Source organism: Petromyzon marinus, chromosome 77 (assembly GCF_048934315.1).
Source record: "Petromyzon marinus isolate PM22_M1 ecotype Great Lakes invasive population chromosome 77, UKy_Petmar_22M1.pri1.0, whole genome shotgun sequence".
Classification (NCBI taxonomy): Eukaryota; Metazoa; Chordata; class Hyperoartia; order Petromyzontiformes; family Petromyzontidae; genus Petromyzon; species Petromyzon marinus.
The window spans coordinates 5532202-5604290 of record NC_133743.1 but is presented as its reverse complement, the minus strand read 5'-3'; the positions used below and the strand labels follow the sequence as shown (position 1 = coordinate 5604290).

At 55.9% G+C, this 72089-nt stretch overlaps 2 protein-coding genes and 1 pseudogene across 2 annotated transcripts in view; all 3 read right to left on the bottom strand.

The window, feature by feature from the left end:
• The window catches only part of LOC116958418 (POZ (BTB) and AT hook-containing zinc finger 1-like), a 64347-nt gene extending 52124 nt beyond the window's left edge, over nt 1-12223 (bottom strand). The window contains 1 exon segment of the mRNA XM_076056733.1: nt 12041-12223. The gene's annotated coding sequence lies outside the window, so the exon portion shown is untranslated.
• A 10186-nt stretch (nt 12224-22409) lies between these two features.
• Nucleotides 22410-67843, bottom strand: KIF22 (kinesin family member 22). Its single transcript, XM_076056756.1, has 15 exons — nt 67736-67843; nt 66351-66669; nt 65221-65351; nt 64448-64593; nt 61080-61406; nt 58205-58314; nt 52794-52914; nt 51582-51735; nt 50685-50796; nt 42687-42828; nt 39327-39426; nt 36274-36314; nt 28301-28492; nt 26550-26609; nt 22410-22519 (listed from the first exon to the last, which is right to left on the bottom strand). The coding sequence occupies exons 2-15, from the start codon at nt 66665-66667 to the stop codon at nt 22496-22498; spliced, it is 1977 nt and encodes a 658-aa protein (XP_075912871.1). The 5' UTR covers nt 66668-66669; nt 67736-67843; the 3' UTR covers nt 22410-22495.
• Nucleotides 67844-71097: 3254 nt separating this feature from the next.
• The window catches only part of LOC116958411 (AP-1 complex subunit beta-1-like), an 89550-nt pseudogene continuing 88558 nt past the window's right edge, over nt 71098-72089 (bottom strand).

Below are 72089 nucleotides of genomic sequence, written 5' to 3'. Positions count from 1 at the left end.
TATGGCGAGCCCCAGTATGTCCACACGTAACCAATGTTATACAGTACTTAGAACACACGTTAATAGAGCACGCTATGCCACTCTTCACTGGTGAGCCTGAGATTGCAATGTAAACTCCACATTCCCATGGCGGTTCCCTATGCATCCACATAATTCCTACCAACTTCTGCACACACACACACGCACGCGCCGTATAGAATTAACACACAGACACACGTGAACACGAACGCGCATGAGTGCTTAACATTCTCTACACTAGTGGCCAAGGGGGTGGGGGGAGAGGGGGACGACCCCCAAGGCTTACGAAGCGCAAAACTCCACGTTACTATGGCAGGAACCCACAATCCAACACGTTGCATCTCGCAAACACACGTGTGTTTTGTGTATCAAGACACAGGCACACATTGTGTGTCTGTGTGTGTACAAAGACACACACGCGTGTGTGTACAAAGACACACACACACGTGTGTACAAAGACACACACACACGTGTGTGTGTGCGTACAAAGACATCCCATACCCACCCCCCACCGTGTGGAGCCTCTAACGGGGCCTTAGGATCAAGTGATGCTACCTCGTAGCGAGTAGCAGCACACAGAGGTGGAGAGGTGTGGCCTACACCACCACCACCACCACGCCCGGCCGCCTTTGTATCCCCCACCAACCACCACCCCCAGTGTCGACACACTCACACAAAGACAAAGGTCCCCCGTGTAGCCTCCAGCAGGGCTGTAGGGGCAAGTGCTGCTATTTAGCAGCAGCGCCTGTGAAGGCCGGCACGGTGGCGCATACAGAGGTGGGGTGGCCTAAAAACCACCACGCCCGGCCGCCTTTGTATCTCCCCCCCCTCCCAAGTAGCGACGTGCACACACCGAGTCGACCTAAGGGGGCAAAAGCCCCAGGACCGGAGTGACTAAGTTTCGCTCATGCAAACTCCACGTTCTTACGGTCGAGGCCAAGTTGATCCACACAAACCGGACTACAGATAGAACCCACTGCCCACACACACAACCCACACAACCACCCACCAACCACCCACACACAACCCACACACACAACCACCCACACACCACCCACACACACCCCACACACCACCACCCACACAACCACCCACACACCACCACCCACACACCACCACCCACACACCACCACCCACCAACCACCCACACACAACCCACCAACACCACCCACACACAACCCACCCATACAACCCACCAACCACCCACAAACCACACACTACCTACCCACACACACAACCCACCAACCACCCACACACAACCCACCAACCACCCACAACCCACACACACCATTACCCACACAACCCACCCACCACCACCACCCACACACAACCCACCCACCACCACCACCACCCACACACAACCCACCCACCACAACCCACCAACCACCCACAACCCACACACCACCTACCCACACACACAACCCACCAACCACCCACACACAACCCACCCACACCACCTACTCACACACACAACCCACCCACACCCCACCACCCACACACAACCCACCCACCCCCCACCACCTACACCCCACACACAACCCACCACCCACACACCACCTACCCACAACCCACCCACACCCCACCACCACCTACCCACACCGTTACTCGTCTCCAGCACGCCACTAACTTTGCCCTAAGACAACTCCACGTTCCTACGGCCGGTGGGTCGTGGTGGTGGGTGGTGGTGGGGCGAGTGGGTGGGTGGTGGTGGGGCGAGTGGGTGGGTGGTGGTGGGGCGAGTGGGTGGGTGGTGGTGGTGGGGCGAGTGGGTGGGTGGTGGTGGGGCGAGTGGGTGGGTGGTGGTGGTGGGGCGAGTGGGTGGGTGGTGGTAGGGCGAGTGGGTGGTGGTGTTAGTTGGTGGTGGCTGGTGGTTGTTAGTTGGTGGTGGCTGGTGGTTGTTAGTTGGTGGTGGCTGGTGGTTGTTAGTTGGTGGTGACTGGTGGTTGTTAGTTGGTGGTGGCTGGTGGTTGTTAGTTGGTGGTGGCTGGTGGTTGTTAGTTGGTGGTGGCTGGTGGTTGTTAGTTGGTGGTGGATGGTGGTTGTTAGTTGGTGGTGGTTGGTGGTTGTTAGTTGGTGGTGGCTGGTGGTGTTAGTTGGTGGTGGTGTTAGTTGGTGGTGGCTGGTGATTGTTAGTTGGTGGTGGCTGGTGGTTGTTAGTTGGTGGTGGCTGGTGGTGTTAGTTGGTGGTGGCTGGTGGTTGTTAGTTGGTGGTGGCTGGTAGTGTTAGTTGGTGGTGGCTGGTGGTGTTAGTTGGTGGTGGCTGGTGGTGTTAGTTGGTGGTGGCTGGTGGTTGTTAGTTGGTGGTGGCTGGTGGTTGTTAGTTGGTGGTGGTGTTAGTTGGTGGTGGCTGGTGGTGTTAGTTGGTGGTGGCTGGTGGTGTTAGTTGGTGGTGGCTGGTGGTGTTAGTTGGTGGTGGCTGGTGGTGTTAGTTGGTGGTGGCTGGTGGTTGTTAGTTGGTGGTGGCTGGTGGTTGTTAGTTGGTGGTGGCTGGTGGTTGTTAGTTGGTGGTGGCTGGTGGTTGTTAGTTGGTGGTGACTGGTGGTTGTTAGTTGGTGGTGGCTGGTGGTTGTTAGTTGGTGGTGGCTGGTGGTTGTTAGTTGGTGGTGGCTGGTGGTTGTTAGTTGGTGGTGGATGGTGGTTGTTAGTTGGTGGTGGTTGGTGGTTGTTAGTTGGTGGTGGCTGGTGGTTGTTAGTTGGTGGTGGCTGGTGGTTGTTAGTTGGTGGTGGCTGGTGGTTGTTAGTTGGTGGAGGCTGGTGGTGTTAGTTGGTGGTGGCTGGTGGTGTTAGTTGGTGGTGGCTGGTGGTTGTTAGTTGGTGGTGGCTGGTGGTTGTTAGTTGGTGGTGGCTGGTGGTTGTTAGTTGGTGGTGGCTGGTGGTTGTTAGTTGGTGGTGGCTGGTGGTTGTTAGTTGGTGGTGGCTGGTGGTATTAGTTGGTGGTGGCTGGTGGTTGTTAGTTGGTGGAGGCTGGTGGTGTTAGTTGGTGGTGGCTGGTGGTTGTTAGTTGGTGGTGGCTGGTGGTTGTTAGTTGGTGGTGGCTGGTGGTTGTTAGTTGGTGGTGGCTGGTGGTGTTAGTTGGTGGTGGCTGGTGGTTGTTAGTTGGTGGTGGCTGGTGGTTGTTAGTTGGTGGTGACTGGTGGTGTTAGTTGGTGGTGGCTGGTGGTTGTTAGTTGGTGGTGGCTGGTGGTGTTAGTTGGTGGTGGCTGGTGGTTGTTAGTTGGTGGTGGCTGGTGGTGTTAGTTGGTGGTGGCTGGTGGTTGTTAGTTGGTGGTGGCTGGTGGTTGTTAGTTGGTGGTGGCTGGTGGTGTTAGTTGGTGGTGGCTGGTGGTTGTTAGTTGGTGGTGGCTGGTGGTGTTAGTTGGTGGTGGCTGGTGGTTGTTAGTTGGTGGTGGCTGGTGGTGTTAGTTGGTGGTGGCGAGTAGTTGGTGGTGGCTGGTGGTTGTTAGTTGGTGGTTGGTGGTTGTTAGTTGGTGGTTGTTAGTTGGTGGTGGCTGGTGGTGTTAGTTGGTGGTGGCTGGTGGTGTTAGTTGGTGGTGGCTGGTGGTATTAGTTGGTGGTGGCTGGTGGTTGTTAGTTGGTGGAGGCTGGTGGTGTTAGTTGGTGGTGGCTGGTGGTTGTTAGTTGGTGGTGGCTGGTGGTTGTTAGTTGGTGGTGGCTGGTGGTTGTTAGTTGGTGGTGGCTGGTGGTTGTTAGTTGGTGGAGGCTGGTGGTGTTAGTTGGTGGTGGTTGTTAGTTGGTGGTGGCTGGTGGTTGTTAGTTGGTGGTGGCTGGTGGTTGTTAGTTGGTGGTGGCTGGTGGTATTAGTTGGTGGTGGCTGGTGGTTGTTAGTTGGTGGAGGCTGGTGGTGTTAGTTGGTGGTGGCTGGTGGTTGTTAGTTGGTGGTGGCTGGTGGTTGTTAGTTGGTGGTGGCTGGTGGTTGTTAGTTGGTGGTGGCTGGTGGTTGTTAGTTGGTGGTGGCTGGTGGTATTAGTTGGTGGTGGCTGGTGGTTGTTAGTTGGTGGAGGCTGGTGGTGTTAGTTGGTGGAGGCTGGTGGTGTTAGTTGGTGGTGGCTGGTGGTTGTTAGTTGGTGGTGGCTGGTGGTTGTTAGTTGGTGGTGGTGTTAGTTGGTGGTGTTAGTTGGTGGTGTTAGTTGGTGGTGGCTGGTGGTTGTTAGTTGGTGGTGGCTGGTGGTATTAGTTGGTGGTGGCTGGTGGTTGTTAGTTGGTGGAGGCTGGTGGTGTTAGTTGGTGGAGGCTGGTGGTGTTAGTTGGTGGTGGCTGGTGGTTGTTAGTTGGTGGTGGCTGGTGGTGTTAGTTGGTGGTGGCTGGTGGTTGTTAGTTGGTGGTGGCTGGTGGTTGTTAGTTGGTGGTGACTGGTGGTGTTAGTTGGTGGTGGCTGGTGGTGTTAGTTGGTGGTGGCTGGTGGTTGTTAGTTGGTGGTGGCTGGTGGTGTTAGTTGGTGGTGGCTGGTGGTTGTTAGTTGGTGGTGGCTGGTGGTGTTAGTTGGTGGTGGCTGGTGGTTGTTAGTTGGTGGTGGCTGGTGGTTGTTAGTTGGTGGTGGCTGGTGGTGTTAGTTGGTGGTGGCTGGTGGTTGTTAGTTGGTGGTGGCTGGTGGTGTTAGTTGGTGGTGGCTGGTGGTTGTTAGTTGGTGGTAGCTGGTGGTGTTAGTTGGTGGTGGCGAGTAGTTGGTGGTGGCTGGTGGTTGTTAGTTGGTGGTTGGTGGTTGTTAGTTGGTGGTGGCTGGTGGTTGTTAGTTGGTGGTGGCTGGTGGTGTTAGTTGGTGGTGGCTGGTGGTGTTAGTTGGTGGTGGCTGGTGGTGTTAGTTGGTGGTGGCTGGTGGTTGTTAGTTGGTGGTGGCTGGTGGTTGTTAGTTGGTGGTGGCTGGTGGTGTTAGTTGGTGGTGGCTGGTGGTTGTTAGTTGGTGGTGGCTGGTGGTTGTTAGTTGGTGGTGGCTGGTGGTGTTAGTTGGTGGTGGCTGGTGGTTGTTAGTTGGTGGTGGTGTTAGTTGGTGGTGGCTGGTGGTTGTTAGTTGGTGGTGGCTGGTGGTGTTAGTTGGTGGTGGCGAGTAGTTGGTGGTGGCTGGTGGTTGTTAGTTGGTGGTTGGTGGTTGTTAGTTGGTGGTGGCTGGTGGTTGTTAGTTGGTGGTGGCTGGTGGTGTTAGTTGGTGGTGGCTGGTGGTGTTAGTTGGTGGTGGCTGGTGGTGTTAGTTGGTGGTGGCTGGTGGTTGTTAGTTCGTGGTGGCTGGTGGTTGTTAGTTGGTGGTGGCTGGTGGTTGTTAGTTGGTGGTGGCTGGTGGTTGTTAGTTGGTGGTTGTTAGTTGGTGGTGGCTGGTGGTGTTAGTTGGTGGTGGCTGGTGGTTGTTAGTTGGTGGTGGTTGTTAGTTGGTGGTGGCTGGTGGTTGTTAGTTGGTGGTGGTGTTAGTTGGTGGTGGCTGGTGGTTGTTAGTTGGTGGTGGCTGGTGGTTGTTAGTTGGTGGTGGCTGGTGGTGTTAGTTGGTGGTGGTTGTTAGTTGGTGGCTGGTGGTGTTAGTTGGTGGTTGTTAGTTGGTGGTGGTTGTTAGTTGGTGGTGGCTGGTGGTGTTAGTTGGTGGTGGTTGTTAGTTGGTGGTGGCTGGTGGTGTTAGTTGGTGGTGGCTGGTGGTTGTTAGTTGGTGGTGGCTGGTGGTTGTTAGTTGGTGGTGACTGGTGGTGTTAGTTGGTTGTTGTTGTTAGATGGTTGTTGCTAGATGGTTGTTGTTAGATGGTTGTTGTTGTTAGATGGTTGTTGTTAGATGGTTGTTGTTAGATGGTTGTTGTTGTTAGGTGGTTGTTGTTGTTAGATGGTTGTTGTTGTTAGATGGTTGTTGTTGTTAGATGGTTGTTGTTGTTAGATGGTTGTTGTTAGATGGTTGCTGCTAGATGGTTGTTGTTAGATGGTTGTTGTTGCTAGATGGTTGTTGTTAGATGGTTGTTGTTGTTAGATGGTGGTTGTTGCTAGATGGTTGTTGTTGTTAGATGGTTGTTGTTGTTGCTAGATGGTTGTTGTTAGATGGTTGTTGTTAGATGGTTGTTGTTGTTAGATGGTGGTGGTTGTTGTTAGATGGTTGTTGTTGTTAGATGGTTGTTGTTAGATGGTTGTTGCTAGATGGTTGTTGCTAGATGGTTGTTGCTAGATGGTTGTTATTGTTAGATGGTTGTTGTTGCTAGATGGTTGTTGTTGCTAGACGGTTGTTGTTGTTAGATGGTGGTTGTTGTTAGATGGTGGTGGTTGTTGTTAGATGGTTGTTAGATGGTTGTTGTTGTTAGATGGTGGTTGTTGCTAGATGGTTGTTGTTAGATGGTTGTTGTTAGATGGTTGTTGTTGTTGCTAGATGGTTGTTGTTAGATGGTTGTTGTTGCTAGATGGTAGTTGTTAGATGGTTGTTGTTAGATGGTGGTGGTTGTTAGATGGTGGTGGTTGTTAGATGTTTGTTGTTGCTAGATGGTGGTGGTTGTTAGATGGTTATTGCTAGATGGTTGTTAGATGGTTGTTGTTGCTAGATGGTTGTTGTTAGATGGTGGTTGTTGTTAGATGGTTGTTGTTAGATGGTTGTTGTTGCTAGATGGTTGTTGTTGCTAGATGGTTGTTGTTAGATGGTTGTTGTTGCTAGATGGTTGTTGTTAGATGGTTGTTGTTGCTAGATGGTTGTTGTTAGATGGTGGTTGTTGTTAGATGGTTGTGTGTAGATGGTTGTTGTTGCTAGATGGTTGTTAGATGGTTGTTGTTGTTAGATGGTTGTTGTTGTTAGATGGTTGTTGTTGTTAGATGGTTGTTGTTAGATGGTGGTTCTTGCTAGATGGTTGTTGTTGTTAGATGGTGGTTGTTGCTAGATGGTGGTTGTTGTTAGATGGTGGTTGTTGTTAGATGGTTGTTGTTGTTAGATGGTTGTTGTTGCTAGATGGTTGTTGTTGTTAGATGGTTGTTGTTGCTAGATGGTTGTTGTTGCTAGATGGTTGTTGTTGTTAGATGGTTGTTGTTGTTAGATGGTGGTTGTTGTTAGATGGTTGTTGTTGTTAGATGGTTGTTGTTGTTAGATGGTTGTTGTTGTTAAATGGTTGTTGTTGCTAGATGGTTGTTGCTAGATGGTAGGTGTTGTTAGATGGTGGTTGTTGTTAGATGGTTGTTGTTGCTAGATGGTTGTTGTTGTTAGATGGTTGTTGTTGCTAGATGGTTGTTGCTAGATGGTTGTTGCTAGATGGTTGTTGTTGCTAGATGGTTGTTGTTGTTAGATGGTTGTTGTTAGATGGTTGTTGTTGTTAAATGGTTGTTGTTGCTAGATGGTTGTTGCTAGATGGTGGGTGTTGTTAGATGGTGGTTGTTGTTAGATGGTTGTTGTTGTTAGATGGTGGTTGTTGCTAGATGGTTGTTGTTAGATGGTTGTTGCTAGATGGTGGTTGTTGCTAGATGGTGGTTGTTGCTAGATGGTGGTTGTTGTTAGATGGTTGTTGTTAGATGGTTGTTGTTAGATGGTGGTTGTTGCTAGATGGTTGTTGTTAGATGGTTGTTGTTAGATGGTTGTTGTTGCTAGATGGTTGTTGTTAGATGGTTGTTGTTGCTAGATGGTTGTTGTTAGATGGTTGTTGTTGCTAGATGGTTGTTGTTGTTAGATGGTTGTTGTTAGATGGTGGTTGTTGTTAGATGGTTGTTGTTGTTAGATGGTTGTTGTTGTTAGATGGTTGTTGTTGCTAGATGGTGGTTGTTGTTAGATGGTGGTTGTTGTTAGATGGTTGTTGCTAGATGGTGGTTGTTGTTAGATGGTGGTTGTTGTTAGATGGTGGTTGCTAGATGGTGGTTGTTGTTGGTTGTTGCTAGATGGTGGTTGTTAAGATGGTGGTGGTTGTTGGTGGTTGTTGTTAGATGGTGGTTGTTGTTAGATGGTGGTTGTTGTTAGATGGTTGTTGTTAAATGGTGGTTGTTGTTATTGGTGGTTGTTGGTGGTTGTTGTTGTTGGTTGTTGCTAGATGGTGGTTGTTAAGATGGTGGTGGTTGTTGGTTGTTGCTAGATGGTTGTTGTTGTTAGATGGTTGTTGTTGCTAGATGGTTGTTGCTAGATGGTTGTTGCTAGATGGTTGTTGTTAGATGGTTGTTGTTAGATGGTTGTTGTTAGATGGTTGTTGTTAGATGGTTGTTGTTAGATGGTTGTTAGATGGTTGTTGCTAGTTGGTTGTTGTTGGATGGTTGTTGTTGTTAGATGGTTGTTGCTAGATGGTTGTTAGATGGTTGTTGCTAGATGGTTGTTGTTAGATGGTTGTTGTTAGATGGTTGTTGTTGCTAGATGGTTGTTGTTGCTAGTTGGTTGTTGTTAGATGGTTGTTGCTAGTTGGTTGTTGTTGGATGGTTGTTGTTGTTAGATGGTTGTTGCTAGATGGTTGTTGCTAGATGGTTGTTGTTAGATGGTTGTTGTTAGATGGTTGTTGTTGCTAGATGGTGGTTGTTGCTAGATGGTGGTTGTTGTTAGATGGTTGTTGTTAGATGGTGGTTGTTGCTAGATGGTTGTTGTTAGATGGTTGTTGTTAGATGGTTGTTGTTAGATGGTTGTTGTTGTTAGATGGTTGTTGTTGCTAGATGGTTGTTGTTAGATGGTTGTTGTTGCTAGATGGTTGTTGTTGTTAGATGGTTGTTGTTAGATGGTGGTTGTTGTTAGATGGTTGTTGTTGTTAGATGGTTGTTGTTGTTAGATGGTTGTTGTTGCTAGATGGTGGTTGTTGTTAGATGGTGGTTGTTGTTAGATGGTTGTTGCTAGATGGTGGTTGTTGTTAGATGGTGGTTGTTGTTAGATGGTGGTTGCTAGATGGTGGTTGTTGTTGGTTGTTGCTAGATGGTGGTTGTTAAGATGGTGGTGGTTGTTGGTGGTTGTTGTTAGATGGTGGTTGTTGTTAGATGGTTGTTGTTAAATGGTGGTTGTTGTTATTGGTGGTTGTTGTTGTTAGATGGTGGTTGTTGGTGGTTGTTGTTGTTGGTTGTTGCTAGATGGTGGTTGTTAAGATGGTGGTGGTTGTTGGTTGTTGCTAGATGGTTGTTGTTAGATGGTTGTTGTTGCTAGATGGTTGTTGCTAGATGGTTGTTGTTAGATGGTTGTTGCTAGATGGTTGTTGTTAGATGGTTGTTGTTAGATGGTTGTTGTTGCTAGATGGTTGTTGTTAGATGGTTGTTGCTAGTTGGTTGTTGTTGGATGGTTGTTGTTGTTAGATGGTTGTTGTTGTTAGATGGTTGTTGCTAGATGGTTGTTAGATGGTTGTTGCTAGATGGTTGTTGTTAGATGGTTGTTGTTGCTAGATGGTTGTTGTTGCTAGTTGGTTGTTGTTAGATGGTTGTTGCTAGTTGGTTGTTGTTGGATGGTTGTTGTTGCTAGCTGGTTGTTGCTAGATGGTGGTTGTTAGATGGTGGTTGTTGTTAGATGGTGGTTGTTGTTAGATGGTGGTTGCTAGATGGTGGTTGTTGTTGGTTGTTGCTAGATGGTGGTTGTTAAGATGGTGGTGGTTGTTGGTGGTTGTTGTTAGATGGTGGTTGTTGTTAGATGGTTGTTGTTAAATGGTGGTTGTTGTTATTGGTGGTTGTTGTTGTTAGATGGTGGTTGTTGGTGGTTGTTGTTGTTGGTTGTTGCTAGATGGTGGTTGTTAAGATGGTGGTGGTTGTTGGTTGTTGCTAGATGGTTGTTGTTGTTAGATGGTTGTTGTTGCTAGATGGTTGTTGCTAGATGGTTGTTGTTAGATGGTTGTTGCTAGATGGTTGTTGTTAGATGGTTGTTGTTAGATGGTTGTTGTTGCTAGATGGTTGTTGTTAGATGGTTGTTGTTAGATGGTTGTTGCTAGTTGGTTGTTGTTGGATGGTTGTTGTTGTTAGATGGTTGTTGTTGTTAGATGGTTGTTGCTAGATGGTTGTTAGATGGTTGTTGCTAGATGGTTGTTGTTAGATGGTTGTTGTTAGATGGTTGTTGTTGCTAGATGGTTGTTGTTGCTAGTTGGTTGTTGTTAGATGGTTGTTGCTAGTTGGTTGTTGTTGGATGGTTGTTGTTGCTAGATGGTTGTTGCTAGATGGTTGTTGTTAGATGGTTGTTGTTAGATGGTTGTTGTTAGATGGTTGTTGTTAGATGGTTGTTGCTATATGGTGGTTGTTGTTAGATGGTTGTTGTTGCTAGATGGTTGTTGTTAGATGGTGGTTCTTGCTAGATGGTTGTTGTTAGATGGTGGTTCTTGCTAGATGGTTTTTGTTAGATGGTTGTTGTTGTTAGATGGTTGTTGCTAGATGGTTGTTGTTGTTAGATGGTTGTTGCTAGATGGTTGTTGTTAGATGGTTGTTGTTAGATGGTTGTTGTTAGATGGTTGTTGTTAGATGGTGGTTGTTGTTAGATGGTTGTTGTTAGATGGTTGTTGTTAGATGGTTGTTGTTAGATGGTTGTTGTTGTTAGATGGTTGTTGTTAGATGGTTGTTGTTGCTAGATGGTTGTTGCTAGATGGTGGTTGTTGTTAGATGGTGGTTGTTGCTAGATGGTTGCTGTTGCTAGATGGTTGTTGTTAGATGGTTGTTGTTGCTAGATGGTTGTTGTTGCTAGATGGTTGTTGTTGTTGTTAGATGGTTGTTGTTGTTAGATGGTTGTTGTTAGATGGTTGTTGTTAGATGGTTGTTGTTGTTAGATGGTTGTTGCTAGATGGTTGTTGCTAGATGGTTGTTGCTAGATGGTTGTTGTTAGATAGTTGTTGTTGTTAGATGGTTGTTGTTGTTAGATGGTTGTTGCTATATGGTGGTTGTTGTTAGATGGTTGTTGTTGCTAGATGGTTGTTAGATGGTTGTTGTTGTTAGATGGTTGTTGTTAGATGGTGGTTCTTGCTAGATGGTTGTTGTTAGATGGTGGTTCTTGCTAGATGGTTGTTGTTAGATGGTGGTTCTTGCTAGATGGTTGTTGTTAGATGGTTGTTGCTAGATGGTTGTTGTTAGATGGTTGTTGTTGCTAGATGGTTGTTGTTGTTAGATGGTTGTTGTTAGATGGTGGTTGTTGTTAGATGGTTGTTGTTAGATGGTTGTTGTTGCTAGATGGTTGTTGTTGTTAGATGGTTGTTGCTAGATGGTTGTTGTTAGATGGTTGTTGTTGCTAGATGGTTGTTGTTGTTAGATGGTTGTTGTTAGATGGTGGTTGTTAGATGGTTGTTGTTAGATGGTTGTTGTTGTTAGATGGTTGTTGTTGTTAGATGGTTGTTGTTAGATGGTTGTTGTTGTTAGATGGTTGTTGTTGTTAGATGGTTGTTGCTAGATGGTGGTTGTTGCTAGATGGTTGCTGTTGCTAGATGGTTGTTGTTAGATGGTTGTTGTTAGATGGTTGTTGTTAGATGGTTGTTGTTAGATGGTTGTTCTTGCTAGATGGTTGTTGCTAGATGGTGGTTATTGTTAGATGGTGGTTGCTAGATGGTGGTTGTTGTTGCTAGATGGTGGTGGTTGTTGTTGCTAGATGGTGGTGGTTGTTGTTGCTAGATGGTGGTTGTTGTTAAGATGGTTGTTGTTGGTTGTTGCTAGATGGTGGTTGTTGTTGCTAGATGGTGGTTGTTGTTACTAGATGGTGGTTGTTGTTAGATGGTTGTTGTTAGATGGTTGTTGTTGGTTGTTGCTAGATGGTGGTTGTTGTTGGTTGTTATTGTTGGTTGTTGCTAGATGATGGTTGTTGCTAGATGATGGTTGTTGCTAGATGGTGGTGGTTGTTGCTAGATGGTGGTTGTTAGATGGTTGTTAAATGGTGGTTGTTGTTATTGTTGGTGGATGTTGTTGGTTGTTGTTGCTAGATGGTGGTGGGTGGTTTTGCAAACGACGACGGCCTTCGTCTAACATCCACCGCCGCCACCACCACCACCAAAACTTCAAACAAAAACCCGACCCACCAACACAACAACAACCACCACCACCATTTAAACACACACACAAAAGCCCCACTAATATATTTCCGTTACACAGACTGCACGTGCGACCATTCACGCATTACTATTATTACGATTAATTTTTTTGTCATATTAACAAAACAAAATTATTTAAAAAAATTTACCTCAGAAAGCCGCCGCCGACGACGATGGATGACGATGAGCCGATTGCGGGCCCGGGATTCCGTGTTGGCGGTGATTATCGATGGTTGCTGTTGTTGGGTTTTGGTTGTTGGGTTTTGGTTGAAGATGCGAGTCGTGGTGCTGGTGGTGGTGCTGGGGTGTTTGGAGTGTCTAAGCGACTCTTCCCACCCACCCCCCCACACACACTACCACCCACTACCCCCCCCCCCCACTACCACCCACTACCACCCACCACCTCCAAGTTCTTTACAAAAAAAAACCGCGCGGGATTCGTTCGCTCGCTCGCTCCCTCGCGGCCCGATAGACCCGTGGGGGGTGGTGGTGGTGGTGGTGGGGGGGGTATTGGAAGCCGCTCGCCACACCGGGAGATCGTAAGCACGACGCCGCTGCGGAGGAGAAGAATCAACAACAAACCCCCCGGTGAACGCCGCCGTTTTTTTTACCTCAGAATAATTTTTCTTTGAGAGGAAAAAAAATGGTCTTGCTCTCTCTCTCTCTCTCTCCTCTCCTCCTCTCTCCTCCTCTCGGGAACGCGTCTCGGTGTCGTCTCTCCTCCTCCTCCTCCCTTCTTCTCCTCTTCAGCGGCGGCGTCTTAACGGAGACTCGGAAGATACCTTCCCCCAGCCCCTCAAGCCACCGCCGCCACCGCCTCCTCCGCCTCCTCCTCCTCAGGGGCGCGGGCGAAACCCTAACATGGCGGACGCGCCACTTCCGGTGGATTGGGAGGGAAAATAAAAAAAAGGCGGCGCGCGCTGTGGTGGCGGCGACGTCACATCCGGAGCGGGCGTTTTGTGGAGTGGGGGGGAGTGGGGGGAGTGGGGTTACGTTGGTACGGGTGGGGGAGGGAGAGGGGGGGTGCCATGTTGGTACGGTGGGGAGGGTGGAGGGGCCATGTTGGTACGGGTGGGGGAGGGTGAGGGGGGGTGCCATGTTGGTACGGTGGGGAGGGGCCATGTTGGTACGGTGGGGAGGGTGGAGGGGCCATGTTGGTACGGGAGGAGGGGGGGAGGCATGTTGGTACGGGGGGGAGGCATGCTGGTACGGGGGAGGAGGGTGGGCAGGGGGCCATGTTGGTATGGGGGGGGTGGGCGGGGGCCGTGTTGGTACGGGGGGGGCCATGTTGGTACGGGGGGGAGAGGGTGGGCCGGGGGGCATGTTGGTATGGGGGGATTGGGGGGGGGCATGTTGATACGGGGGGAGGAGGGTGGGCAGGGGGCCATATTGGTATGGGGGGCAGGGGCCATGATGGTACAGGGAGGAGGGTGCGGGGGCCATGTTGGTACGGAAGAGGGTTGGGGGCCATGTTGGTACGGGAGGGGGTGGCAAGGGGCCATGTTGGTACGGGAGGGGGGGGCAGGGGGCCATGTTGGTACGGAAGGAGGGTGGGGGGGCCATGTTGGTACGGGGGAGGGTGGGCGGGGGCCATGTGGGTACGGCGGGCGGGGGGGCAAGGGGCCATGTTGGTAAGGGGGAGGAGGGGGAGTGTTGGTAAGAGGCCATGTTGGTACGGGGGTGGGCAGGGGCTATGTTGGTACGGGAGGGGGGGGCAGGGGGCCATGTTGGTACGGAAGGAGGGTGGGGGGCCATGTTGGTACGGGGGAGGGTGGGCGGGGGCCATGTTGGTACGGCGGGGGGGGGCAAGGGGCCATGTTGGTAAGGAGGAGGAGGGGGAGGGTTGGCAGGAGGCCATGTTGGTACGGCGGTGGGCAGGAGCCATGTTGGTATGGGGGGGGAGAGGATGGGGGACAGTTGGTACAGGGGCCATGTTGGTAAGGGGGTCAAGTTGGTGCTAGGGGTGGGGGCCAAGTTGGTGCTAGGGGTGGGGGTCAAGTTGGTGCTGGGGGGGGGGGCGCAAGGGGCCATGTTGGTAAGGGGGAGGAGGGTTGGCAGGAGGCCATGTTGGTACGGGGGTGGGCAGGGGCCATGTTGGTATGGGGGGAGGGTGGGGGGGGGCCATGTTGGTACAGGGGCCATCTAGGTACGGGGGCCATGTTGGTACAGGGGCCATGTTGGTACAAAAGCCATGTTGGTAAGGGGGCCAAGTTGGTGCTAGGGGTGGGGGTCAAGTTGCCGCCTGGGGGTGGGGTTTGTGTCGCGACACAATCAGCAGACTTCACGAGGACGAAAGCGGCGACCCTTGAAGCCTCTCTGTCGTCCTCCGCCGAGGCCGCTTGATGCTGGCCACGGCCGCGAACGCGGTCCGAGGGGTTTCTGCCGTGATCTGGGTGCCCCCTTCCCCTCCCCCCACCCCCCACAGACACACACACAGACACACAGATAGACACACAGACACACACACAGACAAAGATCCCCCGTGTAGCCTTAACAGACTGTTGGGGCAAGTGCTGTTAGCGAGCAGCACCTATGAAGGCCGGAACGGCACACGAGGGGGTGGGTGGCCAGCACCACGCCCGACCGCCTTTGTCTCCCCAGTGGCGATGTTTACTACACACCGCACCAGGTACTCATTTGAGGCTGAGTCGACCTAGGGGAGGCCCGGGACCGGTTCAGATAATCCGTCACTGGTGTTGGCCGTGAGCGGGAATCGAACCCGGGTCGCCAGGTTCATAGCGCAGCGTAGCGCTAACCGCTACACTATCGCTCTGCATCACAGACACACACAAACACAGACGTACAGACACACACACAGACACACAATAACAACGACAACAACAACAACCGCCATTCGCCACCAAGTGGCGGTGACGTCACCACGACGCTTGTGCCAGGCTATGTGCACCCTGAGGCCACGTGAAGTGTCGAACGCCCGCCGGCAGGAGCTCACGGGGCAGACCCAGGTGCCACGGGTCGACTGACTGAGATGACTGGCTGATGCACCACCTGTGCCCCCCACTGTGCCAAGCTGCTGTGCTTTAGCCACCCGGCGCTCCGCTCGTTGTTGTGAGCGTCGCTCCTCCGCCCTCCGTTGTTGTTGTTGGAGGGTGACTGCCTCCAACTGCCCAGTAGCGTCCTTCACGAGCCTCCTCCACAGAGGCCGATCTTGACACCGCTGGTACCGGTCATCGGCTGGTACCAGCCGATGACTGGTACCAGCGGTGTCACACACACAAAGACACACACACACAACAACAACCGCCATTCACCACTAAGTGGCGGTGACGTCACCACGACGCTTGTGCCAGGCCATGTGCACGTTGAGGCCACGTGAAGTGTCGAACGCCCGCCGGCAGGAGGTCACGGGGCAGACCCAGCAGGTGCCACGGGTCGACTGACTGAGACGACTGAGTGGCTGATGCACCACCTGTGCCCCCTACTGTGCCAACTTGCTGTGCTTTAGCCACCCGGCGCTCCGCTCATCCCTTTCCGAAACTTGGGAATTGACGATGCGATCAGAACTTTGATTTTTGATTTAAGGGGCACCACGGTGGCTGGGAGATGTTGACTGCCTCGCCTGGTACGCGAGAGGTCGTGGGTTTGATCCTGACCCTCACATAGCCTGCTCCTGTGCATTTGAAGTCTCTCTCTTTCCCCGTGGTGGTCACGTGGATTTTTCTCCGGGTCATCCACATTCAGAATCATGTGTGTAGAGATATTTGGCCCACAGACTCATCACACAGATCCATAGACTCATCACAGAGACCCATATACTCATCACACAGAGACCCATAGACTCATCACACACAGACCCCTAGACTCATCACACAGAGACCCATAGGCTCACCACATAAACCTACAGGCTCACCAGAGACCAACAGACTCACCACACAGACCCACAGACTCACCACACAGACCCATAGACTCACCACAGAGACCAACAGACTCGCCACACAGAGACCCATAGACTTATCACACACAGACCCATAGACTCATCACACAGAGACCCATATACTCATCACACAGAGACCCATAGACTCACCACATAGAGACCCATAGGCTCACCACATAAACCCACAGACTCACCACACAGACCCATAGACTCACCACACAGAGACCAACAGACTCACCACACAGAGACCCATAGACTTATCACACAGAGACCCACAGACTCGCCACACAGAGACCCATAGACTTATCACACAGAGACCCATAGACTCATCACACAGAGATCCATAGACTCATCACGAAGAGACCCACAGACTCATCACCACACGGGGACCCATAGACTCACAATACAGAGACCCATAGACTCATCACACAGAGACCCATAGACTCACCACACAGAGACCCACAGACTCACCACACACAGAGACCCACAGGCTCACCACACAGAGACCCATATACTCACCACACAGAGACCCACAGACTCACCACACAGAGACCCACAGACTCACCACATAGAGACCCACAGACTCACCAAACAGAGATCCACAGACTCACCACACAGACCCATAGACTCACCACACAGAGACCCACAGACTCACCACACAGACCCATAGACTCACCACACAGAGACCCAAACTCACCACACAGAGACCCACAGACTCACCACACAGAGACCCACAGACTCACCACACAGAGACCCATACACTCACCACAGAGACCAGAGACCCATAGACTCACCACACAGAGACCCACAGACTCACCACACAGAGACCCACAGACTCACCACACAAAGACCCACAGACTCACACAGAGACCCACAGACTCGCCACACAGACCCAGACTCACCACACAGAGACCCACAGATTCACCACACAGACCATAGACTCACGACACAGAGACCCACAGACTCACCAAACAGAGACCCACAGGCTCACCACACAGAGACCCATAGACTCACCACACAGAGACCCACAGAATCACCACACAGAGACCCATAGATTCACCACACAGAGACCCACAGACTCAGAGACCCACAGACTCACCACACAGATACCCACAGACTCATCACACAGAGACCCACAGACTATTCACACAGAGACCCACAGACTCACCACACAGAGACCCACAGACTCACCAAACAGAGACCCAAAAACTCATCACACAGAAACCCATAGACTCACCACACAGAGACCCACAGGCTCACCACACAGATACCCATAGACTCACCACACAGAGACCCACAGACTCACCACACAGAGACCCACAGACTCACCACACACAGACCCACAGACTCACCACACAGAGGCCCACAGACTCACCACACAGACCCATAGACTCACCACACAGAGACCTACAGACTCACCACACAGACCCACAGGCTCACCACACAGAGACCCACAGACTCACCACACAGAGACCCACAGACTCACCACACAGAGACCCACAGGCTCACCACACAGAGACCCACAGACTCATCACACAGATCCCCATAGACTCACCACACAGAGACCCACAGACTCACCACACAGAGACCCACAGACTCACCACACGGAGACCCACAGACTCATCACAGAGACCCACAGGCTCACCACACACAGACCCACACTCACCACACAGATCCCCATAGACTCACCACACAGAGACCCACAGGCTCACCACACACAGACCCACAGACTCACCACACACAGACCCACAGACTCACCACACAGAGACTCACCACACACAGACCCACAGACTCACCACACACAGACCCACAGGCTCACCACACACAGACCCATAGACTCATCACACAGAGAACCATATACTCACCACACAGAGACCAGAGACCCATAGACTCACCACACAGAGACCCACAGGCTCACCACACACAGACCCACACTCACCACACAGATCCCCATAGACTCACCACACAGAGACCCACAGGCTCACCACACAAAGACCCACAGACTCACCACACAGAGACTCACCACACACAGACCCACAGGTTCACCACACACAGACCCATAGACTCACCACACAGAGAACCATAGACTCACCACACAGAGACCAGAGACCCATAGACTCACCACACAGAGACCCACAGACTCACCACACAGAGACCCACAGACTCACCACACAGAGACCAGAGACCCATAGACTCACCACACAGAGACCCACAGACTCACCACACAGAGACCCACAGACTCACCACACAAAGACCCACAGACTCACACAGATACCCACAGACTCACCACACAGAGACCCACAGACTTACCACACAGAGACCCACAGGCTCACCACACACAGACCCACAGACTCACCACACGGATAATAATCAAAGACTGGCACAGATTTTGCATTGAAAACGAATGTATTTAAAACCAGTGAGTCTGCGTGTTTAGTTTGCTGTCCTTCCCGCGCAACCTCCACCCCTCCTGTCAAATCTGCACCAGCAAGTTCGCCTGCGGAGATAGAAAGGGAGAGGAATGGGAGGGAGGAGAGGGATGCAGGGAGGGGAGGGATGAGGCTCTCTCACCCTGAGACCCGGTCTCCCTGAGTGAGTCTCTCACCCTGAGACCCGGTCTCCCTGAGTCTCTCTCACCCTGAGACCCGGTCTCCCTGAGTCTCTCTCACCCTGAGACCCGGTCTCCCTGAGTCTCTCTCACCCTGAGACCCGGTCTCCCTGAGTCTCTCTCACCCTGAGACCCGGTCTCCCTGAGTCTCTCTCACCCTGAGACCCGGTCTCCCTGAGTCTCTCTCACCCTGAGACCCAGTCTCCCTGAGTCTCTCTCACCCTGAGACCCGGTCTCCCTGAGTCTCTCCCACCCTGAGACCCGGTCTCCCTGAGTCTCTCTCACCCTGAGACCCGGTCTCCCTGAGACTCACTCACCCTGAGACCCGGTCTCCCTGAGGCTCTCCCACCCTGAGACCCGGTCTCCCTGAGTCTCTCTCACGCTGAGACCCGGTCTCCCTGAGTCTCTCTCGCCCTGAGACCCGGTCTCCCTGGGTCTCTCCCACCCTGAGACCCGGTCTCCCTGAGTCTCTCTCACCCTGAGACCCGATCTCCCTGAGTCTCTCTCACCCTGAGACCCGGTCTCCCTGAGTCTCTCACATTCTGAGACCCGGTCTCCCTGAGTCTCTCTCACCCTGAGACCCGGTCTCCCTGAGTCTCTCTCACCCTGAGACCCGGTCTCCCTGAGTCTCACTCACCCTGAGACCCGGTCTCCCTGAGGCTCTCTCGCCCTGAGACCCGGTCTCCCTGGGTCTCTCCCACCCTGAGACCCGGTCTCCCTGAGTCTCTCTCACCCTGAGACCCGGTCTCCCTGAGTCTCTCTCACCCTGAGACCCGGTCTCCCTGAGTCTCTCACATTCTGAGACCCGGTCTCCCTGAGTCTCTCTCACCCTGAGACCCGGTCTCCCTGAGTCTCTCTCACCCTGAGACCCGGTCTCCCTGAGTCTCTCCCACCCTGAGACCCGGTCTCCCTGAGTCTCTCTCACCCTGAGACCCGGTCTCCCTGAGTCTCACTCACCCTGAGACCCGGTCTCCCTGAGGCTCTCCCACCCTGAGACCCGGTCTCCCTGAGTCTCTCTCACGCTGAGACCCGGTCTCCCTGAGTCTCTCTCGCCCTGAGACCCGGTCTCCCTGGGTCTCTCCCACCCTGAGACCCGGTCTCCCTGAGTCTCTCTCGCCCTGAGACCCGGTCTCCCTGAGTCTCTCTCACCCTGAGACCCGGTCTCCCTGAGTCTCTCACATTCTGAGACCTGGTCTCCCTGAGTCTCTCTCACCCTGAGACCCGGTCTCCCTGAGTCTCTCTCACCCTGAGACCCGGTCTCCCTGAGTCTCTCTCGCCCTGAGACCCGGTCTCCCTGAGTCTCTCTCACCCTGAGACCCGGTCTCCCTGAGTCTCTCTCAACCCTGAGACCCGGTCTCCCTGAGTCTCTCTCACCCTGAGACCCGGTCTCCCTGAGTCTCTCTCACCCTGAGACCCGGTCTCCCTGAGTCTCTCTCACTCTGAGACCCGGTCTCCCTGAGTCTCTCTCACCCTGAGACCCGGTCTCCCTGAGTGAGTCTCTCTCACCCTGAGACCCAGTCTCCCTGAGTCTCTCTCACTCTGAGACCCGGTCTCCCTGAGTGAGTCTCTCTCACCCTGAGACCCGGTCTCCCTGAGTCTCTCTCACCCTGAGACCCGGTCTCCCTGAGTCTCTCTCACCCTGAGACCCGGTCTCCCTGAGTCTCTCTCACCCTGAGACCCGGTCTCCCTGAGTCTCTCTCACCCTGAGACCCGGTCTCCCTGAGTCTCTCTCACGCTGAGACCCGGTCTCCCTGAGTCTCTCTCACCCTGAGACCCGGTCTCCCTGAGTCTCTCTCACCCTGAGACCCGGTCTCCCTGAGTCTCTCTCACCCTGAGACCCGGTCTCCCTGAGTCTCTCTCACCCTGAGACCCGGTCTCCCTGAGTCTCTCTCACCCTGAGACCCGGTCTCCCTGAGTGAGTCTCTCTCACCCTGAGACCCGGTCTCCCTGAGTCTCTCTCACTCTGAGACCCGGTCTCCCTGAGTGAGTCTCTCTCACCCTGAGACCCGGTCTCTCTTGAGTCTCTCTCACCCTGAGACCCGGTCTCCCTGAGTGAGTCTCTCTCACTCTGAGACCCGGTCTCCCTGAGTCTCTCTCACCCTGAGACCCGGTCTCCCTGAGGCTCTCTCACCCTGAGACCCACAGGCTCACCACACAGAGACCCATATACTCACCACACAGAGACCCACAGACTCACCACACAGAGACCCACAGACTCACCACATAGAGACCCACAGACTCACCAAACAGAGACCCACAGACTCACCACACAGACCCATAGACTCACCACACAGAGACCCACAGACTCACCACACAGACCCATAGACTCACCACACAGAGACCCAGACTCACCACACAGAGACCCACAGACTCACCACACAGAGACCCACAGACTCACCACACAGAGACCCATACACTCACCACAGAGACCAGAGACCCATAGACTCACCACACAGAGACCCACAGACTCACCACACAGAGACCCACAGACTCACCACACAAAGACCCACAGACTCACACAGAGACCCACAGACTCGCCACACAGACCCAGACTCACCACACAGAGACCCACAGACTCACCACACAGACCATAGACTCACGACACAGAGACCCACAGACTCACCAAACAGAGACCCACAGGCTCACCACACAGAGACCCATAGACTCACCACACAGAGACCCACAGAATCACCACACAGAGACCCATAGATTCACCACACAGAGACCCACAGACTCAGAGACCCACAGACTCACCACACAGATACCCACAGACTCATCACACAGAGACCCACAGACTCACCACAGAGACCCACAGACTCACCAAACAGAGACCCAAAAACTCATCACACAGAAACCCATAGACTCACCACACAGAGACCCACAGGCTCACCACACAGATACCCATAGACTCACCACACAGAGACCCACAGACTCACCACACAGAGACCCAGACTCACCACACACAGACCCACAGACTCACCACACAGAGACCCACAGACTCACCACACAGACCCATAGACTCACCACACAGAGACCTACAGACTCACCACACAGACCCACAGGCTCACCACACAGAGACCCACAGACTCACCACACAGAGACCCACAGACTCACCACACAGAGACCCACAGGCTCACCACACAGAGACCCACAGACTCATCACACAGATCCCCATAGACTCACCACACAGAGACCCACAGACTCACCACACAGAGACCCACAGACTCACCACACGGAGACCCACAGACTCATCACAGAGACCCACAGGCTCACCACACACAGACCCACACTCACCACACAGATCCCCATAGACTCACCACACAGAGACCCACAGGCTCACCACACACAGACCCACAGACTCACCACACACAGACCCACAGACTCACCACACAGAGACTCACCACACACAGACCCACAGACTCACCACACACAGACCCACAGGCTCACCACACACAGACCCATAGACTCATCACACAGAGAACCATATACTCACCACACAGAGACCAGAGACCCATAGACTCACCACACAGAGACCCACAGGCTCACCACACACAGACCCACACTCACCACACAGATCCCCATAGACTCACCACACAGAGACCCACAGGCTCACCACACAAAGACCCACAGACTCACCACACAGAGACTCACCACACACAGACCCACAGGTTCACCACACACAGACCCATAGACTCACCACACAGAGAACCATAGACTCACCACACAGAGACCAGAGACCCATAGACTCACCACACAGAGACCCACAGACTCACCACACAGAGACCCACAGACTCACCACACAGAGACCAGAGACCCATAGACTCACCACACAGAGACCCACAGACTCACCACACAGAGACCCACAGACTCACCACACAAAGACCCACAGACTCACACAGATACCCACAGACTCACCACACAGAGACCCACAGACTTACCACACAGAGACCCACAGGCTCACCACACACAGACCCACAGACTCACCACACGGATAATAATCAAAGACTGGCACAGATTTTGCATTGAAAACGAATGTATTTAAAACCAGTGAGTCTGCGTGTTTAGTTTGCTGTCCTTCCCGCGCAACCTCCACCCCTCCTGTCAAATCTGCACCAGCAAGTTCGCCTGCGGAGAGAGAAAGGGAGAGGAATGGGAGGGAGGGAGGAGAGGGATGCAGGGAGGGGAGGGATGAGGCTCTCTCACCCTGAGACCCGGTCTCCCTGAGTGAGTCTCTCACCCTGAGACCCGGTCTCCCTGAGTCTCTCTCACCCTGAGACCCGGTCTCCCTGAGTCTCACACCCTGAGACCCGGTCTCCCTGAGTCTCTCTCACCCTGAGGCCCGGTCTCCCTGAGTCTCACTCACCCTGAGACCCGGTCTCCCTGAGTCTCCCACCCTGAGACCCGGTCTCCCTGAGTCTCTCTCACCCTGAGACCCGGTCTCCCTGAGTCTCTCTCACCCTGAGACCCGGTCTCCCTGAGGCTCTCTCACCCTGAGACCCGGTCTCCCGGAGTCTCTCTCACCCTGAGACCCGGTCTCCCTGAGTCTCACTCACCCTGAGACCCGGTCTCCCTGAGTCTCTCTCACTCTGAGACCTGGTCTCCCTGAGTCTCTCTCACCCTGAGACCCGGTCTCCCTGAGTCTCTCTCACCCTGAGACCCGGTCTCCCCGATTCTCTCACCCCGAGACCCGGTCTCCCTGAGTCTCTCTCACCCTGAGACCCGGTCTCCCTGAGTCTGTCACCCTGAGACCCGGTCTCCCTGAGTCTCTCTCACCCTGAGACCCGGTCTCCCTGAGTCTCTCTCACCCTGAGACCCGGTCTCCCTGAGTCTCTCTCACCCTGAGACCCGGTCTCCCTGAGTCTCTCTCACCCTGAGACCCGGTCTCCCTGAGTCTCTCTCACCCTGAGACCCAGTCTCCCTGAGTCTCTCTCACCCTGAGACCCGGTCTCCCGGAGTCTCTCTCACCCTGAGACCCGGTCTCCCTGAGTCTCTCTCACCCTGAGACCCGGTCTCCCTGAGTCTCTCCCACCCTGAGACCTGGTCTCCCTGAGTCTCTCTCACCCTGAGACCCGGTCTCCCTGAGTCTCTCTCACCCTGAGACCCGGTCTCCCGGAGTCTCTCTCACCCTGAGACCCGGTCTCCCTGTGTCTCTCTCACCCTGAGACCCGGTCTCCCTGAGTCTCTCCCACCCTGAGACCCGGTCTCCCTGTGTCTCTCTCACCCTGAGACCTGGTCTCCCTGAGTCTCTCTCACCTTGAGACCCGGTCTCCCTGAGTCTCTCCCACCCTGAGACCCGGTCTCCCTGAGTCTCTCTCACCCTGAGACCCGGTCTCCCTGAGTCTCACTCACCCTGAGACCCGGTCTCCCTGAGTCTCTCTCACCCTGAGTGAGTCTCTCTCACCCTGAGACCCGGTCTCCCTGAGTCTCTCTCACCCTGAGACCCAGTCTCCCTGAGTCTCTCTCACCCTGAGACCCGGTCTCCCTGAGTCTCTCACACCCTGAGACCCGGTCTCCCTGAGTCTCTCTCACCCTGAGGCCCGGTCTCCCTGAGTCTCACTCACCCTGAGACCCGGTCTCCCTGAGTCTCCCACCCTGAGACCCGGTCTCCCTGAGTCTCTCTCACCCTGAGACCCGGTCTCCCTGAGTCTCTCTCACCCTGAGACCCGGTCTCCCTGAGGCTCTCTCACCCTGAGACCCGGTCTCCCGGAGTCTCTCTCACCCTGAGACCCGGTCTCCCTGAGTCTCACTCACCCTGAGACCCGGTCTCCCTGAGTCTCTCTCACTCTGAGACCTGGTCTCCCTGAGTCTCTCTCACCCTGAGACCCGGTCTCCCTGAGTCTCTCTCACCCTGAGACCCGGTCTCCCCGATTCTCTCACCCCGAGACCCGGTCTCCCTGAGTCTCTCTCACCCTGAGACCCGGTCTCCCTGAGTCTGTCACCCTGAGACCCGGTCTCCCTGAGTCTCTCTCACCCTGAGACCCGGTCTCCCTGAGTCTCTCTCACCCTGAGACCCGGTCTCCCTGAGTCTCTCTCACCCTGAGACCCGGTCTCCCTGAGTCTCTCTCACCCTGAGACCCGGTCTCCCTGAGTCTCTCTCACCCTGAGACCCAGTCTCCCTGAGTCTCTCTCACCCTGAGACCCGGTCTCCCGGAGTCTCTCTCACCCTGAGACCCGGTCTCCCTGAGTCTCTCTCACCCTGAGACCCGGTCTCCCTGAGTCTCTCCCACCCTGAGACCTGGTCTCCCTGAGTCTCTCTCACCCTGAGACCCGGTCTCCCTGAGTCTCTCTCACCCTGAGACCCGGTCTCCCGGAGTCTCTCTCACCCTGAGACCCGGTCTCCCTGTGTCTCTCTCACCCTGAGACCCAGTCTCCCTGAGTCTCTCTCACCCTGAGACCCGGTCTCCCGGAGTCTCTCTCACCCTGAGACCCGGTCTCCCTGTGTCTCTCTCACCCTGAGACCCGGTCTCCCTGAGTCTCTCCCACCCTGAGACCCGGTCTCCCTGTGTCTCTCTCACCCTGAGACCTGGTCTCCCTGAGTCTCTCTCACCTTGAGATCCGGTCTCCCTGAGTCTCTCCCACCCTGAGACCCGGTCTCCCTGAGTCTCTCTCACCCTGAGACCCGGTCTCCCTGAGTCTCACTCACCCTGAGACCCGGTCTCCCTGAGTCTCTCTCACCCTGAGTGAGTCTCTCTCACCCTGAGACCCGGTCTCCCTGAGTCTCTCTCACCCTGAGACCCAGTCTCCCTGAGTCTCTCTCACCCTGAGACCCGGTCTCCCTGAGTCTCTCACACCCTGAGACCCGGTCTCCCTGAGTCTCTCTCACCCTGAGGCCCGGTCTCCCTGAGTCTCACTCACCCTGAGACCCGGTCTCCCTGAGTCTCCCACCCTGAGACCCGGTCTCCCTGAGTCTCTCTCACCCTGAGACCCGGTCTCCCTGAGTCTCTCTCACCCTGAGACCCGGTCTCCCTGAGGCTCTCTCACCCTGAGACCCGGTCTCCCGGAGTCTCTCTCACCCTGAGACCCGGTCTCCCTGAGTCTCACTCACCCTGAGACCCGGTCTCCCTGAGTCTCTCTCACTCTGAGACCTGGTCTCCCTGAGTCTCTCTCACCCTGAGACCCGGTCTCCCTGAGTCTCTCTCACCCTGAGACCCGGTCTCCCCGATTCTCTCACCCCGAGACCCGGTCTCCCTGAGTCTCTCTCACCCTGAGACCCGGTCTCCCTGAGTCTGTCACCCTGAGACCCGGTCTCCCTGAGTCTCTCTCACCCTGAGACCCGGTCTCCCTGAGTCTCTCTCACCCTGAGACCCGGTCTCCCTGAGTCTCTCTCACCCTGAGACCCGGTCTCCCTGAGTCTCTCTCACCCTGAGACCCGGTCTCCCTGAGTCTCTCTCACCCTGAGACCCAGTCTCCCTGAGTCTCTCTCACCCTGAGACCCGGTCTCCCGGAGTCTCTCTCACCCTGAGACCCGGTCTCCCTGAGTCTCTCTCACCCTGAGACCCGGTCTCCCTGAGTCTCTCCCACCCTGAGACCTGGTCTCCCTGAGTCTCTCTCACCCTGAGACCCGGTCTCCCTGAGTCTCTCTCACCCTGAGACCCGGTCTCCCGGAGTCTCTCTCACCCTGAGACCCGGTCTCCCTGTGTCTCTCTCACCCTGAGACCCGGTCTCCCTGAGTCTCTCCCACCCTGAGACCCGGTCTCCCTGTGTCTCTCTCACCCTGAGACCTGGTCTCCCTGAGTCTCTCTCACCTTGAGACCCGGTCTCCCTGAGTCTCTCCCACCCTGAGACCCGGTCTCCCTGAGTCTCTCTCACCCTGAGACCCGGTCTCCCTGAGTCTCACTCACCCTGAGACCCGGTCTCCCTGAGTCTCTCTCACCCTGAGTGAGTCTCTCTCACCCTGAGACCCGGTCTCCCTGAGTCTCTCTCACCCTGAGACCCAGTCTCCCTGAGTCTCTCTCACCCTGAGACCCGGTCTCCCTGAGTCTCTCTCACCCTGAGACCCGGTCTCCCTGAGTCTCTCTCACCCTGAGACCCGGTCTCCCTGAGTCTCTCTCACCCTGAGACCCGGTCTCCCTGAGTCTCTCTCACCCTGAGACCCGGTCTCCCTGAGTGAGTCTCTCCCACCCTGAGACCCGGTCTCCCGGAGTCCCCCTCTCACCTTGATAAACGACTCCACCCACTTGGCCGTCATCCCCTCCACCTTTTCCAGGTCCTCGATCTGAAGGAGGAGAGACAAAGGGAGGGGGAGGGGAGATCGCATCGGTCTCCTCGCGCCCGGGTGCCCTGCCTGGCTCGAGTGAGCTCCCCGGGCAGGATCACTCAGGCGAGAGGGGAGGGCTAGGGGTGAAGGACTCATCGGCCTACGACGACAATTAACTTTCGGCTTTGTCTGCTTTCCCCCCACCACTTGTCCTCCTCCTCCACCGACCCATCCATCCTAAACCCAAACAACCACCCACCAAAAACCCACCCACCCATCCTAAACCCACCCACCCATCCATCCTAAACCCAAACAACCACCCACCAAAAACCCACCCACCCATCCATCCTAAACCCACCCACCCACCTATCCTAAACCCACCCACCCATTCATCCAAAACCCACCCATCCATCCTAAACCCAAACAACCACCCACCAAAAACCCACCAACCCACCCATCCTAAACCCACCCACTCATCCATCCTAAACCCACCCACCCACCCATCCAAAACCCACCCACTCATCCATCCTAAACCCACCCACCCATCCAAAACCCAAACAACCACCCACCAAAAACCCACCAACCCACCCATCCTAAACCCACCCACCCATCCATCCAAAACCCAGCCACCCATCCATCCTAAACCCACCCACCCATCCATCCAAAACCCAACCACCCATCTATCCTAAACCCATCCATCCTAAACCCACCCACCCAATCATGCAAAACCCACCCACCCATCCATCCTAAACCCAAACAACCACCCACTCATCCAAAACCCACCCACCCATCCAAAACCAACCCATCCACCCACCAACCCATCCACCCAACCCACCCACCCATCCACCCAACCCACCCATCCACCCATCCACCCACCCACCCACCTATCCACACATTCACCCACCCACCCATCCACCCATCCACCCACCCATTCACCCACCTATTCACCCACCCATCCACCCATCCACCCACACATTCACCCACCCACCCATCCACCCATCCACCCACCCATTCACCCACCCATCCACCCACCCATCCACCCACCCATCCACACACCCATCCACCCACCCATTCACCCACCCATTCACCCACCCATTCACCCACCCACCCATCCACCCACCCATCCATCCACCAATCCACCCACCCATCCACCCATTCATCTACCCACCCATCCACCCATCCACCCATCCACCCACCCATTCACCCACCCACCCATTCACCCACCCACCCACCCATTCACCCAACCAGCCATCTACCCATCCACCCACCCATCCACCCACCCATTCACCCACCCATTCACCCACCTACCCATCCACCCATTCACCCACCAACCCATCCACACAACCCACCCATCCACCCATCAACCCACCCATCAACCCACCCATTCACCCACCCACCCATCTACCCACCCACCCACCCACCAATCCACCCATCCACCAACTCATCCACCAATCCACCCATTCATCTACCCACCCATCCACCCATTCACCCATTCACCCACCCATTCACCCACCCACCCATCCATCCATCCACCCACCCACCCATCCACCCATTCACCCACCCACCCATCCACCCACCCATCCACCCACCCATCCACCCACCTACTCACCCACCTACTCACCCATCCACCTAACCTACTCACCCACCCATCCACCCACCCACCGGCCCACCCAGCACCACCTCTCCAGCACCAGCCGTGGGCGACCCACCCGAGTGAAGGGTCCCCGCACTGTCCTCCAGCCCTGCAGCAGCTCGGCCCTCTTCCTGCCGATCTTCTGCAGCTCCATGAGACAGCGGATCCCGCCATCGTTGAGCTTGCTCAGAATCCGGCGCCTGAGCTCGTCCTCGTCCGGCAACGGGGTCACCGCCACTTCGTCGCCCTCGGCCAACGCCTCGTCCGGCTGCCGGGGAGCGGGGGGGTGGTGGCGCTGGAGTCTCATCGGTGCCACGCGGTGTCTGTGCTGTGCGTCTCTCACTGTCTCGGTATGCGTGTCTCTCTGTGTGTCTCTCTGTCACGGTGTGTGTGTCTCTGTGTGTCTCTCTGTGTCTCTCTGTGTGTCTCTCTGTCACGGTGTGTATGTGTGTGTGTGTCTCTGTGTGCGTGTCTCTGTGTGTGTCTCTCTGTGTCTCTCTGTCACGGTGTGTGTGTGTGTGTCTCTGTGTGTGTCTCTGTGTCTCTCTGTCACGGTGTGTGTGTGTGTCTCTGTGTGTCTCTCTGTGTCTCTCTGTCTCTGTGTGTGTCTCTCTGTGTGTCTCTCTGTGTCTCTCTGTCACGGTGTGTGTGTGTGTCTCTGTGTGTGCCTCTCGGTGTCTGTGCTGTGCGTCTCACTGTCTAGGTATGTGTGTCTCTGTGTGTCTCTCTGTGTCTCTCTGTCACGGTGTGTGTGTATGTCTCTGTGTGTCTCTCTGTCACGGTGTGTGTGTCTCTGTGTGTCTCTCTGTGTCTCTCTGTCACGGTGTGTGTGTGTGTCTCTGTGTGTCTCTCTGTCACGGTGTGTGTGTGTGTCTCTGTGTATCTCTCTGTGTCTCTCTGTCACAGTGTGTGTGTGTCTCTGTGTGTGTCTCTCTGTGTCTCTCTGTCACGGTGTGTGTGTGTCTCTGTGTGTCTCTGTGTGTCTCTCTGTCACGGTGTGTGTGTGTGTGTGCCTCTCTGTGTCTCTTTGTCACGGTGTGTGTCTCTGTGTGTCTGTGTGTCTCTCTGTGTCTCTCTGTCACGGTGTGTGTGTCTCTGTGTGTCTCTCTGTCACGGTGTGTGTGTGTGTGTCTCTGTGTGTCTCTGTGTGTCTCTCTGTCACGGTGTGTGTGTCTCTGTGTGTCTCTCTGTCACGGTGTGTGTGTGTGTGTGTCTCTGTGTCTCTGTGTGTGTGTCTGTGTGTGCCTCTCGGTGTCTGTGCTGTGCGTCTCTCACTGTCTCGGTATGTGTGTGTGTCTCTGTGTGTCTCTCTGTGTCTCTCTGTCACGGTGTGTGTGTGTCTCTGTGTGTCTCTCTATGTCTCTCTGTCACGGTGTGTGTCTCTGTCTCTGTGTGTCTCTCTGTGTCTCTCTGTCACGGTGTGTGTCTCTGTCTCTGTGTGTCTCTCTGTCACGGTGTGTGTGTGTCTATGTGTGTCTCTCTGTGTCTCTCTGTCACGGTGTGTGTGTCTCTGTGTGTCTCTCTGTCACGGTGTGTGTGTGTGTGTCTCTGTGTGTCTCTGTGTGTCTCTCTGTCACGGTGTGTGTGTCTCTGTGTGTCTCTCTGTCACGGTGTGTGTGTGTGTCTCTGTGTGTCTCTCTGTGTCTCTCTGTCACGGTGTGTGTGTGTGTCTCTGTGTGTCTCTCTGTCACGGTGTGTGTGTGTGTGTCTCTGTGTCTCTCTGTCACGGTGTGTGTGTGTGTCTCTGTGTGTGTCTCTCTGTCACGGTGTGTGTGTGTGTGTCTTTGTGTGTCTCTCTGTGTCTCTCTGTCACGGTGTGTGTGTGTGTCTCTGTGTGTCTCTCTGTGTCTCTCTGTCACGGTGTGTGTGTGTCTCTGTGTGTGTGTCTCTGTGTGTCTCTCTGTGTGTCTCTCTGTCACGGTGTGTGTGTGTGTCTCTGTGTGTCTCTCTGTGTCTCTCTGTCACAGTGTGTGTGTGTGTCTCTGTGTCTCTGTGTGTGTGTCTGTGTGTGCCTCTCGGTGTCTGTGCTGTACGTCTCACTGTCTCGGTATGTGTGTCTCTGTGTGTCTCTCTGTGTCTCTCTGTCACGGTGTGTGTGTGTGTCTCTGTGTGTGTGTCTCTGTGTGTGTCTCTCTGTGTCTCTCTGTCACGGTGTGTGTGTGTGTGCCTCTCTGTGTCTCTTTGTCACGGTGTGTGTCTCTGTGTGTCTCTCTGTGTCTCTCTGTCACGGTGTGTGTGTGTGTGTCTCTGTGTGTCTCTCTGTGTCTCTCTGTCACGGTGTGTGTGTCTCTGTGTGTGCCTCTCGGTGTCTGTGCTGTGCGTCTCACTGTCTAGGTATGTGTGTCTCTGTGTGTCTCTCTGTGTCTCTCTGTCACGGTGTGTGTGTGTCTCTGTGTGTCTCTCTGTGTCTCTCTGTCACGGTGTGTGTGTGTCTCTGTGTGTGTGTCTCTGTGTGTGCCTCTCGGTGTCTGTGCTGTGCGTCTCACACTGTCTCGGTATGCGTGTGTGTCTCTCTGTGTCTCTCTGTCACGGTGTGTGTGTCTCTGTCTCTGTGTGTGTCTCTCTGTCTCTGTGTGTGTCTCTCTGTCTCTGTGTGTGTCTCTGTGTGTGCCTCTCGGTGTCTGTGCTGTGCGTCTCACTGGCTAGGTATGTGTGCGTGTCTCTCTGTCTCGGTGTGTGTCTCTCTGTGTGTGTCTCTCTGTCTCTGTGTGTCTCTCTGTCTCTGTGTGTCTCTCTGTGTCTCTCTGTCACGGTGTGTGTGTGTGTCTCTGTGTGTGTGTCTCACTGTGTCTCTCTGTCACGGTGTGTGCCTCTGTGTGTCTCACTGTCTCTGTGTGTGTTTCTCTGTCACGGTGTGTGTCTCTGTGTGTGTCTCTGTGTGTGTGTCTCTGTGTCTGTCTCTGTGTGTGTCTCTGTGTGTGTGTCTCTGTGTGTGTCTCACTGTCTCGGTATGCGTGCGTGTCTCATTGTCTCGGTGTGTGTGTCTCTGTCTCTGTGTGTGTCTCTCTGTCTCGGTGTGTGTGTCTCTGTGTCTCTGTGTGTGTGTCTCTCTGTCTCTGTGTGTCTCTGTGTGTGTCTCCGTGTGTGTCTCTGTGTGTGTCTCTGTCTCTGTGTGTGTCTCTGTGTGTGTCTCTGTGTGTGTGTGTCTCTCTGTCTCTGTGTGTGTCTCTGTGTGTGTCTCTCTGTGTCTGTGTGTGTGTCTCTCTGTCTCTGTGTGTGTGTCTCTGTCCCGGTGTGTGTCTCTCTGTGTCGCTCTGTCACGGTGTGTGTCTCTGTGTGTGTGTCTCACTGTCTCGGTATGCGTGCGTGTCTCACTGTCTCGGTGCGTGTGTGTGTCTCTGTCTCTGTGTGCGTCTCTCTGGGTCGCTCTGTCAAGTGTCTCTGTGTGTGTCTCTGTGTGTGTGTCTCTGTCTACTGTGTGCTTCTCTCTGTGTCGCTCTGTCACGGTGTGTGTCTCTGTGTGTGTCTCTGTGTGTGTCTATGGGTGTGTCTCTGTGTGTCTCTCTGTCTCTGTGTGTGTGTCTCTCTGTCTCTGTGTGTGTCTCTCTGTGTCTCTGTCTCGGTGTGTGTCTCTCTGTCTCTGTGTGTCTCTGTGTGTGTGTCTCTGTGTGTGTGTCTTTGTGTGTGTCTCTCTGTCTCTGTGTGCGTGCCTCTGTGTGTGTGTCTCTCTGTGTCCGGCAAAACAACGCCCTACATCCTCGTGGTGCCGGACGGGCAACTCTGTTGTGGACAGTGCTGTGGGGGGAGGAGCCAATTCCGATTGGCTCCTCCCCTCATGGCATCTGTGACCACCACAGTGGCTAAACGGGGGCTCTGGACGGGTGCGAGGGGCTGGTAACCCCTCCACCTTAAAAAAAAATTACCACGAAACCACGTCTAAAATATCTAACTAATAAGCTTGTGCCGGAGGCCCCGGGGGGACAGGCGTCTATGACGTCTCCTGGCCAAACCCGAATTGGCGGAGCCAGGAGATTGAATCTCTACCCTCGGGGCTCCGCCAGAAACAACGAAAAGCCACTTCGTGTGGCCACGTGGAATGTTCGAACGCTCACTGCGGAGGAAAGGCTGCCACTCCTCTGTCGGGAGCTGGACCGGTACCACCTGAATCTCTGTGGCATTCAGGAGGTCCGGTGGACCGGTTCTGGCTGCTGCCACCATGAGGGATGGACAGTCCTCTACTCGGGGCAGCAGACTGCCAAACAACAGGGTGTGGCTCTTCTTTTGAACAAAAGAATGAAGGGGGCGTGGGAGCGTGGCGGTGAGGTGTGGGAAGCTGTAAGCCCCAGGCTACTTTGGGCTCGCCTTCCCATCAATCGGAGGCGAGGAGTGGTGGTCGTGGTTACTTATGCCCCCACCGAAGACGAACATCCGTGGAGGGATGCAGGCAAAGCCGATGAGTCAGGTGCCTTCTATGAACTCCTGTCACAGGTGCTGGCTAAAGTGGCCCGTCGGGATAGAGTCATCATGTTGGGTGACTTCAATGCCTGAGTTGGTCATGATGCTGGCACCTGGTCTGGAGTGATTGGAGGGCATGGGCCAGATCAGCTCAATAACAACGGTAGGAGGGTGCTAGACTTCTGTGCAGCGCATGGGCTTGTAATTACCAACACGCTGTTCCGGCATCGGCGCATCCACACAACATCACGGATGCATGCCGGGTCCAAGCAAGAACATCTGCTGGACTACGTAGTGACGGACCAGCGGATGCGAGGCCATGTCCTTGACACCAGGACCTACCGTGGAGCTGATCTGCCCTCTGACCATCGACTTGTCATCTGTAAGATGTGCCTGCCATTCTTCCACTCCGGTGGTGGGTGTACACCCAGGACCCCATTCCAACCTAGCCTGGTCTCAGCTAGCTGATGAAAGTTTCAAGCAAGAATTTAATCATCGCCTGCGGTTGGGGTTGGCATCGTCCCCCACTCCTCCTGATGTCGAGGGTAAATGGGCGAGGTTTAGGACTGTCACTCATGCAGCTGCATTGGCTGCTTTGGGTACGCGGTCCAGACCTCCCCAGAGACCTTGGCTGATAGAGGAGGTGTTCAGGATGGTTGAGAAAAAGCGACAGGCCCACTGTCATCGGCTACAGAATCCCACGTCAGAGAATGAGGAGGCTTAACGCAGCCTTCGCTCTGAGGTTCGAAGAGCCGTGGGGCGCTGCAAGGATGGGTGGTGGTCGCGGGTTGCTGAGGAGATGGAGTCTGCCTCAGTGGCCCGTGATCACAAATCTCAATGTAACTCCATCAAAAAAGTAACCTGCAGCGCCACACCTATTACCATCATTAGGGGAAAAAACGGTGACCCAATCCCCGACCCCCAGGAACAGGTTTGCAGATTTGCTGAGCATTTCTGTGAGGTCCTGGGGGAGGGAAAATCCCTCAGCCAGGAAAACATCGTGGCACAAAGTGAGGATGACCCTGCTGAGGCTGCAGTACCTCAAATATTGGAAGTGACCCCCTGTGAGTGGCTGGCTGAGGTGCCATCAGTTGAGGAAGTACTGAAGGCAATCCGGAGTCTGAGACCAGGAAAGGCAGCGGGCAGAGATGAGCTCCCAAGCAAAATGCTGAGGGAGGGTGGCGTTTGTGCACAGACTGGCCTATATGACATCATAACAACAGTCAGGACCACTGGACGGGTTCCGCAGGATTGGAAGGATGCCCTGATGGCCTCCCTCTTTAAGAATGGGGACCGCACAGACTGTAACAACTACAGGGGCATCTCACTCCTCAGTGTGCCGGGAAAGGTCCTGGCAAGGATTATTCAACATCGCCTTGCCAGGCACGCTGAGGAGAGGCTTGCGGAGCCCCAATGCGGTTTCAGGAAAGGGCGGTCCTGCACAGATGCCATATTTTCTGTCCGTCTGCTACAGCAGAGGTGTAGGGAATTCCAGCAAGACCTACATCTCTGCTTTATTGACCTGGTCAAGGCCTATGATACCATCAGTAGGCCTGGGCTCTGGGTTGTTCTTCGTGCTTTTGGAGTACCTGACCCTCTGCTCACGATCATTAAGGACCTTCATGATGATGAGCGGGCCCGGGTAAAACTACGTGGCCGGGAGTCAGAGCCATTCCCTGTACACCTTGGGGAGCAACAGGGATGTCCTCTGGCTCCAACATTATTTAACATCTATTTTGACCACGTAGTTCGTGAAGCTTTCAATAGCTGTACCGGGGGATTCTCCATTTGGTACAGATATAATGGGAGGCTGATCGGTGCCCGGGTGCGGTCAAGGGATGGCTCCCTATTGCTCAACCACGTCATGTATGCCGATGATTTGGTAATAGCTGCTCATTCAGAGGAGGAGTTGGAGACGCTGCTGCTGGGACTGGAGCGTGCCACTAAGAGATGGGGCCTTACCATCAGCCCCACCAAAACTAAGCACCTGCCTGGGTATTTTGTACCATCGGACACTCCACCCCAACAACTCCCAATCGGTGATGGGGCAGTTGTGGAGAGAGTGGAGAGTTTCCCATACCTGAGCAGTGTGCTTATGACCGGCTCCAGTTTAACAGCAGAGGTCTCACTCCGAATCAGTCGAGCGGCAATATCTTTTAATCGGTTGCGTAACGCTGTGTGGAAGCTACATGGTCTGTCGCTCCGCACTAAGCTTCAGGTCTTCTCGGCCACGGTCATTCCCTCCCTTCTCTACGCTTGCGAAACGTGGACCCCCCTAATGGAACATCTTCACCGGTTAGAAACATTTAGGGTAGCCTGCCTACAATCCATCCTGGGTTTAACCAGGCTGGATTGTGTGAGGAGCTCACAAATTCTTGAAAGATCTGGGCAAGGTCCCATCGGTGAGCTCCTCCGGCAGGCAAGGCTGCGTTAGCTGGGTCATGTAGCCCGCATGCCCAGCCACCGCATGCCGAAACAGCTTTTGTTCGGCCGGATCAAGGGGGCTAAATGGGCGCAGCACGGGCTGGAGAAGAGATGGAGTGATGTGGTACAGGAGGACGTGGAGTTGAGTGGACTTGCCGATGACTGGTACCAGCGGTGTCAAGATCGGCCTCTGTGGAGGAGGCTCGTGAAGGACGCTGCGACTGGGCAGTTGGAGGCAGTCGCCCTCCAACAACAACGGAGGGCGGATGAGCGACGCTCAAAACAACGAGCGGAGCGCCAGGTGGCTAAAGCACAGCAGGTTGGCACAGCAGGGGGCACAGGTGGTGCACCAGCCAGTCATCTCAGTCATCTCATTCAGTCGACCCGTGGCACCTGGGTCTGCCCCGTGACTTCCTGCCAGCGGGCGTTCGACACTTCACGTGGCCTCAAGGTGCACATGGCCTGGCACAAGCGTCGTGGTGACGTCACCGCCACTTAGTGGCGAATGCCGGTTGTTGTTGTTGTGTTGTGTGTGTGTGTGTCAGTGTGTGTTTGTCTCTGTGTGTGTGTCTCTCTGTCTCTGTGTGTGTCTCTCTGTGTCTCACTGTCTCGGTGTGTGTCTCTGTCTCTATGTGTCTCTCTGTCTCTGTGTCTCACTGTCTCGGTATGTGTGTCTCTCTTTCTATGTGTGTGTGTCTCTCTATCTCTGTGTGTGTGTGTCTCTCTGTGTGTGTTTCACTGTCTCTGTGTGTTGTGTTTCAATGTCTCTGTGTGTGTCACTGTCTCTGTGTGTCTCTCTCTTTCCGTCTCTCTCTCTCTACCTCTCTGTCTCTCCGTCTCTCTCCGTCTCTCTCCGTCTCTCTCTGTCTCTCTCTCTGTCTCTTTCCATCTCTCTCTCTGTCTCTCTCTCCGTCTCTCTCTCCGTCTCTCTCTCCGTCTCTCTTTGTCTCTCTCTCTCTGTGTCTCTATGTGTCTCTCTCTGTCTCTCTCCATCTCTCTCCGTCTTTCTCTCTCTCTGTCTCTCTCTCTCTGTCTCTCTCTGTCTCTCTCTCTGTGTCTCTCTGTCTCTCTCCGTCTCTCTCTCTGTGTCTCTCCGTCTCTCTCTCCGTCTCTCTCTGTCTCTCTCTGTCTCTCTCTCTGTCTCTCTCTCTCTCTCTGTCTCTCTCTCTCTGTCTCTCTCTCTCTGTCTCTCTCTGTCTCTCTCTCTGTCTCTCCGTGCCTGCCACTCACCTTCGATCTCTTCACTCGATGCGAGTCCACAGAGTTGTGTGCTGCACACAGAGGAACACAACATCACCGCCATCGCCTAAATCACCGCCATCGTCACCATCATCACCACCATCGCCTAAATCACCGCCATCGTCACCATCATCACCGCCATCGCCTAAATCACCGCCATCGTCAACATCACTGCCATCGTCACCATCATCACCACCATCACCAACATCACCGCCATCGCCTAAATCACCGCCATCGCCTAAATCACCGCCATCGTCACCATCATCACCGCCATCGCCACCATCATCACCATCGTCACCATCACCGCCACCATCGTCACCATCATCACCACCATCGTCACCATCATCACCGCCATCGCCAACATCACCACCATCGCCTAAATCACCGCCATCGTCACCATCATCACCACCATCGTCAACATCACCGCCATCGCCTAAATCACCGCCATCGTCACCATCATCACCGCCATCGTCACCATCATCACCACCATCGCCAACATCACCGCCATCGCCTAAATCACCGCCATCGTCACCATCATCACCACCATCGCCTAAATCACCGCCATCGCCTAAATCACCGCCATCGTCACCATCATCACCGCCATCGCCTAAATCACCGCCATCGCCAACATCATCACCACCATCGCCTAAATCACCGCCATCGTCACCATCATCACCGCCATCGTCACCATCATCACCACCATCGTCAACATCACCGCCATCGCCTAAATCACCGCCATCGTCACCATCATCACCGCCATCGTCACCATCATCACCACCATCGCCAACATCACCGCCATCGCCTAAATCACCACCATCGTCACCATCATCACCACCATCGCCTAAATCACCGCCATCGCCTAAATCACCGCCATCGTCACCATCATCACCGCCATCGCCTAAATCACCGCCATCGTCACCATCATCACCACCATCGCCAACATCACCGCCATCGCCAAAATCACCGCCATCGTCACCATCATCACCACCATCGCCAACATCACCGCCATCGCCTAAATCACCGCCATCGTCACCATCATCACCACCATCGCCAACATCACCGCCATCGCCTAAATCACCGCCATCGTCACCATCATCACCACCATCGCCAACATCACCGCCATCGCCTAAATCACCGCCATCGTCACCATCATCACCACCATCGCCAACATCATCACCACCATCGCCAACATCATCATCGTCACGACCATCATGACCACTACCATCATCGTCATCGCTGCCATCGTCACCATCGCCACCACCATCGTCAACATCATCGTCACGAGCATCATCACCACTACCATCATCGTCACTAGCATCGTCATCGCTACCATCATCACCACCATCGCCAACATCATCGCCACGACCATCATCACCACTACCATCATCGTCACTAGCATCGTCATCGCTACCATCGTCACCATCATTACCACCATTGTCAACATCATTCGTAGTTGAGCAGCTGATTGAGTAGTTGAGTGGCTGGGTGAGTAGGTGAGTGGCTGGGTGAACAGGTGAGTGGTTGGGTGAGTAGGTGAGCGGCTGGGTGAGTGACTGGGTGAGTGGCCGGGTGAGTTGTTGAGTGGTTGGGTGAGTAGGCGAGCGGCTGGGTGAGTAGGTGAGTGGTTGGGTGAGCAGGTGAGTGGTTGGGTGAGTAGGTGAGGGGCTGGGTGAGTAGGTGAGTGGCTGGGTGAGTAGGCGAGCGGCTGGGTGAGTAGGTGAGTGGCTGGGTGAGTAGGTGAGGGGCTGGGTGAGTAGGTGAGTGGCTGGGTGAGTAGGTGAGGGGCTGGATGAGTAGGTGAGTGGCTGGGTGAGTAGGTGAGTGGCTGGGTGAGTAGGTGAGTGGCTGGGTGAGTAGGTGAGTGGCTAAGTGAGTAGGTGAGTGGCTGGTTAAGCGGCTGGGTGAGTGGCTGGGTGAGCGGCTGGGTGAGTAGGTGAGCGGCTGGGTGAGTAGGTGAGTGGCTGGGTGAGTAGGTGAGTGGCTGGGTGAGTAGGTGAGTGGCTGGGTGAGTAGGTGAGCGGCTGGGTGAGTAGGTGAGTGGCTGGGTGGGTAGGTGAGTGGCTGCGTGAGTAGGTGAGTGGCTGGGTGAGTAGGCGAGGGGCTGCGTGAGTAGGTGAGTGGCTGCGTGAGTAGGTGAGTGGCTGGGTGGGTAGGTGAGTGGCTAAGTGAGTAGGCGAGTGGCTGGGTGGGTAGGTGAGTGGCTGGGTGGGTAGGCGAGCGGCTGGGTGAGTAGGTGAGCGGCTGGGTGGGTAGGTGAGTGGCTGCATGAGTAGGTGAGTGGCTGGGTGGGTAGGTGAGTGGCTAAGTGAGTAGGTGAGTGGTTGGGTGAGTAGATGAGTAGCTGGGTGAGTAGGTGAGTGGCTGGGTGAGTAGATGAGTAGCTGGGTGAGTAGGTGAGTGGCTGTGTGAGTAGGTGAGTAGCTGGGTGAGTAGGTGAGTGGCTGGTTAAACGGCTGGGTGAGTGGCTGGGTGTGCGGCTGGGTGAGTAGGTGAGTGGCTGGGTGGGTAGTTGAGTGGCTGGGCGGGTAGTTGAGTGGCTGGGTGAGTAGTTGAGTAGCTGGGTGGGTAGGTGAGTGGCTGGGCGAGTGGCTGGGTGAGTAGTTGAGTGGCTGAGGGGGTAGTTGAGTGGCTGGGTGAGTGGCTGGGTGGGAAGTTGAGTGGCTGGGTGTGTAGCTGAGTGGCTGGGCGGGTAGGCGAGCGGCTGGGTGGGTAGTTGAGTGGCTGAGTGTGTAGCTGAGTGGCTGGGTGAGTAGTTGAGTCGCTGGGCGGGTAGTTGAGCGGCTGAGTGTGTAGCTGAGTGGCTGGGTGGGTAGGCGAGCGGCTGGGCGGGTAGGCGAGCGGCTGGGTGGGTAGTTGAGTGGCTGGGTGAGTGACTGGGTGAGTAGTTGAGTGGCTGGGTGAGTAGGTGAGTGGCTGGGCGAGTGGCTGGGTGAGTGGCTGGGTGAGTAGTTGAGCGGCTGAGTGTGTAGCTGAGCGGCTGGGCGGGTAGGCGAGCGGCTGGGTGGGTAGTTGAGTGGCTGGGTGAGCGAGCGAGCGCGACTCACCAGTGAGTGGAGCTACCCTCGCCTGCCTTTTGACTTTCCTTGTACCCCGGTTGGACTCCGGGTCCAGGTTCAGCGCCTTCAGTGGCTGCACTTTCATTTGCTGCAGAGCCGGGGGAACCGGGCGACACATTCCATGGCAACCGGTGTGAATCATTCCTCGCCATTCGGTCATCAATCGTGTCACATGCCAGGGCCCATTTTCTTTGCTGCCAGGCACGACCACAACGTAGTAAAAAAATAATAGGCGCACCTCCGATTAGCACGGTTGGCTACGGAGGGTTGCAAAAGAAGTCGAACATACGGTACATACGTGGTTGGTGGGTGGGTGGGGTGAGTGGGTGGGTGGGTGGGTGAGTGGGTGAGTGAGTGAGTGGGTGGGTGAATGAATGGGTGAGTGGGTGGGTGGGTGAATGGGTGAGTGGGTGAATGAATGAGTGAGTGGGTGGGTGAGTGGGTGAGTAAGTGCATGGGTGAGTGGGTGGGTGAGTGAATGAATGAGTGAGTGGGTGGGTGAGTAAGTGAATGGGTGAGTGGGTGGGTGAGTGGGTGGGTGAATGGGTGAGTGGGTGAATTGGTGAGTGGGTGGGTGTATGAGTGAGTGGGTGGGTGAATGGGTGAATGAATGAGTGAGTGGGTGGGTGAGTGGGTGAGTAAGTGAATGGGTGAGTGGGTGGATGAGTGAATGAGTGAGTGGGTGGGTGAGTGGGTGGGTGAGTGGGTGAGTAAGTGAATGGGTGAGTGGGTGGGTGAGTGGGTGGGTGGGTGAATGGGTGAATTGGTGAGTGGGTGGGTGTATGAGTGAGTGGGTGGGTGGGTGGGTGAATGGGTGAATGAATGAGTGAGTGGGTGGGTGAGTGGGTGAATAAGTGAATGGGTGAGTGGGTGGGTGGGTGAGTGAATGAGTGAGTGGGTGGGTGAGTGGGTGGGTGAGTGGGTGAGTAAGTGAATGGGTGAGTGGGTGGGTGAGTGGGTGGATGAGTGAATGGGTGAGTGGGTGGGTGGGTAAATGGGTGGGTGGGTGAGTGGGTGGGTGAACGGGTGGGTGGGTGAATGAATGGGTGAGTGGGTGGGTGGGTGAATGAATGGGTCAGTGGGTGGGTGAATGAATGGGTGAGTGGGTGGGTGAGTGAATGAATGGGTGAGTGGGTGGGTGGGTGAGTGAATGAATGGGTCAGTGGGTGGGTGAATGAATGGGTGAGGGGTGGGTGAGTGAATGAATGGGTGGGTGGGTGAGTGAATGAATGGGTGAGTGGGTGGGTGGGTGAGTGAATGAATGGGTCAGTGGGTGGGTGAATGAATGAGTGAGTGGGTGGGTGAGTGAATGAATGGGTCAGTAGGTGGGTGAATGAATGGGTGAGTGGGTGGGTGAGTGAATGAATGGGTGAGTGGGTGGGTGGGTGAGTGAATGAATGGGTGAGTGGGTGGGTGGGTGAGTGAATAAATGGGTGAGTGGGTGGGTGAGTGAATGAATGGGTGAGTGGGTGAGTGAATGAATGGGTGAGTGGGTGGGTGAGTGAATGAATGGGTGAGTGGGTGGGTGAGTGAATGAATGGGTGAGTGGGTGGGTGGGTGAGTGAATGAATGGGTGAGTGGGTGGGTGGGTGAGTGAATGGGTGAGTGGGTGGGTGAGTGAATGAATGGGTGAGTGGGTGAGTGAATGAATGGGTGAGTGGGTGGGTGAGTGAATGAATGGGTGGGTGAGTGAATGAATGGGTGAGTGAGTGAATGAATGGGTGAGTGGGTGGGTGGGTGAGTGAATGAATGGGTCAGTGGGTGGGTGAGTGAATGAATGGGTGAGTGGGTGGATGAGTGACGATGATGAATTTGCACGGTTGGCTACGTGAGGTGCAAAAGAAATATGAACTCGCTCACCAATTCCCCCACTCGCTCACCCACTCACTCACCCACTCACTCACTCACCTACTCACTCACCCACCCACCCACTCACCCATTCACTCACCCACCCACCTGCCCACTCACCCAACCACTCCACTACCCGCCCACTCGTCCACCCACCGCCCACTCACTCTTTCCCTCACCCACCCACCCACTTGTTCAGATTCACTCGCTTGCCCACTCACCCACTTACCCACCCACCCACCCATTCACTCACCCACCCACCACCCACTCACTCATTCCCTGACCCACCTATGCAATTGCTCACAGAGTCACCCACTCGCTCACCCACACACCCACTGACCCGCTCATCCACTTACCCACACACCCACTCACCCGCTCACCCGCTCGTCCGCCCACCCACCCACCCACCCATTCACTCACCCACCCACCACCCACTCACTCATTCCCTGACCCACCTATGCAAGTGCTCACAGATTCACGAACCCGCTCATTCACGTACCCACACACCCGCTCATCCACTTACCCACTTACCCACCGACCCACCCACTCACTCGTCCACTCACTCACCCACTCACTCACCCACTTACCCACCGACCCACCCACTCACTCGCCCACTCACTCGCCCACTCACTCACCCACTCACTCACCCACTTACCCACCGACCCACCCACTCACTCGCCCACTCACTCGCCCACTCACTCACCCACTCACTCACCCACTTACCCACCGACCCACCCACTCACTCGCCCACTCACTCACCCACTTACCCACCGACCCACCCACTCACTCACCCACTCACTCACCCACTCACTCACCCACTTACCCACCGACCCACCCACTCACTCGCCCATTCACTCACCCACTTACCCACCGACCCACCCACTCACTCGCCCACTCACTCACCCACTTACCCACCGACCCACCCACTCACTCGCCCACTCACTCACTCACCCACTCACTCACCCACTTACCCACCGACCCACCCACTCACTCGCCCACTCACTCACCCACTCACTCACCCACTTACCCACCGACCCACCCACTCACTCGCCCACTCACTCACTCACCCACTCACTCACCCACTTACCCACCAACCCACCCACTCACTCGCCCACTCACTCACCCACTCACTCACCCACTTACCCACCGACCCACCCACTCACTCACCCACTCACCCACTCACTCACCCACTCACTCACCGACCCACCCACTCACTCGCCCACTCACTCACCCACTCACTCACCCACTCACTCACCCACTTACCCACCGACCCACCCACTCACCCACCCGCTCACCCACCCACCCACCCTTGATGTGGTCACACGAGGTCAGCGAGTAGCTGGCGACTCGATGCACCTCAGCTGCGGCGGTGAGCGTCGGTGAGCGTCGGTGAGCGTCGGTGAGCGTCGGTGAGCGGCGGTGAGCGGTGGTGAGCGGCGGTGAGCGTCGGTGAGCGTCGGTGAGCGGCGGTGAGCGGCGGTGAGCGGCGGTGAGCACTACCTGTATGAGTGGGAGTGCCCGAGCCCTCTCCGCGCGCGGAGTGCGAGGTGCCGAGTTCTGAACGCGCAGGATCACAGACTCCAGCCTCCCCATGCGCTGCTCAATGTCAGTCTCAAACGCATGCTGCCGCTGCAGCAGGGGGCTGCGGCGCGGGGGGAGACGCGGGGAGAGACGCGGGGAGAGACGCGGGGAGAGACGCGGGGAGAGACACGGGGAGAGACGCGGGGAGAGACACACAGAGATGCGGGGAGAGACGCGGGGAGAGACACGGGGAGAGACGCGGGGAGAGACGCGGGGAGAGACACACAGAGACACGGAGAGAGACACACAGAGACACGGGGTGAGACGCGGGGAGAGACGCGGGGAGAGACACGGGGAGAGACGCGGGGTGAGACACACAGAGACGCGGGGAGAGACGCGGGGAGAGACACGGGGTGAGACGCGGGGAGAGACACGGGGAGAGACACACAGAGACACGGGGAGAGACACGGGGTGAGACACACAGAGACACGGGGAGAGACACGGGGTGAGACACGGGGTGAGACACACAGAGACGCGGGGAGAGACACGGGGTGAGACACACAGAGACACGGGGAGAGACGCGGGGAGAGACGCGGGGAGAGACACACAGAGACACGGGGAGAGACACACAGAGACGCGGGGAGAGACGCGGGGAGAGACACACAGAGGCATGGGGAGAGACACGGGGTGAGACACACAGAGACACGGGGAGAGACGCGGGGAGAGACGCGGGGTGAGACACACAGAGACACGGGGAGAGACGCGGGGTGAGACACACAGAGACGCGGGGAGAGACACACAGAGACACGGGGAGAGACGCGGGGAGAGACACACAGAGACACGGGGAGAGACGCGGGGAGAGACGCGGGGTGAGACACACAGAGACGCGGGGAGAGACACGGGGTGAGACACACAGAGACACGGGGAGAGACACACAGAGACGCGGGGAGAGACGCGGGGAGAGACACACAGAGGCATGGGGAGAGACACACAGAGACACGGGGAGAGACGCGGGGAGAGACGCGGGGTGAGACACGGGGTGAGACGCGGGGAGAGACACGGGGAGAGACACGGGGTGAGACACACAGAGACGCGGGGAGAGACACGGGGTGAGACACACAGAGACGCGGGGAGAGACACGGGGTGAGACACACAGAGACACGGGGAGAGACACGGGGAGAGACGCGGGGAGAGACACACAGAGACACGGGGAGAGACGCGGGGAGAGACACACATAGACGCGGGGAGAGACACGGGGTGAGACACACAGAGGCATGGGGAGAGACACACAGAGACGCGGGGAGAGACGCGGGGAGAGACGCGGGGTGAGACACACAGAGACGCGGGGAGAGACACGGGGTGAGACACACAGAGACACGGGGAGAGACGCGGGGAGAGACGCGGGGAGAGACACACAGAGACACGGGGAGAGACACACAGAGACGCGGGGAGAGACGCGGGGAGAGACACACAGAGGCATGGGGAGAGACACACAGAGACACGGGGAGAGACGCGGGGAGAGACGCGGGGTGAGACACACAGAGACACGGGGAGAGACGCGGGGTGAGACACACAGAGACGCGGGGAGAGACGCGGGGAGAGACGCGGGGTGAGACACACAGAGACGCGGGGAGAGACACGGGGTGAGACACACAGAGACACGGGGAGAGACACACAGAGATGCGGGGAGAGACGCGGGGAGAGACACACAGAGGCATGGGGAGAGACACACAGAGACACGGGGAGAGACGCGGGGAGAGACGCGGGGTGAGACACACAGAGACACGGGGAGAGACGCGGGGTGAGACACACAGAGACACGGGGAGAGACACACAGAGACGCGGGGAGAGACGCGGGGAGAGACACACAGAGGCATGGGGAGAGACACACAGAGACACGGGGAGAGACGCGGGGAGAGACGTGGGGTGAGACACACAGAGACGCGGGGAGAGACACGGGGTGAGACACACAGAGACACGGGGAGAGACACACAGAGACGCGGGGAGAGACGCGGGGAGAGACACACAGAGGCATGGGGAGAGACGCGGGGAGAGACGCGGGGAGAGACACACAGAGACACGGGGAGAGACGCGGGGAGAGACGCGGGGAGAGACACACAGAGACACGGGGAGAGACACACAGAGACGCGGGGAGAGACGCGGGGAGAGACACACAGAGGCATGGGGAGAGACACACAGAGACACGGGGAGAGACGCGGGGAGAGACGCGGGGTGAGACACACAGAGACACGGGGAGAGACGCGGGGTGAGACACACAGAGACGCGGGGAGAGACGCGGGGAGAGACGCGGGGTGAGACACACAGAGACGCGGGGAGAGACACGGGGTGAGACACACAGAGACACGGGGAGAGACACACAGAGACGCGGGGAGAGACGCGGGGAGAGACACACAGAGGCATGGGGAGAGACACACAGAGACGCGGGGAGAGACGCGGGGTGAGACACACAGAGACACGGGGAGAGACGCGGGGTGAGACACACAGAGACACGGGGAGAGACACACAGAGACACGGGGAGAGACGCGGGGAGAGACGCGGGGAGAGACGCGGGGAGAGACGCGGGGAGAGACACAGAGACACGGGGTGAGACGCGGGGAGAGACACGGGGAGAGACACACAGAGACACGGGGAGAGACGCGGGGAGAGACGCGGGGAGAGACACACAGAGACACGGGGAGAGACACACAGAGACACGGGGAGAGACGCGGGGAGAGACACACAGAGGCATGGGGAGAGACACACAGAGACACGGGGAGAGACGCGGGGAGAGACGCGGGGTGAGACACACAGAGACACGGGGAGAGACGCGGGGTGAGACACGGGGTGAGACACACAGAGACACGGGGAGAGACACACAGAGACACGGGGAGAGACGCGGGGAGAGACGCGGGGAGAGACGCGGGGAGAGACACACAGAGACACGGGGTGAGACGCGGGGAGAGACACGGGGAGAGACACACAGAGACACGGGGTGAGACGTGGGGAGAGACACGGGGTGAGACACACAGAGACACGGGGAGAGACGCGGGGAGAGACACGGGGTGAGACACACAGAGACACGGGAAGAGACACACAGAGACGCGGGGAGAGACGCGGGGAGAGACGCGGGGAGAGACGCGGGGTGAGACACACAGAGACACGGGGAGAGACACGGGGTGAGACACGGGGAGAGACGCAGGGTGAGACACACAGAGACACGGGGAGAGACACGGGGTGAGACGCGGGGAAAGACGCGGGGTGAGACACACAGAGACACGGGGAGAGACACGGGGTGAGACACGGGAGAGACACGGGGTGAGACACGGGGTGAGATACACACAGAGACGTGGGGTGAGATACACACAGAGACGCGGGGAGAGACGCGGGGAGAGACGCGGGGATAGACACGGGGTGAGACACGGGGTGAGATACACAGAGACACGGGGAGAGACACGGGGTGAGACACGGGAGAGACATGGGGTGAGACACGGGGTGAGATACACACAGAGACGTGGGGTGAGATACACACAGAGACATGGGGTGAGACACGGGGAGAGACACGGCGTGAGACACGGGGTGAGACACGGGGTGAGATACACAGAGACACGGGGAGAGACACGGGGTGAGACACGGGAGAGACACGGGGTGAGACACGGGGTGAGATACACACAGAGACGTGGGGTGAGATACACACAGAGACATGGGGTGAGACACGGGGAGAGACACGGCGTGAGACACGGGGTGAGATACACACAGAGACATGGGGTGAGACACGGGGAGAGACACGGGGTGAGACACGGGGAGAGACACGGGGTGAGACACGGGGTGAGACACGGGGAGAGACACGGGGTGAGACACGGGGTGAGACACGGGGTGAGATACATACAGAGACACGGGGAGAGACACACAGAGACGCGGGGAGAGACGCGGGGAGAGACACACAGAGGCATGGGGAGAGACACACAGAGACACGGGGAGAGACGCGGGGAGAGACGCGGGGTGAGACACGGGGTGAGACGCGGGGAGAGACACGGGGAGAGACACGGGGTGAGACACACAGAGACGCGGGGAGAGACACGGGGTGAGACACACAGAGACGCGGGGAGAGACACGGGGTGAGACACACAGAGACACGGGGAGAGACACGGGGAGAGACGCGGGGAGAGACACACAGAGACACGGGGAGAGACGCGGGGAGAGACACACATAGACGCGGGGAGAGACACGGGGTGAGACACACAGAGGCATGGGGAGAGACACACAGAGACGCGGGGAGAGACGCGGGGTGAGACACACAGAGACGCGGGGAGAGACACGGGGTGAGACACACAGAGACACGGGGAGAGACGCGGGGAGAGACGCGGGGAGAGACACACAGAGACACGGGGAGAGACACACAGAGACGCGGGGAGAGACGCGGGGAGAGACACACAGAGGCATGGGGAGAGACACACAGAGACACGGGGAGAGACGCGGGGAGAGACGCGGGGTGAGACACACAGAGACACGGGGAGAGACGCGGGGTGAGACACACAGAGACGCGGGGAGAGACGCGGGGAGAGACGCGGGGTGAGACACACAGAGACGCGGGGAGAGACACGGGGTGAGACACACAGAGACACGGGGAGAGACACACAGAGATGCGGGGAGAGACGCGGGGAGAGACACACAGAGGCATGGGGAGAGACACACAGAGACACGGGGAGAGACGCGGGGAGAGACGCGGGGTGAGACACACAGAGACACGGGGAGAGACGCGGGGTGAGACACACAGAGACACGGGGAGAGACACACAGAGACGCGGGGAGAGACGCGGGGAGAGACACACAGAGGCATGGGGAGAGACACACAGAGACACGGGGAGAGACGCGGGGAGAGACGTGGGGTGAGACACACAGAGACGCGGGGAGAGACACGGGGTGAGACACACAGAGACACGGGGAGAGACACACAGAGACGCGGGGAGAGACGCGGGGAGAGACACACAGAGGCATGGGGAGAGACGCGGGGAGAGACGCGGGGAGAGACACACAGAGACACGGGGAGAGACGCGGGGAGAGACGCGGGGAGAGACACACAGAGACACGGGGAGAGACACACAGAGACGCGGGGAGAGACGCGGGGAGAGACACACAGAGGCATGGGGAGAGACACACAGAGACACGGGGAGAGACGCGGGGAGAGACGCGGGGTGAGACACACAGAGACACGGGGAGAGACGCGGGGTGAGACACACAGAGACGCGGGGAGAGACGCGGGGAGAGACGCGGGGTGAGACACACAGAGACGCGGGGAGAGACACGGGGTGAGACACACAGAGACACGGGGAGAGACACACAGAGACGCGGGGAGAGACGCGGGGAGAGACACACAGAGGCATGGGGAGAGACACACAGAGACGCGGGGAGAGACGCGGGGTGAGACACACAGAGACACGGGGAGAGACGCGGGGTGAGACACACAGAGACACGGGGAGAGACACACAGAGACACGGGGAGAGACGCGGGGAGAGACGCGGGGAGAGACGCGGGGAGAGACGCGGGGAGAGACACAGAGACACGGGGTGAGACGCGGGGAGAGACACGGGGAGAGACACACAGAGACACGGGGAGAGACGCGGGGAGAGACGCGGGGAGAGACACACAGAGACACGGGGAGAGACACACAGAGACGCGGGGAGAGACGCGGGGAGAGACACACAGAGGCATGGGGAGAGACACACAGAGACACGGGGAGAGACGCGGGGAGAGACGCGGGGTGAGACACACAGAGACACGGGGAGAGACGCGGGGTGAGACACGGGGTGAGACACACAGAGACACGGGGAGAGACACACAGAGACACGGGGAGAGACGCGGGGAGAGACGCGGGGAGAGACGCGGGGAGAGACACACAGAGACACGGGGTGAGACGCGGGGAGAGACACGGGGAGAGACACACAGAGACACGGGGTGAGACGTGGGGAGAGACACGGGGTGAGACACACAGAGACACGGGGAGAGACGCGGGGAGAGACACGGGGTGAGACACACAGAGACACGGGAAGAGACACACAGAGACGCGGGGAGAGACGCGGGGAGAGACGCGGGGAGAGACGCGGGGTGAGACACACAGAGACACGGGGAGAGACACGGGGTGAGACACGGGGAGAGACGCAGGGTGAGACACACAGAGACACGGGGAGAGACACGGGGTGAGACGCGGGGAAAGACGCGGGGTGAGACACACAGAGACACGGGGAGAGACACGGGGTGAGACACGGGAGAGACACGGGGTGAGACACGGGGTGAGATACACACAGAGACGTGGGGTGAGATACACACAGAGACGCGGGGAGAGACGCGGGGAGAGACGCGGGGATAGACACGGGGTGAGACACGGGGTGAGATACACAGAGACACGGGGAGAGACACGGGGTGAGACACGGGAGAGACATGGGGTGAGACACGGGGTGAGATACACACAGAGACGTGGGGTGAGATACACACAGAGACATGGGGTGAGACACGGGGAGAGACACGGCGTGAGACACGGGGTGAGACACGGGGTGAGATACACAGAGACACGGGGAGAGACACGGGGTGAGACACGGGAGAGACACGGGGTGAGACACGGGGTGAGATACACACAGAGACGTGGGGTGAGATACACACAGAGACATGGGGTGAGACACGGGGAGAGACACGGCGTGAGACACGGGGTGAGATACACACAGAGACATGGGGTGAGACACGGGGAGAGACACGGGGTGAGACACGGGGAGAGACACGGGGTGAGACACGGGGTGAGACACGGGGAGAGACACGGGGTGAGACACGGGGTGAGACACGGGGTGAGATACATACAGAGACACGGGGTGAGACACACATACAGAGACGCGGGGTGAGATGCGGGGTGAGATACACACAGAGACACGGGGTGAGACACGGGGAGAGACACGGGGTGAGACACGGGGTGAGACACGGGTTGAGATACACACAGAGACACGGGGTGAGATACACACAGAGACGCGGGGTGAGATACACACAGAGACGCGGGGTGAGACACGGGGAGAGACACGGGGTGAGACACGGGGTGAGATACACACAGAGACACGGGGAGAGACACGGGGTGAGAAACGGGGTGAGACACGGGGTGAGACACACACAGAGACGCGGGGTGAGACACGGGGTGAGATACACAGAGACATGGGGTGAGACACGGGGTGAGATACACACAGAGACACGGGGTGAGACACGGGGAGAGACACGGGGTGAGACACGGGGTGAGATACAAACAGAGACACGGGGTAAGACACACACAGAGACGCGGGGTGAGACACACAGAGACACGGGGTGAGACACACATACAGAGACACACACACACACACACACAGAGAGACACACACACAGACACACACACAGACAGACACACACACACACATACAGAAACACGTATACACACAGACACATACAAAGACACACACAGAGAAACACACAGACACACACACACACACAGCGACACACACACAGAGATACACACACACACAGACACACACACACAGAGACACACATACACACACACAGACACACACACAGACACACACACACACACACAGATAGACACACACAGACACACACACACACACATAGACACGCACACACAGACACACACACACACAGAGACACACACACAGACACACACACAGAGAGACACAGACACACACACAGAGAGACACAGACACACACACAGAGAGACACAGACACACACACAGACACACACACACAGAGACACACACACACCCACACACACACACAGACACACACACACACAGAGAGACACACACACAGAGACACACACACACACAGAGACACACACACACACACAGACACACCCACACACACACACAGACACACACACAGACACACACACACAGACACACACACACAGACACACACACAGAGACACACACCGAGGTCCCCTCAGCCTCAACTCTCACCTGAGTAAGAAGGCTTGGGGTCGGGGTGGTTCCGGCTCCGCGTCTCTGCGTCTCTCCGCGTCTCTCCGCGTCTCCTCCTCCACAGGGCCACGCTTTGAGGGGACTGCGGGGGCTGGAGGGGTTCGTAATGGCCGTGTCGGAGACGCTAAGAGCCTGGGTTCAACACGGGGTCCGGGTGTCTCCCCCCCTCTCTCTCAGGGAAGTTGAGGGTGTGAGTGGGTGAGTGGGTGGGTGAGTGGGTGGGTGAGTGGGTGGGTGAGTGGGTGGGTGAGTGAGTGGGTGAGTGGGTGAGCGAGTGAGTGAGTGAGTGGGTGAGTGGGTGAGTGAGTGAGTGGGTGGGTGGGTGAGTGAGTGGGTGGGTGAGTGAGTGGGTGAGTGAGTGGGTGAGTGAGTGGGTGAGTGAGTGGGTGAGTGAGTGGGTGAGTGAGTGAGTGAGTGGGTGAGTGAGTGGGTGAGTGAGTGGGTGAGTGGGTGAGTGGGTGGGTGGGTGAGTGGGTGGGTGGGTGGGTGAGTGGGTGGGTGAGTGAGGGAGTGGGTGGGTGAGTGGGGTGGGTGAGTGGGTGGGTGAGTGAGGGAGTGGGTGAGTGAATGTGGTTGAGTGAGTGAGTGGGTGAGCAAGTGAGTGAGCTAGCTAGTGGTAGAGTGGGTGAGAGAGTGGGTGAGCAAGTGAGTGAGCTAGCTAGTGGTAGAGTGGGTGAGTGAGTGGGTGAGCAAATGAGTGAGCTAGCTAGTGGGTGAGTGAGTGCGTGGGTGGGAGGGCGAGCGAGCTATCTTGCGAGCGGGTGAACGAGCGGGTGAGCGAGCGGGTGAGCGAGCGGGTGAGCGAGCGGGTGAGCGAGCGGGTGAGCAAGCGGGTGAACGAGCGGATGAGCGAGTGAGTGAGCGAGCGCCACTCACCGGCAGGCTGCGGTGCTGAGTGAGTGAAGGGACGATTGACGATGCTCCTGGACTTGGCGGCGAAGTTGAGGGCGTTGAGGGAGTTGAAGTAGTGCGGAAGCTCGGGAGCAACGTTCGTGATGAGAACCGCATGTGCACTGCCGCCCAGCGAGTCCTGCACCCAGAGAGAGACTCACCAACTCACTCACCAACTCACTCACCTACTCACCAACTCACTCACCAACTCACTCACCTACTCACTCACTCACCAACTCACTCACCTACTCACCAACTCACTCACCTACTCACCAACTCACTCACCAACTCACTCACATACTCACTCACCTACTCACCAACTCACTCACCAACTCACTCACCAACTCACTCACCTACTCACTCACTCACCTACTCACCAACTCACTCACCAACTCACTCACATACTCACTCACCTACTCACCAACTCACTCACCAACTCACTCACCAACTCACTCACCTACTCACCAACTCACTCACCAACTCACTCACCTACTCACCAACTCACTCACCACCTCACTCACATACTCACTCACCTACTCACCAACTCACTCACCAACTCACTCACCTACTCACCAACTCACTCACCTACTCACTCACCTACTCACTCACCTACTCACTCACCTACTCACCTACTCACTCACCTACTCACTCACCTACTCACTCACACACTCACTCACACACTCACTCACCTACTCACCAACTCACTCACCTACTCACTCACTCACCAACTCACTCACCTACTCAATCACCTACTCACCAACTCACTCACCTACTCACTCACCTACTCACTCACCTACTCACTCACTCACACACTCACCTACTCACTTGCTCACCTACTCACTCACACACTCACCTACTCACTCACTCACCTACTCACCTACTCACACACTGACACACACAGTGACACACACAGTGAGACACACACACAGTGACACACACACACAGTGACACACAGTGAGACACACACACACAGTGACACACAGTGAGACACACACACACAGTGACACACACACACAGTGACACACACACAGTGACACACACACAGTGACACACAGTGACACACACACACACACAGTGACACACACACAGTGACACACACACACACAGTGACACACACACACACAGTGACACACACACTGACACACACAGTGACACACACTCACACTGACACAGTGAGACACAGGGAAGGGAGGGGACCTGCAGCAGTCGCGTTAGTTTGCTGTCCCTGAACGGGACTCGTGCGGAGCCGCTGTTGAGGGCGTCCACCACCTTGCTGAGCACGAGCAGAGAGCCGTTTATGGCGCCACTCTCCTTGAGCCTGGCTCACACAGTGACACACACAGACACAGGGACACACACAGACACAGTGACACACACAGACACAGTGACACACACACAGACACACACACAGTGACACACACAGTGAGACACACAGACACACACACAGTGACACACACACAGACACACACACAGTGACACACACACAGTGACACACACACAGACACACACACACAGACACACACACACACACAGTGACACACACACAGTGACACACACACTGAGACACACACACACAGACACACACACTGAGACACACACACACACAGTGAGACACACACACACACACACAGACACACACACACTGAGACCACACACACTGAGACACGCACACACTGAGACACACACACTGAGACCACACACAGAGACACACAGACACACACAGACACTGAGACACACACACACAGACACACACACTGAGACACACACACACAGACACACAGAGACACACACACAGACACACACAGTGACACACACACAGTGAGACAGACACACACACAGACACACACACTGAGACACACACACAGACACACACACACACTGAGACACACACACAGACACACAGAGACACACACACTGAGACACACACACAGACACACACACAGACACACACAGTGACACACACACACAGAGACAGACACACACTGAGACACACACACAGACACACACACAGAGACACACACACACACACACACTGAGACACACACAGTGACACACACAACAACAACAACAACCGCCATTCGCCACTAAGTGGCGGTGACGTCACCACGATGCTTGTGCCAGGCTATGTGCACCCTGAGGCCACGTGAAGTGTCGAACGCCCGCTGGCAGGAGGGTCACGGGGCAGACCCAGGTGGCCACGGGTCGACTGACTGAGATGACTGGCTGATGCACCACCTGTGCCCCCTACTGTGCCAACCTGCTGTGCTTTAGCCACCCGGCGCTCCGCTCGCTGTTGTGAGCGTCGCTCCTCCGCCCTCCGTTGTTGTTGGAGGGCGACTGCCTCCAACTGCCCAGTAGCATCCTTCACGAGCCTCCTCCAACAGAGGCCGATCTTGACACCGCGGTACCAGTCATCGGCAAGTCCACTCAGCTCCACGTCCTCCTGTACCACATCACTCCATCTCTTCTCTAGCCCGTGCCGCGCCCGCTTAGCCCCCTCAATCCGGCCAAACAAAAGCTGTTTCGGCATGCGGTGGCTGGGCATGCGGGCTACATGACCCAGCCATCGCAGCCTTGCCTGCCGGGAGGAGCTCACGATGGGACCCTGCCCAGATCTTTCAAGGATTTGTGAGCTCCCTCACACAATCCAGTCTGGTTAAACCCAGGATGGATCGTAGGCAGGCCAGCCTAAATGTTTCTAACCGGCGAAGATGTTCCATTAGGGGGGTCCACGTTTCGCAAGCGTAGAGAAGGGAGGAATGACCGTGGCCGAGAAGACCTGAAGCTTAGTGCGGAGCGACAGACCAGGTAGCTTCCACACAGCGTTACGCAACCGATGAAAAGATATTGCCGCTCGACTGATTCGGAGTGAGACCTCTGCTGTTAAACTGGAGCCAGTCATAAGCACACTGCCCAGGTATTGGAAACTCTCCACTCTCTCCACAACTGCCCCATCACCGATTGGGAGTTGTGGGGGTGGAGTGTCCGATGGTACAAAATACCCAGGCAGGTGCTTAGTTTTGGTGGGGCTGATGGTAAGGCCCCACCTCTTAGTGGCACGCTCCAGTCTCAGCAGCAGCGTCTCCAACTCCTCCTCTGACTGAGCAGCTATTACCAAGTCATCAGCATACATAACGTGGTTGAGCAATAGGGAGCCATCCCTTGACCGCACCCGGGCATCGATTAGCCTCCCATTATATCTGTACCATATGGAGATTCCCCCGGTACAGCTATTGAAGGCTTCACGAACTACGTGGTCAAAATAGATGTTAAATAATGTTGGGAGCCAGAGGACATCCCTGTCGCACCCCAAGGTGTACAGGGAATGGCTCTGACTCCCGGCCACGTAGTTTTTACCCGGGCCCGCTCACCATCATGAAGGTCCTTAATGATCGTGAGCAGAGGGTCAGGTACTCCAAAAGCACGAAGAACGACCCAGAGCCCAGGCCTACTGATGGTATCATAGGCCTTGACCAGGTCAATAAAGCAGAGATGTAGGTCTTGTTGGAATTCCCTACACTCTGCTGTAGCAGACGGACAGAAAATATGGCATCTGTGCAGGACCGCCCTTTCCTGAAACCGCATTGGGGCTCCGCAAGCCTCTCCTCAGCGTGCCTGGCAAGGCGATGCTGAATAATCCTTGCCAGGACCTTTCCCGGCACACTGAGGAGTGAGATGCCCCTGTAGTTGTTACAGTCTGTGCGGTCCCCCTTCTTAAAAAGGGGGACCACCAGGGCATCCTTCCAATCCTGCGGAACCCGTCCAGTGGTCCAGACTGTTGTTATGATGTCATATAGGGCAGTCTGTGCACAAACGCCACCCTCCCTCAGCATTTCGCTTGGGAGATCATCTCTGCCCGCTGCCTTTCCTGGTCTCAGACTCCGGATCGCCTTCAATACTTCCTCAGCAGATGGCACCTCAGCCAGCCACTCACAGGGGATGACTTCATCCAATATTTGAGGCACCGCAGCCTCAGCAGGGTCATCCTCACTTTGTGCCACGATGTTTTCCTGGCTGTGGGATTTTCCCTCCCCCCAGGACCTCACAGAAATGCTCAGCAAATCTGCGAACCTGTTCCTGGGGGTCGGAAATTGGATCACCGTTTTTTTCCCCTAATGATGGTAATAGGTGTGGCGCTGCAGGTTACTTTTTTGATGGAGTTAAATAGCGATTTGTGATCACGGGCCACTGAGGCAGACTCCATCTCCTCAGCAACCCGCGACCACCACCCATCCTTGCAGCGCCTCACGGCTCTCCGAACCTCCGAGCGAAGGCTGCGGTAAGCCTCCTCATTCTCTGACGTGGGATTCTGTAGCCGATGACAGTGGGCCTGTCGCTTTTTCTCAACCATCCTGAACAACTCCTCTGTCATCCAGGGTGTCTGGGGAGGTCTGGACCGCGTACCCAAAGCAGCCATTGCAGCTGCATGAGTCACAGTCCTAAACCTCGCCCATTACCCTCGACATCAGGAGGAGTCGGGGACGATGCCAATCCCAGCCGCAAGCGATGATGAAATTCTCGCTTGCAACTTTCATCAGATAACTGAGACCAGGCCACTTTAGGTTGGAATGGGGTCCTGGGTGTACACCCACCACCGGAGTGGAAGAATGGCAGGCGCATCTTACAGATGACTAGTCGATGGTCAGAGGGCAGATCAGCTCCACGGTAGGTCCTGGTGTCAAGGACATGGGCTCGCATTCGCTGGTCCGTCACTATGTAGTCCAGCAGATGTTCTTGCTTGGACCCGGCATGCATCCATGATGTTGTGTGGATGCGCCGATGCCGGAACAGCGTGTTGGTAATTACAAGCCCATGGGCTGCACAAAAATCTAGCAGCCTCCTACCATTGTTATTGAGCTGATCTGGCCCATGCCCTCCAATCACTCCAGACCAGGTGCCAGTATCATGACCAACTCGGGCATTGAAGTCACCCAACATGATGACTCTATCCCGAGGGGCCACTTTAGCCAGCACCTGTGACAGGAGGTCATAGAAGGCATCTGACTCATCGGCTTTGCCTGCATCCCTCCACGGATGTTCATCTTCGGTGGGGGCATAAGTAACCACGACCACCATTCCTCGCCTCCGGTTGATGGGAAGGCGAGCCCAAAGTAGCCTGGGGCTTACAGCTTCCCACACCTCACCGCCACGCTCCCACGCCCCCTTCATTCTTTTGTTCAAAAGAAGACCCACACCCTGTTGTTTGGCAGTCTGCTGCCCCGAGTAGAGGACTGTCCACCCCTCATGGTGGCAGGAGCCAGAGCCGGTCCACCGGACCTCCTGAATGCCGCATAGATCCAGGCGGTACCGGTCCAGCTCCCGACAGAGGAGTGGCAGCCTCTCCTCTGCAGTGAGCGTTCGAACATTCCACGTGGCCACCCGTAGTGGCTTTTCGTTGTTTCTGGAGTAGCCCCGAGGGTAGGTATTCAATCTCCTGGCTCCGCCAATTGGGGTTTGGCCAGGAGACGTCATAGACGCCTGGCCCCCCGGGGCCTCCGGCACAAGCTTAGTTGTTACAACTTTAATTCGTGGTTTTGTGGTAATTAATTGAAGGTGGAGGGGTTACCAGCCCCTCGCACCCGTCCAGAGCCCCCGTTTAGCCCCTGTGGTGGACACATATGCCATGAGGGGAGGAGCCAATCAAAATTGGAACTCCCCCCACAGCACTGTCCACGACAGAGTTGCCCGTCCGGCACCGCGAGGAGGTAGGGGGTTGTTTTGCCGGACACACACACACACACAGTGACACACACACACAGACACACACTGAGACACACACACAGAGACACACACACTGAGACACACACACAGACACATACACACACACAGACACACACAGACACACACAGACACACAGATATACACACAGACACCCACAGACACACACACACCCCCAGACACACACACACTGAGACACACACAGAGACAAACACACACATACACACTGACACACACACAGACACCCACAGACAGATGTACAGACACACAGATACACACACAGACACCCACAGACACACACACACACACACCGAGACACACAGAGACACACATACACAGACACACTGAGACACGCACAGACACACAGACACCGAGACATACACAGAGACACACAGAGAGAGACACACACAGACACACTGACACACACACAGACACCCTGACACACACACAGACACATATGCATGTGTGTGTGTGTGTCACTCCCACGTGTGTGTGTGTGTGTGTGTCACTCCCACGTGTGTGTGTGTCACTCCCACGTGTGTGTGTGTGTGTGTGTCACTCCCACGTGTGTGTGTGTGTCACTCCCACGTGTGTGTGTGTCACTCCCACGTGTGTGTGTGTGTCACTCCCACGTGTGTGTGTGTGTCACTACCACGTGTGTGTGTGTGTGTGTGTCACTCCCACGTGTGTGTGTGTGTCACTCCCACGTGTGTGTGTGTGTCACTCCCACGTGTGTGTGTGTGTCACTACCACGTGTGTGTGTGTGTCACTACCACGTGTGTGTGTGTGTGTGTCACTCCCACGTGTGTGTGTGTGTGTGTGTCACTCCCACGTGTGTGTGTGTGTGTGTGTCACTCCCACGTGTGCCACTGCCGCGGTGTGCCACCGACCGGATGCCCATGTTGCCGGTGCGCCGGTTGTCCTCGGATCCGGCGAGGTCGATGAGGTAGAGCTTGCCTAGCAGCGTGCGGTACGGTGCCCGCTGTTCTGACTTTACCACCTGTCTCACCACACACAGGTACACACACAGGTACACACACACACACAGGTACACACACAGGTACACACACAGGTACACACACACACACAGTTACACACAGTTACACACACACACAGTTACACACAGTTACACACACACACACAGTTACACACAGTTACACACACAGTTACACACACAGGTACACACACAGGTACACACACAGGTACACACAGTTACACACACACAGTTACACACACACACACACACAGGTACACACAGTTACACACACAGGTACACACACAGGTACACACACAGGTACACACAGTTACACACACACAGTTACACACACACACACACAGTTACACACAGTTACACACACACACACAGGTACACACACACAGTTACACACACACAGGTACACACACACAGTTACACACACACACAGGTACACACACAGTTACACACAGTTACACACACACACACAGGTACACACACACACACACAAGTACACACACACACAGGTACACACACACAGTTACACACACACACAGGTACACACACACACAGGTACACACACAGTTACACACACACACACAGGTACACACACAGGTACACACACACACGCAGTTACACACACACACACAGGTACACACACACAGTTACACACACACAGTTACACACAGGTACACACACAGTTACATACACACAGTTACACACACACACAGGTACATACACACACACACACACACAGGTACACACACAGTTACACACACACACACACAGGTACACACACAGTTACACACGCAGTTACACACACACACAGTTACATACACACACACACACAGTTACACACACAGTTACACACACACGTACACACAGTTACACACACACAGTTACACACACAGTTACACACACACACACAGTTACACACACAGTTACACACACACACAGTTACACACACACAGTTACACACACACACAGTTACACACACACGTACACACAGTTACACACACACAGTTACACACACAGGTACACACACACTGGTACACACACACACAGTTACACACACACACGTACACACACACAGTTACACACACACAGTTACACACACACACACAGTTACACACACACGTACACACACACAGTTACACACACACAGTTACACACAGACACACAAGTACACACACAGGTACACACACAGTTACACACACACAGTTACACACACACACAGGAACACACACATAGTTACACACACAGGTACACACACACACCAACAACAACCGCCATTCGCCACTAAGTGGCGGTGATGTCACCACGACGCTTGTGCCAGGCCATGTGCACCTTGAGGCCACGTGAAGTGTCGAACGCCCGCTGGCAGGAGGTCACGGGGCAGACCCAGGTGCCACGGGTCGACTGACTGAGATGACTGGCTGATGCACCACCTGTGCCCCCTACTGTGCCAACCTGCTGTGCTTTAGCCACCCGGCGCTCCGCTCGTTGTTGTGAGCGTCGCTCCTCCGCCCTCCGTTGTTGTTGGAGGGCGAATGCCAACTGCCTAGCAGCATCCTTCACGAGCCTCCTCCAGAGGCCAATCTTGACACTGCTGGTACAGGTCATGGGCAAGTCCACTCAGCTCCACGTCCTCCTGTACCACATCACTCCATCTCTTCTCTAGCCCATGCCACGCCCGTTTAGCCCCCTCGATCCGGCCGAACAAAAGCTGTTTCAGCATGCGGTGGCTGAGCATGCGGGCTACATGACCCAGCCAACGCAGCCTTGCCCGCCGGAGGAGCTCACCGATGGGACCTTGCCCAGATCTTTCAAGGATTTGTGAGCTCCTCACACAATCCAGCCTGGTTAAACCCAGGATGGATCGTAGGCAGGCCAGCCTAACTGTTTCTAACTGGCGTAGAGAAGGGAGGAAATCACTGTGGCCGAGAAGACCTGAAGCTTAGTGCGGAGCGACAGACCAGGTAGCTTCCACACAGCGTTACGCAACCGATGAAAAGATATTGCCGCTCGACTGATTCGGAGTGAGACCTCTGCTGTCAAACCGAAGCCGGTCACCACCACGTACACACACACACAAACGTACACACGTACGCACGTACGCACACACACGCACGCACACAACTCCTTCTCTTCTTCTCACCCTCTCCCCCTCCCGCTCGCCCTCTCCCTCACAATCACCTCCTCACCCCCCTCACCCCCTCACCTCCTCACCCTCTCCCACTCCCTCACAATCAACTCCTCACCCCCTCACCCTCTCCCTCACAATCAACTCCTCACCCTTCCTCACCTCCTCACCTCCTCACCTCCTCACCCCCCTCTCCTCCTCACCCTCTCCCCCCTCGCCCTCTCCCTCACAATCAACTCCTCACCCTTCCTCACCTCCTCACCTCCTCACCCCCCCCCTCACAATCAACTCCTCACCACCCCCCTCCCCCCCTCACTCACAATCAACTCCTCACCACCCCCCTCCCCCCCTCACCCTCTCCCTCACAATCAACTCCTCATCACCCCCCTCACCTCCTCACCCCCCTCACCCTCACCCCCTCACCTCCTCACCCTCGCCCTCGCCCTCACAATCAACTCCTCACCACCCCCCTCACCCCCCTCACCTCCTCACCCCCCTCACCCCCCTCTCCTCCTCACCCTCTCCCCCCTCACCCCCCCCCCCCTCACAATCAACTCCTCACCACCCCCCTCACCCCCTCTCCACCCCCCACCTCCCCCCCACCCTCCCCCCCACCCCCTCCACCCCCCCCTCCACCCCCCACGCTGGCCTTGAGCAGCAGGATGGAGTGCGAGCGGCTGGAGCGGGCGTTGAGGGCCGTGGACGCCGTCGTGCGGCGCTCCGTGGCAGGCAGGAAGTGGCGCTCAAAGTCACGGAATCCGGAGAGCGGCCGCTCGCTCAGACCCGGCACGAGCATGGAGCCGGCGCCATCCTGGCGGATGGCCAGGTCCCCGCCACCACCACCAACACCACCACCACCGCCACCACCGCCACCACCGCCACCACCGCCACCACCGCCACCACCGCCACCACCGCCACCGCTCCTGCCACCGCTCCTGCCACCGCCGCCGTGCTGCGGGATGAGGAGGTCGAGTACCTGGTGGTGGTGGGGGTGGGTGGGTGGGAGGGTGGGGGGGTGGGTGGGAGGGTGGGTGAGTGGGTGGGTGGGAGAGTGGGTGGGTGAGTGGGTGAGTGAGTGGGTGGGTGGGTGGGTGAGTGAGTGGGTGGGTGGGTGAGTGAGTGGGGGAGTGGGTGAGTGGGTGAGTGAATGATTGGGTGGGGGAGTGGGTGGGCGGGGTGGGTGGGTGGGTGGGGAGGTGAGAGGTGTGGGTGGGTGGGAGGGTGAGTGTGTGAGAGATAGAGAGAGAGTGAGTGAGTGAGTGATTGGGTGAGTGAGTGGGTGGGTGGGTGAGTGATTGAGTGGGTGGGTGAGTGAGTGAGTGAGAGAGAGAGAGTGGGTGGGTGAGTGGGTGGGGGAGTGATTGAGTGAGTGAGTGGGGGAGTGGGTGAGGGAGTGGGTGAGTGAGTGAGTGAGTGGGTGAGTGGGTGGGTGGGTGGGTGAGTGAGTGGGTGGGTGAGTGGGTGAGTGGGTGGGTGGGTGAGTGAGTGAGAGCGAGAGAGAAAGAGTGGGTGAGTGAGTGGGTGAGTGAGTGAGTGGGTGAGTGAGTGATTGGGTGGGTGAGTGGGTGGGTGAGTGGATGGGTGGGTGGGTGGGTGAGTGAGTGAGAGCGAGAGAGAAAGAGTGAGTGAGTGAGTGGGTGGGGGAGTGGGTGGGTGAGTGAGTGGGTGGGGGAGTGGGTGGGTGGGTGAGTGAGTGGGTGAGTGAGTGGGTGAGTGAGTGGGTGGGTGCGTGGGTGAGTGAGTGGGTGAGTGGGTGAGTGAGTGAGTGGGTGAGTGGGTGGGTGAGTGGGTGAGTGGGTGGGTGAGTGAGTGAGTGGTTGAGTGAGTGGGTGGGTGGGTGGGTGAGTGAGTGAGTGAGGGAGTGAGAGAGAGTGGGTGAGTGAGTGGGTGAGTGAGTGGGTGGGGGAGTGGGTGGGGGAGTGGGTGGGAGGGTGGGTGGGTGTGTGAGTGGGTGAGTGAGTGGGTGAGTGGGTGAGTGAGTGAGTGGGTGGGTGGGTGAGTAAGTGGGTGAGTGAGTGGGTGGGTGAGTGAGTGAGTGGTTGAGTGAGTGGGTGGGTGAGTGAGTGAGAGAGAGAGTGGGTGAGTGAGTGGGTGGGGGAGTGATTGAGTGAGTGAGTGGGGGAGTGGGTGGGGGAGTGGGTGGGAGGGTGGGTGGGTGTGTGAGTGGGTGAGTGAGTGGGTGAGTGAGTGAGTGGGTGGGTGGGTGAGTAAGTGGGTGAGTGAGTGGGTGGGTGAGTGAGTGAGTGGTTGAGTGAGTGGGTGGGTGAGTGAGTGAGAGAGAGAGTGGGTGAGTGAGTGGGTGGGGGAGTGATTGAGTGAGTGAGTGGGGGAGTGGGTGGGGGAGTGGGTGAGTGAGTGAGTGAAAGAGAGAGTGGGTGAGTGAGTGGGGGAGTGGGTGAGTGGGAGAGTGGGTGGGTGGGTGGGTGAGTGAGTGAGTGGGTGAGTGAGTGGGTGGGTGGGTGGGTGAGTGAGTGGGTGAGTGAGTGAAAGAGAGAGAGAGTGGGTGAGTGGGGGAGTGGGTGAGTGGGTGAGTGAGTGGGTGAGTGAGTGGGTGGGGGAGTGGGTGAGTGAGTGGGTGAGTGAGTGAGTGGGTGAGTGAGTGATTGGGTGAGTGGGTGGGTGGGTGAGTGGATGGGTGGGTGGGTGGGTGAGTGAGTGAGAGCGAGAGAGAAAGAGTGGGTGAGTGAGTGGGTGGGGGAGTGGGTGGGTGAGTGAGTGGGTGGGGGGAGTGGGTGGGTGGGTGAGTGAGTGGGTGAGTGAGTGGGTGAGTGAGTGGGTGGGTGCGTGGGTGAGTGAGTGGGTGAGTGGGTGAGTGAGTGAGTGGGTGAGTGGGTGGGTGAGTGGGTGGGTGGGTGAGTGAGTGAGAGAGTGAGAGAGAGTGGGTGAGTGAGTGGGTGAGTGAGTGGGTGGGGGAGTGGGTGGGGGAGTGGGTGGGAGGGTGGGTGGGTGTGTGAGTGGGTGAGTGAGTGGGTGAGTGGGTGAGTGAGTGAGTGGGTGGGTGGGTGAGTAAGTGGGTGAGTGAGTGGGTGGGTGAGTGAGTGAGTGGTTGAGTGAGTGGGTGGGTGAGTGAGTGAGTGAGAGAGAGAGAGAGTGGGTGAGTGAGTGGGTGGGGGAGTGATTGAGTGAGTGAGTGGGGGAGTGGGTGGGGGAGTGGGTGAGTGAGTGAGTGAAAGAGAGAGTGGGTGAGTGAGTGGGGGAGTGGGTGAGTGGGAGAGTGGGTGGGTGGGTGGGTGAGTGAGTGAGTGGGTGAGTGAGTGGGTGGGTGGGTGGGTGAGTGAGTGGGTGAGTGAGTGAAAGAGAGAGAGAGTGGGTGAGTGGGGGAGTGGGTGAGTGAGTGGGTGGGGGAGTGGGTGAGTGAGTGGGTGAGTGAGTGGGTGAGTGAGTGATTGGGTGGGTGATTGGGTGGGTGGGTGAGTGGATGGGTGGGTGGGTGGGTGAGTGAGTGAGAGCGAGAGAGAAAGAGTGGGTGAGTGGGTGGGGGAGTGGGTGGGTGAGTGAGTGGGTGGGGGAGTGGGTGGGTGGGTGAGTGAGTGGGTGAGTGAGTGGGTGAGTGGGTGGGTGCGTGGGTGAGTGAGTGGGTGAGTGGTTGAGTGAGTGAGTGGGTGAGTGGGTGAGTGACTGGGTGAGTCGGTGAGTGGGGGAGTGGGTGGGTGAGTGGGTGGTTGAGTGAGTGAGTGGGTGAGTAGGTGGGTGAGTGAGTGGGTGGGTGAGTGGGTGGGTGAGTGAGTGGGTGGTTGAGTGGGTGGGTGAGTGCGTGAGTAGGTGGGTGAGTGAGTGAGTGAGTGGGTGAGTGGCTGAGTGAGTGACTGCGTGAGTGAGTGGGTGGGAGATTGAGTGAGTACGTGAGTGAGTGAGTGAGTGACTGAGTGAGTGAGTGAGTGGTTGAGTGAGTGACTGACTGAGTGACTGACTGACCGAGTGACTGGCCGAGTGTGTGGGCGAGTGTGCCGCTGTGGTGGTGCGGAGTGACCAGCCCTGGCACCCGTACCCCCACTCCCCTCCCGGTGCCCTCCTCACCTTCTCCTGGTAGATCTCCAGGTATGACATGGAGACACTGAACGAGGACTCCTCCTGCTCCCCCTTGAGGTCGCTGAACAGATCGCGGACGGCACGGGGGATCACGCCTGGCTCACTGGGGGTGCCCAGCATCGTGTGGGTCTTGCCTGGAGGCGCGGGGACACGGGGAGAGGCACGTGAGCGAGTATACTCACTCACAGGCATGTGAGTGAGTATAGTAGTGAGTGAGTGAGTGAGTAAACTAGTGAGTAAACTAGTGAGTAAACTAGTGAGTAAACTAGTGGTGAGTAAACTAGTGAGTAAACTAGTGAGTAAACTAGTGAGTGAGTATAGTAGTGAGTAAACTAGTAGTGAGTAAACTAGTGAGTAAACTAGTGAGTAAACTAGTGAGTATAGTAGTGAGTATACTAGTAAACTAGTGAGTAAACTAGTGAGTAAACTAGTGAGTGAGTGAGTAAACTAGTGAGTAAACTAGTGAGTAAACTAGTGAGTGAGTATAGTAGTGAGCAAACTAGTGAGCAAACTAGTGAGTGAATTAGTGAGTAAACTAGTGAGTAAACTAGTGAGTGAGTGAGTAAACTAGTGAGTAAACTAGTGAGTGAGTAAACTAGTGAGTAAACTAGTGAGTAAACTAGTGAGTGAGTAAACTAGTGAGTATAGTAGTGAGTGAGTGAGTAAACTAGTGAGTAAACTAGTGAGTGAGTAAACTAGTGGTGAGTAAACTAGTGAGTGAGTAAACTAGTGAGTAAACTAGTGAGTGAGTGAGTGAGTACCGGCGCCGGTGGGGCCGTAGGCCAGCACGCTGGCATTGTGTCCGTGCCGCACCACGTGCCGGATCACCGGGCGCACCGAGCCCCCGTAAACCTCCTCCTGGGTCGCACCGCCCCCGTGCAGGGAGTCGAACCTGCACCCAGTACGGCGGGGGGCATGCGGGGAGAGGCACACAGAGACAGTGAGACACGCGGGGAGAGACACGGGGGGAGACACGGGGGGGGAGACACGGGGAGAGGCACACAGAGACAGTGAGACACGCGGGGAGAGACACGGGGAGACACGGGGGGGGAGACACGCGGGGAGACACGTGGGGAGACACGGGGAGAGACACGGGGAGAGACACGGGGAGAGACACGGGGAGAGACACGCGGGGAGAGACGGGGGGAGAGACACGGGGAGACACGTGGGGAGAGACACGCGGAGAGACACGCGGGAAGAGACACAGGGAGACACGCGGAGAGACACACAGGGAGACACGCGGGGAGACACGGGGAGACACAGGGACACGTGGGGAGACACGTGGGGAGACACGTGGGGAGACACGGGGGGAGAGACGTGGGGAGACACGTGGGGAGACACGGGGAGACACAGGGACATGTGGGGAGACGCACAGGGACACACACACACACAGAGACAGGTGTGTCCCTGTGTGTGTCCCTGTGTGTGTCCCTGTGTGTGTCCCTGTGTGTGTCCCTGTGTGTGTCCCTGTGTGTGTGTGTGTCCCTGTGTGTGTGTCCCTGTGTGTGTGTGTGTCCCTGTGTGTGTGTGTGTCCCTGTGTGTGTGTGTCCCTGTGTGTGTGTGTGTGTCCCTGTGTGTGTGTGTGTGTCCCTGTGTGTGTGTCCCTGTGTGTGTGTGTGTCCCTGTGTGTGTGTCCCTGTGTGTGTCTGTGTGTGTCTGTGTGTGTCCCTGTGTGTGTGTGTCCCTGTGTGTGTCCCTGTGTGTGTCACTGTGTGTGTGTGTCTGTGTGTGTGTGTCCCTGTGTGTGTGTGTCCCTGTGTGTGTCCCTGTGTGTGTCACTGTGTGTGTGTGTCTGTGTGTGTGTGTCCCTGTGTGTGTGTGTCTCCCCACTCTCCCCATCTCTCTCTTCCCCTCCCCCCACCCCCGCCACCGCTCTCCCCACCGACTCACTCATAGTGCAGACTCTCATCCTTGTTCCTGTAGTTGAGGAACTCCAGCCTGCGGTGATCCAACACTCGCATGCACTCAGAGTCCTTGCTGCTGCTGCTGCTGGCATCACCACCACCAGCACCACCAGCACCACCACCACCAGCAGCAGCACCACCAGCACCACCACCAGCACCAGCCAGAGGTGGACGTACACGCACCACCACGTGCACACGGCTGCTGGTACCACCACCACCACCTGCACCACCACTACCACCACCACCACCGCCACCACCGCCACCACCACCGCCAGCGGAACAAGATGCAGATCTTCCCGCCATAGCTGACTTGCGAAGAACGAGGAAGACACCACCGGGCCAAAAACAACAACAGCAGCAGCAGCACAACAACATCAGTGACAACAACAACAACAATTATTATTAAACGGCAACAAACATTTTTGACTTAAAGCTTTCGTGACTGCAGGGATTCATCTTCTTGGTTCTTTGGGTAAAGTCACCACCACGTAGATGGGGAAACAATAAAGTAATAAAAATATAAAACAATAAAATTATTGTAAAATACAATTATTATTCTTGGTTCTTTGGGTAAAGTCACCACGTAGAAGGGAAACAATAACACAACTACTATAATACAACTATAACACAACTACTATAACACAACAACTATGAATACAACACAACTACTATAACACTACTATAACACAACTACTAACACAACAACTATAACACAACTATAACACAACAACTACTAACACAACTATAACACAACTAACACAACAACAACTAACACAACAACTATAACACAACAACCACTAACACAACAACTATAACACAACTACTAACACAACAACTATAACACAACAACAACAACTATAACACAACAACAACTATAACACAACAACAACTATAACACAACTATAACACAACAACTATAACACAACAACTATAACACAACTTCAACACAATTACTAACACAACTACTAACACAACAACTATAACACAACCACAACTACTAACACAACAACTATAACACAACTACTATAACACAACAACTAACACAACAACTATAACACAACCACAACTACTAACACAACAACTATAACACAACTATAACACAACAACCACCAGGTACTCATTTGAGGCTGAGTCGACCTAGGGGGTGGCCCGGGACCGGCCCAGAAACTCGCCACTTGGCGAGTTTCGACAGGTTCGTAGCGCTAACCGCGATATACACTAAGTTAGTTAGTAGTTGGGTACGCATTAAGACATCTAGCATCTTCTTTAAACGAACAAAACAAAACAAAAAATTAACATTTAGAAAAAAATGTTTTTTAACAAAATTTGTGAGGAGAAAAGATGATCAAAAAATAATCCCGCCAAACTCACCTCAACGCTCGGTCGGTATCCCAGCGCGCGCGAGCGTTACAACGCCTCGACCAATCAGCGCGAGGGGTGAAATTCAAATAGACCAATGAGAACGCGGGGAATCTTCCACCCCCACCCACCACCACCAACCACCGCCCCCACCTAAGACAATTAATTATTCATGAACGGTGGCCACGCCCGGTTTTCGGGAAGACGTCTTCCGGATTAGGAAGATACATTTTGGTATTCGGTAGATGTCTTCCGGAAGACGCTTCCGGAATAGGAAGACGTTTTAACGGAAAACGCTTGTTGGAATCGGAAACCGTCTTCGGTTTCAATAAAGATTTAAAAATAAAAAAATAAAAACATTTTAATTTCGCGTTTGAATGGAACAAAACATTTTTGACGGGAGGGGAGGATTAAAAAAAAAATTACCCGCCAACTCACCCTCGGCAAAAACGACGGTTTAAGAGCGCGCGACCGTTGCAACGCCTCCGACCAATCAGCGCGAGGCGCAAATTTCAAACGGACCAATAGGGACGCGGGGAATCTCCTCCCCCCCCCTCACAACCACCACCACCTACGCTAATTAATTATTCATGAGCGGTAGGTCACGTGGGTCTTCCGGAATACGTCTTCGGGAATGGGAAGGTATAATATTGAATTGGGAAGACGTCTTTCGGAAGCTGATTTTGAATTTGGTAGTGGGTGGTGTGTGGTCAGGACCGCCACGCCCGGCCGCCTTTGTCTCACCCTGCCCCCCCCAACCCAGCCCTAGTAACACTGTTTGGCAGTCTGCTGCCCCGAGTAGAGGGACTGTCCAACCCCTCACGGTGGCAGGAGCCAGAGCCGGTCCCACCGGACATCCTGAATGCCGCAGAGATCCAGGCGGTACCGGTCCAGCTCCCGACGGAGGAGTGGGCAGCCTCTCCTCCGCGGTGAGCGTTCGAACATTCCACGTGGCCACACGAAGTGGCTTTTCGTTGTTTCTGGAGGAGCCCCGAGGGTAGAGATTCAGTCTCCTGGCTCCGCCAAATTGGGGTTTGGCCAGGAGACGTCATAGACGCCTGTCCCCCCGGGGCCTCCGGCACAAGCTCATTAATTAGATATTTTTAACGTGGTTTAGTGGTAATATATTAAAAGGTGGAGGGGGTTAGCAGCCCCTCGCACCCGTCCAGAGCCCCCATTTAGCCGCTGTGGTGGTCACAGACGCTATGAGGGGAGAGGGCCAATCGGAATTGGCCCTCTCCCCCCACAGCACTGTCCACGAGAGCGTTGCCAGGTTCACAACACAACAACCGCCATTCGCCACTAAGTGGCGGTGACGTCACCACGACGCTTGTGCCAGGCCATGTGCACCTTGAGGCCACGTGAAGAGTCGAACGCCCGCTGGCAGGAGGTTACGGGGCAGACCCAGGTGCCACGGGTCGACTGAGATGACTGGCTGATGCACCACCTGTGCCCCCTACTGTGCCAACCTGCTGTGCTTTAGCCACCCGGCGCTCCGCTCGTTGTTGTGAGCGTCGCTCCTCTGCCCTCCGTTGTTGTTGGAGGGCGACTGCCTCCAACTGCCCAGTAGCGTCCTTCACGAGCCTCCTCCACAGAGGCCGATCTTGACACCGCTGGTACCAGTCATCGGCAAGTCCACTCAGCCCGTGCCGCGCCCGCTTAGCCCCCTCAATCCGGCCAAACAAAAGCTGTTTCGGCATGCGGTGGCTGGGCATGCGGGCTACATGACCCAGCCATCGCAGCCTTGCCTGCCGGAGGAGCTCACCGATGGGACCCTGCCCAGATCTTTCAAGGATTTGTGAGCTCCTCACACAATCCAGTCTGGTTAAACCCAGGATGGATCGTAGGCAGGCCAGCCTAAATGTTTCTAACCGGCGAAGATGCTCCACCAGGGGGGTCCACGTTTCTCAAGCGTAGAGAAGGGAGGGAATGACCGTGGCAGAGAAGACCTGAAGCTTAGTGCGGAGCGACAGACCAGGTAGCTTCCACACAGCGTTACGCAACCGATGAAAAGATATTGCCGCTCGACTGATTCGGAGTGAGACCTCTGCTGTTAAACTGGAGCGGGTCAAAAGCACACTGCCCTGGTATGGGAAACTCTCCACTCGCTCCACAACCGCCCCATCACCAATTGGGAGTTGTGGGGGTGGAGTGTCCGATGGTACAAAATACCCAGGCAGGTGCTTAGTTTTGGTGGGGCTGATGGTAAGGCCCCATCTCTTAGTGGCACGTTCCAGTCTCAGCAACATAGTCTCCAACTCCTCTGAATGAGCAGCAATTACCAAATCATCGGCAAACATAACGTGGTTGAGCAATAGGGAGCCATCCCTTGACCGCACCCAGGCATCGATCAGCCTCCCATTATATCTGTACCAAATGGAGATTCCCCCGGTACAGCATTGAAGGCTTCACGAACTACGTGGTCAAAATAGATGTTAAATAATGTGGGAGCCAGAGGACATCCCTGTCGCACCCCAAGGTGTACAGGGAATGGCTCTGAATCCCGGCCACGTAGTTTTACCCGGGCACACTCACCATCATGAAGGTCCTTAATGATCGTGAGCAGAGGGTCAGGTACTCCAAAAGCACGAAGAACAACCCAGAGCCAGGGGCCTACTGATGGTATCATAGGCCTTGACCAGGTCAATAAAGCAGAGATGTAGACCTTGCTGGAATTCCCTACACCTCTGCTGTAGCAGACGGATAGAAAATATGGCATCTGTGCAGGACCGCCCTTTCCTGAAACCGCATTGGGGCTCCGCAAGCCTCTCCTCAGATAGCCTAGCAAGGCGATGTTGAATAATCCTTGCCAGGACCTTTCCCGGCACACTGAGGAGTGAGATGCCACTGTAGTTGTTACAGTCTGTGCCAGGTGCACACACAGTGGAACAAACACATAGGTACACACACAGTGAGACACACACAGTGGTGTACACACACAGGTACACACACAGGTACACACACAGTGACACACACAGTGACACACACAGTGACACACAATCCTTTATTCAACTGGGCAGACACCAATAACCGAAGACTTTAAGCGACCGTCCCTCCATTATTTTCAACCGACACTCAAGAGCCATAAACAGAGGTGGATCTAGGTTGTGGGTCGCTAAAACTATCATCACCGTCAACGCAGAACCTGGCGGGTTACCCTTAATTAACCATATAACATCTCTCCCCCCACCCTCCCTGTTTATTTAACCGTACCACAGCGGGGCCCCCTCTCTCCCCACACCACCTCACCCACCCACCCACCCACCAAAACCTCGCCCACCCACCAAAACCTCACCCACCCACCCACCAAAACCTCGCCCACCCACCAAAACCTCACCCCACCCACACACACACACACTCCACCCCCACCCCCCCCCAGTGTCGTTGAGCAAAAATGTTATTTATTTTTGTTGTTGTTTAAACCTTAACCTTGATGTCTCCAAACGTAGCAGGAGGTTCTCATCCGTCTCTCGCTCAGCGACCGATGATGACCCTCCCCCCTCTCCCCAAGTGAGATGGAACCAGGCAACACAAACCCGGTGGAGCTTTTCACTCAACTGGCGGCAGAGTTCCCGTGGCAAAAAAGCAGCAAAATTTTTTTTACATTTTTTTTGTATCGCCAGGACACGGGTTGCCGCGGAAACAGTTGCTAGGGACAAGTTGCCAGGAACGCGCGCGCGGTTGCCGCGGAAACAGTTGCTATGGACAAGTTGCCAGGAACGCGCGCGGTTGCTGTGGAAACAGTTGCTAGGAACAAGTTGCTAGGAACAAGTTGCCAGGAACGCGTTGCACGGAACAAGTAGCCAGGAACCCACGGTTGCCGTGGAAACAGTTGCTAGGAACAAGTTGCTAGGAACAAGTTGCCAGGAACGCGTTGCACGGAACAAGTTGCCAGGAATGGACGGTTGCCGCGGAAACAGTTGCTAGGAACACGTTGCTAGGAACACGTTGCTAGGAACACGTTGCACGGAACAAGTAGCCAGGAACCCACGGTTGCCGTGGAAACAGTTGCTAAGAACAAGTTGCTAGGAACAAGTTGCACGGAACAAGCTGCTACGAACCCACGGTTGCTGCGGAAACATTTAGCCAGGGACCAGTTGCTAGGAACAAGTTGCACCAAACAAGTTGCTAGGAACCCACGGTTGCTGTGGAAACAGTTGCTAGGAACCAGTTGCACGGAACAAGTTGCCAGGAACCCACGGTTGCTGTGGAAACAGTTGCTAAGAACAAGTTGCAGCAAACAAGTTGCTAGAAACCCACGGTTGCTGTGGAAACAGTTGCTAGGAACCAGTTGCACGGAACAAGTTGCTAGGAACAAGTTGCTAAGAACGTTGCTAGGAACCCACGGTTGCTGTGGAAACATTCA

Excerpts from the sequence above, each read along its gene's own strand:
- KIF22 (XM_076056756.1), bottom strand. The coding sequence starts at position 66,667 with ATGGCGGGAAGATCTGCATCTTGTTCCGCTGGCGGTGGTGGTGGCGGT. Across the intron at positions 52,915-58,204 it reads ACCGGCAACATGGGCATCCG|GCTCAAGGAGAGTGGCGCCA; the intron begins GTCGGTGGCACA and ends TGTGTGAGCCAG. Across the intron at positions 36,315-39,326 it reads GAGGGTAGCTCCACTCACTG|CACACAACTCTGTGGACTCG; the intron begins GTGAGTCGCGCT and ends CTCTGTGTGCAG.